This window comes from Danio rerio, chromosome 1 (assembly GCF_049306965.1).
Source record: "Danio rerio strain Tuebingen ecotype United States chromosome 1, GRCz12tu, whole genome shotgun sequence".
Classification (NCBI taxonomy): domain Eukaryota; kingdom Metazoa; phylum Chordata; class Actinopteri; order Cypriniformes; family Danionidae; genus Danio; species Danio rerio.
Genome location: NC_133176.1, coordinates 34,318,652 through 34,390,740, shown reverse-complemented (window position 1 = coordinate 34,390,740; position 72,089 = coordinate 34,318,652). Strand labels below are relative to the sequence as shown.

The following is a 72,089-nucleotide window of genomic DNA, read 5'->3' as shown; positions in this document are numbered from 1 at the left end:
CAACTTGTTCAACTTCTTTTATATATAATATATAACTTGACATTAACTTTTTTCTCACACCCCACTGGTCATTTTTACGAGACAAAATTTTGTTGTTGAAAACTGTAAATTTGACTTTTGCATGCAAAAAGTACTTGAGTAGGAGACATTTTACTCGATTTGGGTCATTAAAATAACTCTGACTACCAATATAATGATATAGGTAGCCTATATCTGCTGTAGTAACTTAAAACCTACAGTAGTTTGACAAAAAAAAAAGAAAAAAAGACCAAAACAATACCCATTCTTGTCTTAAGGAAATTTTTATTGAGCAATTAAAAAGAAAAAAAAACAATAAGTTCATGACATGTTAAATATATAGTACATTCTGCTGGTTTTAAACATACATACGTAATAATAAATACAGTCATGTAACAACCATAACATTACCATTATGTCTTAGGACATCTTTGATTAACTTTTTACTACCTTCCCCAAATGTTGACTAATGAAGGTACATTTTTAACAACTATTTACTTGTTAGGCTACTTTATTGTCAAACCACGTTGCGTACAAATGCATTCAACAGACCTGTATGACAGTGTATTGCTGTACATGACAAATAAAAACACGAGACAGGTGTTTAGAAAGAGAAGTTTATTTTGAACTTACCTTGGTCAATTTCTAAGGGCAGCCCCGAGAGAACTGACAACACCGAGCGAGAACCGCCGTGCTTTATAGGAATGCATATGCAAATGTTTACATGGCGACGTCACTGCTGGGAGTCTCGTTGTCATGGTGAGCGCTGAGGAGAGCACGCCTCCCATTGGACCAAACAGGCTCGGGAATCTCCGTCACGGCGTGACGGCGAGTTGCGGACAAAAACATATTAAATATACTCAATATATATATTTTTACATTTTTTTGGTGCCGTGTGTTATTCTGGGATGCAGTAGAATAGGGAGACAGATGATTATAATTAAAGACCAATGACTCTGACAAACTCCTAGTGGTGGTAAGCTTCTTATTATCCAAGATCGCCATCTAGCGATCACATAACCTAATAGCATGTTACTTGCTACTCCACTACATCATGTCCGTAGCCGGGGTGGGGGCATGCCTAGCCCTAACCTAAACGTAAACCCAATTAGTACCTTACTAATTATTAACAAACAGCTAGTTAGTTTATTATGCTAGTAGTGTTAGTTTAATTGTTTGTTAATACTGTGAATTGTGACCTAAACTGAAAAAGTGTTGCCAAAAGGTCCAGCATTTGTCCTTTTAATTATTTTATGTAATTGAATATTATATATTTAACAAATAATGAATATAATATATTTATATTCAATATATATTCCTGTCACGTCTGTGTTTTTGAGGCTGTTTGCTCACTTCTTTCGTTTTTTTTTTTTTTTTTTGTTCTGATCAGATATCCATCCGATCGCTCAAACCACTTCAGAAGGTCATCTGGGATGCGTTCCAGATGAAACTGGACAGGTCTAATCATAACCTGAAATGAGCTTAAGTGAGAATTGGTGTCTGTACTGCAGTTCGTTGGCCTATGCTAAAGCACGTAGTTCAATAGGCCTAGATGTAGACTTAATGAGCAGTCAGTCTTGTTGAGGCTAGCCTACTCCTAATTGAGTGGAGGAACTATGACGTCAATTTGTATGCAAAAACCCGGAAGCGAGTTAGAATTTTAGCAGTTCCGGTTCCTTCGTCCCAAAGTCAATGGGTTTTCTCGATGGGGTTTCAGTAAAATCGCTTAAAAAAGGTTCGTGGCAAACACAAACTCAAAATACTTTCACGTTTTGTTCTACCACATAAAACACATCACTTACAGCACACTCTTGAATTTTTTAATGGGTTATGCTTCTTTAAAAAGACGCTTGCTATCAAGTTGCTAAATGGGACTACAGGCGGCGTCGGAGACATTACACGTCATCGAGCTGATCTGGTCTGGAGCGCAGCTCGCTCGTGTTGGGCATTTGGATTAGTCTGTTATTTAGGTGTTTTCATGAATAGTATTATATAGTTTGTAGTATTATTCTATTTGGGAATTCAGATTGTGTGCAGATAATTCCTTCACTTGTAAAGGCTGACGAGACAGATTCATTTGCTAATCATTTATGCTAATTAAACAATATTATGAAGATAACGTTACTGCCTACTAGTGCAGCCGGTCTCTCTCCTGCTCTCAGTAATGCAAACGTATGAATAAACGTGTAGAACTACATGCATGTAGGTCAGTAAATGGTGAGTGCATTTTCATTTTTAGGGTGAACTATCTCTTTAGGGACTCAATACTTTGGTTGCCAAATCCAATAAAACAAGGTCTAATGGACCTTGTGCCATGCTAAGCAAGCGTCTCTCTCTTTATAGACGTCCGACCGTTTAAGCACTCTTTGGTTGTCAAAAATAAAAAGACACAAATAAATTGTAGTGATGAGACCCTCTATTTAGGATATAAATTTGCCATACATATAATATTTTTAGGTGACGCAGTAGGTAGTGCCGTTGCCTCACAGCAGGAAGGTCACTGGTTCGAGCCTCAGCTGGGTCAGCTACCGTTTCTGTGTGGAGTTTGCATGTTCTCCCTGCATTCGCGTGGGTTTTCCTCCGGGTGCTCCGGTTTCCCCCACAAGTCCAAAGACATGCGGTACAGGTGAATTGGGTGGGCTAAGTTTTCCGTAGTGTATGAGTGTGACTGAGTGTGTGTGTGTGTGTGGATGTTTCCCAGAGATGGGTTGCGGCCGGAAGGTCATCCGTTGCGTAAAAATTGTGCTGGATAAGTTGGCAGGTTAATTCCACGGTGGCGTGTAATAATAAAGGGACCAAGCCGAAAAGAAAATGAAGGAATAATATTTTTCAGATGCTTGAACTGTTATTGTCACCCTGAATGACCTTTTAGGGGATGTTTGGTGTCTTTTATTTAATTAGTTGTTTTGATGAGTGAAAACCTCCCCTTCAGTGTGTCTTTATGCCATTAACTATGTACTTTTTCAAAGGTCAAAAAGGTACTTTCAAGAACAACATTGGCTTATTTTTTTGAGCCCCTCCAAATCATGCTAACAAAAAATGCTGAAAATACCACAATAGGTTCTACTTTACTACTGACCATATTTAAATGCCACAGTTTGACTTCTGACAGATCGGAGCTTTAGTGTGACATCAGTTAAAGCTGCACTAGGTGATCTGCCAAAATGCTAACTGGTTAGCATAATATTTCAAATACAATCCCTCCCCTGCTGTCCAAAGCCACGCCTCCTGAAATCACCAACGCGCGCATTAAAGATGACGGACCCACTAGATCATGTCGCTCGCCAGTTAGAAAACTTGATAGTACTTTAAAAATACCACAATTCTGAACGAAAACATGCATTATATCTAGCACGTTTTCAGTTAGCAAGCAAAACTTGTCATGATGTGCAATATTTCATGCATGCAAGGATCGCATGCAAATAAAGAGCCATCGGCCCTTAATTTTTGTCATAGAATTGTGTATTAGATTAGATTGTACGTTAGATCAACAGCACAGACTGAACTTATAGCACCAGGTTAAACTTTATGACCCCTTTATGGTAATCAAATTGAAAATGAACACAGGCCACAACTGACCATTGAGGATGATCTCCAAAATTAAACCAATGGACTTGTCCTGAACACATGCTGTCCACCAGTCTCCTTGAGGTTAGGTTATTAGTATTAAATTAAAGAAATGAATAAATGATTATACAAACTATATAGCCCATGACTGTTAAAACTGTTGCACTTTTTGTGTTGGCAATATGCTCATGTTTATATAGGCCTATTGTTATGTGTGCAACATTTGTATATTTATAGCCACCTCTGAGAAATGTCGGGGTCACAATGGTTTTAAGAAAAGACTTAAAAAGTCATACATTTGAAATAGTGACTGACACCTGCAGAAACCATGGTTGTGATGTTCCATTCCCATATAGACATGGTTACATCAAAACGAGTATTAAATATTAAGCCAAAAATATAAAACCGAATTACGTATACGCTACTATTTTTATAAAGTGATATGTGCAAATAAAAATACACACTTTTGTCTTTGCAGACTTTTCATCTTTGCATTAACTTGTGTTGTATTACAGTTTTTTTTTCAGTCGCTTTGGTAAACTTCTCAGATTTGAAATTTGCTAAGCAGTAAGTGCATTTCTCAAAACAGCACATACAAATAACCAAACAGCATGGATTACATGCAAAGGCCAGTCTCTTGCTTAAAGTCCTTGGTTCATCTCTCAATGAACATGTCAGTGCCGTCAGAATGACAAGTCCTTGTGTCATTGTGTACGGATAAGACAGTCAAATTACTTACTCATGTTGTCAATGTAACAGCGTACTCTGGATGGACGTCCTCATGTAAGCTACGGCTAATTTATTTCATTTTTTTGCGGCTTGTACTGTGATTCGTTGCCAGATCATGTCATTGTGATACAGAAAGGAAAAGACAGCACTTCATAGGACAAAGAAAACAAAAAACAAACCCAAAACAAAAGTAGAAATGTGAACATAGGACAATCTCCTTTCAGATACACCTCACCTTCATTGGACAAAGTCCAGATTGACCTGGGAGCAATTTACCAATTACAGATTTAGAAAAAAACGTCTAATGGAAATGTACAGAAAAATGCATTATGACTAAATATTAAGACAACTTGTTCAACTTCTTTTATATATAATATATAACTTGACATTAACTTTTTTCTCACACCCCACTGGTCATTTTTACGAGACAAAATTTTGTTGTTGAAAACTGTAAATTTGACTTTTGCATGCAAAAAGTACTTGAGTAGGAGACATTTTACTCGATTTGGGTCATTAAAATAACTCTGACTACCAATATAATGATATAGGTAGCCTATATCTGCTGTAGTAACTTAAAACCTACAGTAGTTTGACAAAAAAGAAAAAAAAAAAGACCAAAAACAATACCCATTCTTGTCTTAAGGAAATTTTTATTGAGCAATTAAAAAAAAAAAAAAAACAATAAATTCATGACATGTTAAATATATAGTACATTCTGCTGGTTTTAAACATACATACGTAATAATAAATACAGTCATGTAACAACCATAACATTACCATTATGTCTTAGGACATCTTTGATTAACTTTTTACTACCTTCCCCAAATGTTGACTAATGAAGGTACATTTTTAACAACTATTTACTTGTTAGGCTACTTTATTGTCAAACCACGTTGCGTACAAATGCATTCAACAAACCTGTATGACAGTGTATTGCTGTACATGACAAATAAAAACACGAGACAGGTGTTTAGAAAGAGAAGTTTATTTTGAACTTACCTTGGTCAATTTCTAAGGGCAGCCCCGAGAGAACTGACAACACCGAGCGAGAACCGCCGTGCTTTATAGGAATGCATATGCACATGTTTACATGGCGACGTCACTGCTGGGAGTCTCGTTGTCATGGTGAGCGCTGAGGAGAGCACGCCTCCCATTGGACCAAACAGGCTCGGGAATCTCCGTCACGGCGTGACGGCGAGTTGCGGACAAAAACATATTAAATATACTCAATATATATATTTTTACATTTTTTTGGTGCCGTGTGTTATTCTGGGATGCAGTAGAATAGGGAGACAGATGATTATAATTAAAGACCAATGACTCTGACAAACTCCTAGTGGTGGTAAGCTTCTTATTATCCAAGATCGCCATCTAGCGATCACATAACCTAATAGCATGTTACTTGCTACTCCACTACATCATGCCCGTAGCCGGGGTGGGGGCATGCCTAGCCCTAACCTAAACGTAAACCCAATTAGTACCTTACTAATTATTAACAAACAGCTAGTTAGTTTACTATGCTAGTAGTGTTAGTTTAATTGTTTGTTAATACTGTGAATTGTGACCTAAACTGAAAAAGTGTTGCCAAAAGGTCCAGCATTTGTCCTTTTAATTATTTTATGTAATTGAATATTATATATTTAACAAATAATGAATATAATATATTTATATTCAATATATATTCCTGTCACGTCTGTGTTTTTGAGGCTGTTTGCTCACTTCATTCGTTTTTTTTTTTTTTTGTTCTGATCAGATATCCATCCGATCGCTCAAACCACTTCAGAAGGTCATCTGGGATGCGTTCCAGATGAAACTGGACAGGTCTAATCATAACCTGAAATGAGCTTAAGTGAGAATTGGTGTCTGTACTGCAGTTCGTTGGCCTATGCTAAAGCACGTAGTTCAATAGGCCTAGATGTAGACTAAATGAGCAGTCAGTCTTTTTGAGGCTAGCCTACTCCTAATTGAGTGGAGGAACTATGACGTCAATTTGTATGCAAAAACCCGGAAGCGAGTTAGAATTTTAGCAGTTCCGGTTCCTTCGTCCCAAAGTCAATGGGTTTTCTCGATGGGGTTTCAGTAAAATCGCTTAAAAAAGGTTCGTGGCAAACACAAACTCAAAATACTTTCACGTTTTGTTCTACCACATAAAACACATCACTTACAGCACACTCTTGAATTTTTTAATGGGTTATGCTTCTTTAAAAAGACGCTTGCTATCAAGTTGCTAAATGGGACTACAGGCGGCGTCGGAGACATTACACGTCATCGAGCTGATCTGGTCTGGAGCGCAGCTCGCTCGTGTTGGGCATTTGGATTAGTCTGTTATTTAGGTGTTTTCATGAATAGTATTATATAGTTTGTAGTATTATTCTATTTGGGAATTCAGATTGTGTGTAGATAATTCCTTCACTTGTAAAGGCTGACGAGACAGATTCATTTGCTAATCATTTATGCTAATTAAACAATATTATGAAGATAACGTTACTGCCTACTAGTGCAGCCGGTCTCTCTCCTGCTCTCAGTAATGCAAACGTATGAATAAACGTGTAGAACTACATGCATGTAGGTCAGTAAATGGTGAGTGCATTTTCATTTTTAGGGTGAACTATCTCTTTAGGGACTCAATACTTTGGTTGCCAAATCCAATAAAACAAGGTCTAATGGACCTTGTGCCATGCTAAGCAAGCGTCTCTCTCTTTATAGACGTCCGACCGTTTAAGCACTCTTTGGTTGTCAAAAATAAAAAGACACAAATAAATTGTAGTGATGAGACCCTCTATTTAGGATATAAATTTGCCATACATATAATATTTTTAGGTGACGCAGTAGGTAGTGCCGTTGCCTCACAGCAGGAAGGTCACTGGTTCGAGCCTCAGCTGGGTCAGCTACCGTTTCTGTGTGGAGTTTGCATGTTCTCCCTGCATTCGCGTGGGTTTTCCTCCGGGTGCTCCGGTTTCCCCCACAAGTCCAAAGACATGCGGTACAGGTGAATTGGGTGGGCTAAGTTTTCCGTAGTGTATGAGTGTGACTGAGTGTGTGTGTGTGTGTGGATGTTTCCCAGAGATGGGTTGCGGCCGGAAGGTCATCCGTTGCGTAAAAATTGTGCTGGATAAGTTGGCAGGTTAATTCCACGGTGGCGTGTAATAATAAAGGGACCAAGCCGAAAAGAAAATGAAGGAATAATATTTTTCAGATGCTTGAACTGTTATTGTCACCCTGAATGAGCTTTTAGGGGATGTTTGGTGTCTTTTATTTAATTAGTTGTTTTGATGAGTGAAAACCTCCCCTTCAGTGTGTCTTTATGCCATTAACTATGTACTTTTTCAAAGGTCAAAAAGGTACTTTCAAGAACAACATTGGCTTATTTTTTTGAGCCCCTCCAAATCATGCTAACAAAAAATGCTGAAAATACCACAATAGGTTCTACTTTACTACTGACCATATTTAAATGCCACAGTTTGACTTCTGACAGATCGGAGCTTTAGTGTGACATCAGTTAAAGCTGCACTAGGTGATCTGCCAAAATGCTAACTGGTTAGCATAATATTTCAAATACAATCCCTCCCCTGCTGTCCAAAGCCACGCCTCCTGAAATCACCAACGCGCGCATTAAAGATGACGGACCCACTAGATCATGTCGCTCGCCAGTTAGAAAACTTGATAGTACTTTAAAAATACCACAATTCTGAACGAAAACATGCATTATATCTAGCACGTTTTCAGTTAGCAAGCAAAACTTGTCATGATGTGCAATATTTCATGCATGCAAGGATCGCATGCAAATAAAGAGCCATCGGCCCTTAATTTTTGTCATAGAATTGTGTATTAGATTAGATTGTACGTTAGATCAACAGCACAGACTGAACTTATAGCACCAGGTTAAACTTTCTGACCCCTTTATGGTAATCAAATTGAAAATGAACACAGGCCACAACTGACCATTGAGGATGATCTCCAAAATTAAACCAATGGACTTGTCCTGAACACATGCTGTCCACCAGTCTCCTTGAGGTTAGGTTATTAATATTAAATTAAAGAAATGAATAAATGATTATACAAACTATATAGCCCATGACTGTTAAAACTGTTGCACTTTTTGTGTTGGCAATATGCTCATGTTTATATAGGCCTATTGTTATGTGTGCAACATTTGTATATTTATAGCCACCTCTGAGAAATGTCGGGGTCACAATGGTTTTAAGCAAAGACTTAAAAAGTCATACATTTGAAATAGTGACTGACACCTGCAGAAACCATGGTTGTGATGTTCCATTCCCATATAGACATGGTTACATCAAAACGAGTATTAAATATTAAGCCAAAAATATAAAACCGAATTACGTATACGCTACTATTTTTATAAAGTGATATGTGCAAATAAAAATACACACTTTTGTCTTTGCAGACTTTTCATCTTTGCATTAACTTGTGTTGTATTACAGTTTTTTTTCAGTCGCTTTGGTAAACTTCTCAGATTTGAAATTTGCTAAGCAGTAAGTGCATTTCTCAAAACAGCACATACAAATAACCAAACAGCATGGATTACATGCAAAGGCCAGTCTCTTGCTTAAAGTCCTTGGTTCATCTCTCAATGAACATGTCAGTGCCGTCAGAATGACAAGTCCTTGTGTCATTGTGTACGGATAAGACAGTCAAATTACTTACTCATGTTGTCAATGTAACAGCGTACTCTGGATGGACGTCCTCATGTAAGCTACGGCTAATTTATTTCATTTTTTTGCGGCTTGTACTGTGATTCGTTGCCAGATCATGTCATTGTGATACAGAAAGGAAAAGACAGCACTTCATAGGACAAAGAAAACAAAAAACAAACCCAAAACAAAAGTAGAAATGTGAACATAGGACAATCTCCTTTCAGATACACCTCACCTTCATTGGACAAAGTCCAGATTGACCTGGGAGCAATTTACCAATTACAGATTTAGAAAAAAACGTCTAATGGAAATGTACAGAAAAATGCATTATGACTAAATATTAAGACAACTTGTTCAACTTCTTTTATATATAATATATAACTTGACATTAACTTTTTTCTCACACCCCACTGGTCATTTTTACGAGACAAAATTTTGTTGTTGAAAACTGTAAATTTGACTTTTGCATGCAAAAAGTACTTGAGTAGGAGACATTTTACTCGATTTGGGTCATTAAAATAACTCTGACTACCAATATAATGATATAGGTAGCCTATATCTGTTGTAGTAACTTAAAACCTACAGTAGTTTGACAAAAAAGAAAAAAAAAAGACCAAAAACAATACCCATTCTTGTCTTAAGGAAATTTTTATTGAGCAATTTAAAAAGAAAAAAAAAAACAATAAGTTCATGACATGTTAAATATATAGTTCATTCTGCTGGTTTTAAACATACATACGTAATAATAAATACAGTCATGTAACAACCATAACATTACCATTATGTCTTAGGACATCTTTGATTAACTTTTTACTACCTTCCCCAAATGTTGACTAATGAAGGTACATTTTTAACAACTATTTACTTGTTAGGCTACTTTATTGTCAAACCACGTTGCGTACAAATGCATTCAACAGACCTGTATGACAGTGTATTGCTGTACATGACAAATAAAAACACGAGACAGGTGTTTAGAAAGAGAAGTTTATTTTGAACTTACCTTGGTCAATTTCTAAGGGCAGCCCCGAGAGAACTGACAACACCGAGCGAGAACCGCCGTGCTTTATAGGAATGCATATGCAAATGTTTACATGGCGACGTCACTGCTGGGAGTCTCGTTGTCATGGTGAGCGCTGAGGAGAGCACGCCTCCCATTGGACCAAACAGGCTCGGGAATCTCCGTCACGGCGTGACGGCGAGTTGCGGACAAAAACATATTAAATATACTCAATATATATATTTTTACATTTTTTTTGGTGCCGTGTGTTATTCTGGGATGCAGTAGAATAGGGAGACAGATGATTATAATTAAAGACCAATGACTCTGACAAACTCCTAGTGGTGGTAAGCTTCTTATTATCCAAGATCGCCATCTAGCGATCACATAACCTAATAGCATGTTACTTGCTACTCCACTACATCATGCCCGTAGCCGGGGTGGGGGCATGCCTAGCCCTAACCTAAACCTAAACCCAATTAGTACCTTACTAATTATTAACAAACAGCTAGTTAGTTTACTATGCTAGTAGTGTTAGTTTAATTGTTTGTTAATACTGTGAATTGTGACCTAAACTGAAAAAGTGTTGCCAAAAGGTCCAGCATTTGTCCTTTTAATTATTTTATGTAATTGAATATTATATATTTAACAAATAATGAATATAATGTATTTATATTCAATATATATTCCTGTCACGTCTGTGTTTTTGAGGCTGTTTGCTCACTTCATTCGTTTTTTTTTTTTTTTTTTGTTCTGATCAGATATCCATCCGATCGCTCAAACCACTTCAGAAGGTCATCTGGGATGCGTTCCAGATGAAACTGGACAGGTCTAATCATAACCTGAAATGAGCTTAAGTGAGAATTGGTGTCTGTAATGCAGTTCGTTGGCCTATGCTAAAGCACGTAGTTCAATAGGCCTAGATGTAGACTAAATGAGCAGTCAGTCTTGTTGAGGCTAGCCTACTCCTAATTGAGTGGAGGAACTATGACGTCAATTTGTATGCAAAAACCCGGAAGCGAGTTAGAATTTTAGCAGTTCCGGTTCCTTCGTCCCAAAGTCAATGGGTTTTCTCGATGGGGTTTCAGTAAAATCGCTTAAATAAGGTTCGTGGCAAACACAAACTCAAAATACTTTCACGTTTTGTTCTACCACTTAAAACACATCACTTACAGCACACTCTTGAATTTTTTAATGGGTTATGCTTCTTTAAAAAGACGCTTGCTATCAAGTTGCTAAATGGGACTACAGGCGGCGTCGGAGACATTACACGTCATCGAGCTGATCTGGTCTGGAGCGCAGCTCGCTCGTGTTGGGCATTTGGATTAGTCTGTTATTTAGGTGTTTTCATGAATAGTATTATATAGTTTGTAGTATTATTCTATTTGGGAATTCAGATTGTGTGCAGATAATTCCTTCACTTGTAAAGGCTGACGAGACAGATTCATTTGCTAATCATTTATGCTAGTTAAACAATATTATGAAGATAACGTTACTGCCTACTAGTGCAGCCGGTCTCTCTCCTGCTCTCAGTAATGCAAACGTATGAATAAACGTGTAGAACTACATGCATGTAGGTCAGTAAATGGTGAGTGCATTTTCATTTTTAGGGTGAACTATCTCTTTAGGGACTCAATACTTTGGTTGCCAAATCCAATAAAACAAGGTCTAATGGACCTTGTGCCATGCTAAGCAAGCGTCTCTCTCTTTATAGACGTCCGACCGTTTAAGCACTCTTTGGTTGTCAAAAATAAAAAGACACAAATAAATTGTAGTGATGAGACCCTCTATTTAGGATATAAATTTGCCATACATATAATATTTTTAGGTGACGCAGTAGGTAGTGCCGTTGCCTCACAGCAGGAAGGTCACTGGTTCGAGCCTCAGCTGGGTCAGCTACCGTTTCTGTGTGGAGTTTGCATGTTCTCCCTGCATTCGCGTGGGTTTTCCTCCGGGTGCTCCGGTTTCCCCCACAAGTCCAAAGACATGCGGTACAGGTGAATTGGGTGGGCTAAGTTTTCCGTAGTGTATGAGTGTGACTGAGTGTGTGTGTGTGTGTGGATGTTTCCCAGAGATGGGTTGCGGCCGGAAGGTCATCCGTTGCGTAAAAATTGTGCTGGATAAGTTGGCAGGTTAATTCCACGGTGGCGTGTAATAATAAAGGGACCAAGCCGAAAAGAAAATGAAGGAATAATATTTTTCAGATGCTTGAACTGTTATTGTCACCCTGAATGAGCTTTTAGGGGATGTTTGGTGTCTTTTATTTAATTAGTTGTTTTGATGAGTGAAAACCTCCCCTTCAGTGTGTCTTTATGCCATTAACTATGTACTTTTTCAAAGGTCAAAAAGGTACTTTCAAGAACAACATTGGCTTATTTTTTTGAGCCCCTCCAAATCATGCTAACAAAAAATGCTGAAAATACCACAATAGGTTCTACTTTACTACTGACCATATTTAAATGCCACAGTTTGACTTCTGACAGATCGGAGCTTTAGTGTGACATCAGTTAAAGCTGCACTAGGTGATCTGCCAAAATGCTAACTGGTTAGCATAATATTTCAAATACAATCCCTCCCCTGCTGTCCAAAGCCACGCCTCCTGAAATCACCAACGCGCGCATTAAAGATGACGGACCCACTAGATCATGTCGCTCGCCAGTTAGAAAACTTGATAGTACTTTAAAAATACCACAATTCTGAACGAAAACATGCATTATATCTAGCACGTTTTCAGTTAGCAAGCAAAACTTGTCATGATGTGCAATATTTCATGCATGCAAGGATCGCATGCAAATAAAGAGCCATCGGCCCTTAATTTTTGTCATAGAATTGTGTATTAGATTAGATTGTACGTTAGATCAACAGCACAGACTGAACTTATAGCACCAGGTTAAACTTTCTGACCCCTTTATGGTAATCAAATTGAAAATGAACACAGGCCACAACTGACCATTGAGGATGATCTCCAAAATTAAACCAATGGACTTGTCCTGAACACATGCTGTCCACCAGTCTCCTTGAGGTTAGGTTATTAATATTAAATTAAAGAAATGAATAAATGATTATACAAACTATATAGCCCATGACTGTTAAAACTGTTGCACTTTTTGTGTTGGCAATATGCTCATGTTTATATAGGCCTATTGTTATGTGTGCAACATTTGTATATTTATAGCCACCTCTGAGAAATGTCGGGGTCACAATGGTTTTAAGCAAAGACTTAAAAAGTCATACATTTGAAATAGTGACTGACACCTGCAGAAACCATGGTTGTGATGTTCCATTCCCATATAGACATGGTTACATCAAAACGAGTATTAAATATTAAGCCAAAAATATAAAACCGAATTACGTATACGCTACTATTTTTATAAAGTGATATGTGCAAATAAAAATACACACTTTTGTCTTTGCAGACTTTTCATCTTTGCATTAACTTGTGTTGTATTACAGTTTTTTTTCAGTCGCTTTGGTAAACTTCTCAGATTTGAAATTTGCTAAGCAGTAAGTGCATTTCTCAAAACAGCACATACAAATAACCAAACAGCATGGATTACATGCAAAGGCCAGTCTCTTGCTTAAAGTCCTTGGTTCATCTCTCAATGAACATGTCAGTGCCGTCAGAATGACAAGTCCTTGTGTCATTGTGTACGGATAAGACAGTCAAATTACTTACTCATGTTGTCAATGTAACAGCGTACTCTGGATGGACGTCCTCATGTAAGCTACGGCTAATTTATTTCATTTTTTTGCGGCTTGTACTGTGATTCGTTGCCAGATCATGTCATTGTGATACAGAAAGGAAAAGACAGCACTTCATAGGACAAAGAAAACAAAAAACAAACCCAAAACAAAAGTAGAAATGTGAACATAGGACAATCTCCTTTCAGATACACCTCACCTTCATTGGACAAAGTCCAGATTGACCTGGGAGCAATTTACCAATTACAGATTTAGAAAAAAACGTCTAATGGAAATCTACAGAAAAATGCATTATGACTAAATATTAAGACAACTTGTTCAACTTCTTTTATATATAATATATAACTTGACATTAACTTTTTTCTCACACCCCACTGGTCATTTTTACGAGACAAAATTTTGTTGTTGAAAACTGTAAATTTGACTTTTGCATGCAAAAAGTACTTGAGTAGGAGACATTTTACTCGATTTGGGTCATTAAAATAACTCTGACTACCAATATAATGATATAGGTAGCCTATATCTGCTGTAGTAACTTAAAACCTACAGTAGTTTGACAAAAAAGAAAAAAAAGACCAAAAACAATACCCATTCTTGTCTTAAGGAAATTTTTATTGAGCAATTTAAAAAGAAAAAAAAAAAACAATGAGTTTATGACATGTTAAATATATAGTACATTCTGCTGGTTTTAAACATACATACGTAATAATAAATACAGTCATGTAACAACCATAACATTACCATTATGTTTTAGGACATCTTTGATTAACTTTTTACTACCTTCCCCAAATGTTGACTAATGAAGGTACATTTTTAACAACTATTTACTTGTTAGGCTACTTTATTGTCAAACCACGTTGCGTACAAATGCATTCAACAGACCTGTATGACAGTGTATTGCTGTACATGACAAATAAAAACACGAGACAGGTGTTTAGAAAGAGAAGTTTATTTTGAACTTACCTTGGTCAATTTCTAAGGGCAGCCCCGAGAGAACTGACAACACCGAGCGAGAACCGCCGTGCTTTATAGGAATGCATATGCAAATGTTTACATGGCGACGTCACTGCTGGGAGTCTCGTTGTCATGGTGAGCGCTGAGGAGAGCACGCCTCCCATTGGACCAAACAGGCTCGGGAATCTCCGTCACGGCGTGACGGCGAGTTGCGGACAAAAACATATTAAATATACTCAATATATATATTTTTACATTTTTTTGGTGCCGTGTGTTATTCTGGGATGCAGTAGAATAGGGAGACAGATGATTATAATTAAAGACCAATGACTCTGACAAACTCCTAGTGGTGGTAAGCTTCTTATTATCCAAGATCGCCATCTAGCGATCACATAACCTAATAGCATGTTACTTGCTACTCCACTACATCATGCCCGTAGCCGGGGTGGGGGCATGCCTAGCCCTAACCTAAACGTAAACCCAATTAGTACCTTACTAATTATTAACAAACAGCTAGTTAGTTTACTATGCTAGTAGTGTTAGTTTAATTGTTTGTTAATACTGTGAATTGTGACCTAAACTGAAAAAGTGTTGCCAAAAGGTCCAGCATTTGTCCTTTTAATTATTATATGTAATTGAATATTATATATTTAACAAATAATGAATATAATATATTTATATTCAATATATATTCCTGTCACGTCTGTGTTTTTGAGGCTGTTTGCTCACTTCATTCGTTTTTTTTTTTTTTTTTTTTTTTTTTTTTCTGATCAGATATCCATCCGATCGCTCAAACCACTTCAGAAGGTCATCTGGGATGCGTTCCAGATGAAACTGGACAGGTCTAATCATAACCTGAAATGAGCTTAAGTGAGAATTGGTGTCTGTACTGCAGTTCGTTGGCCTATGCTAAAGCACGTAGTTCAATAGGCCTAGATGTAGACTAAATGAGCAGTCAGTCTTGTTGAGGCTAGCCTACTCCTAATTGAGTGGAGGAACTATGATGTCAATTTGTATGCAAAAACCCGGAAGCGAGTTAGAATTTTAGCAGTTCCGGTTCCTTCTTCCCAAAGTCAATGGGTTTTCTCGATGGGGTTTCAGTAAAATCGCTTAAATAAGGTTCATGGCAAACACAAACTCAAAATACTTTCACGTTTTGTTCTACCACATAAAACACATCACTTACAGCACACTCTTGAATTTTTTAATGGGTTATGCTTCTTTAAAAAGACGCTTGCTATCAAGTTGCTAAATGGGACTACAGGCGGCGTCGGAGACATTACACGTCATCGAGCTGATCTGGTCTGGAGCGCAGCTCGCTCGTGTTGGGCATTTGGATTAGTCTGTTATTTAGGTGTTTTCATGAATAGTATTATATAGTTTGTAGTATTATTCTATTTGGGAATTCAGATTGTGTGCAGATAATTCCTTCACTTGTAAAGGCTGACGAGACAGATTCATTTGCTAATCATTTATGCTAATTAAACAATATTATGAAGATAACGTTACTGCCTACTAGTGCAGCCGGTCTCTCTCCTGCTCTCAGTAATGCAAACGTATGAATAAACGTGTAGAACTACATGCATGTAGGTCAGTAAATGGTGAGTGCATTTTCATTTTTAGGGTGAACTATCTCTTTAGGGACTCAATACTTTGGTTGCCAAATCCAATAAAACAAGGTCTAATGGACCTTGTGCCATGCTAAGCAAGCGTCTCTCTCTTTACAGACGTCCGACCGTTTAAGCACTCTTTGGTTGTCAAAAATAAAAAGACACAAATAAATTGTAGTGATGAGACCCTCTATTTAGGATATAACTTTGCCATACATATAATATTTTTAGGTGACGCAGTAGGTAGTGCCGTTGCCTCACAGCAGGAAGGTCACTGGTTCGAGCCTCAGCTGGGTCAGCTACCGTTTCTGTGTGGAGTTTGCATGTTCTCCCTGCATTCGCGTGGGTTTTCCTCCGGGTGCTCCGGTTTCCCCCACAAGTCCAAAGACATGCGGTACAGGTGAATTGGGTGGGCTAAGTTTTCCGTAGTGTATGAGTGTGACTGAGTGTGTGTGTGTGTGTGGATGTTTCCCAGAGATGGGTTGCGGCCGGAAGGTCATCCGTTGCGTAAAAATTGTGCTGGATAAATTGGCAGGTTAATTCCACGGTGGCGTGTAATAATAAAGGGACCAAGCCGAAAAGAAAATGAAGGAATAATATTTTTCAGATGCTTGAACTGTTATTGTCACCCTGAATGACCTTTTAGGGGATGTTTGGTGTCTTTTATTTAATTAGTTGTTTTGATGAGTGAAAACCTCCCCTTCAGTGTGTCTTTATGCCATTAACTATGTACTTTTTCAAAGGTCAAAAAGGTACTTTCAAGAACAACATTGGCTTATTTTTTTGAGCCCCTCCAAATCATGCTAACAAAAAATGCTGAAAATACCACAATAGGTTCTACTTTACTACTGACCATATTTAAATGCCACAGTTTGACTTCTGACAGATCGGAGCTTTAGTGTGACATCAGTTAAAGCTGCACTAGGTGATCTGCCAAAATGCTAACTGGTTAGCATAATATTTCAAATACAATCCCTCCCCTGCTGTCCAAAGCCACGCCTCCTGAAATCACCAACGCGCGCATTAAAGATGACGGACCCACTAGATCATGTCGCTCGCCAGTTAGAAAACTTGATAGTACTTTAAAAATACCACAATTCTGAACGAAAACATGCATTATATCTAGCACGTTTTCAGTTAGCAAGCAAAACTTGTCATGATGTGCAATATTTCATGCATGCAAGGATCGCATGCAAATAAAGAGCCATCGGCCCTTAATTTTTGTCATAGAATTGTGTATTAGATTAGATTGTACGTTAGATCAACAGCACAGACTGAACTTATAGCACCAGGTTAAACTTTATGACCCCTTTATGGTAATCAAATTGAAAATGAACACAGGCCACAACTGACCATTGAGGATGATCTCCAAAATTAAACCAATGGACTTGTCCTGAACACATGCTGTCCACCAGTCTCCTTGAGGTTAGGTTATTAATATTAAATTAAAGAAATGAATAAATGATTATACAAACTATATAGCCCATGACTGTTAAAACTGTTGCACTTTTTGTGTTGGCAATATGCTCATGTTTATATAGGCCTATTGTTATGTGTGCAACGTTTGTATATTTATAGCCACCTCTGAGAAATGTCGGGGTCACAATGGTTTTAAGCAAAGACTTAAAAAGTCATACATTTGAAATAGTGACTGACACCTGCAGAAACCATGGTTGTGATGTTCCTTTCCCATATAGACATGGTTACATCAAAACGAGTATTAAATATTAAGCCAAAAATATAAAACCGAATTATGTATACGCTACTATTTTTATAAAGTGATATGTGCAAATAAAAATACACACTTTTGTCTTTGCAGACTTTTCATCTTTGCATTAACTTGTGTTGTATTACAGTTTTTTTTTCAGTCGCTTTGGTAAACTTCTCAGATTTGAAATTTGCTAAGCAGTAAGTGCTTTTCTCAAAACAGCACATACAAATAACCAAACAGCATGGATTACATGCAAAGGCCAGTCTCTTGCTTAAAGTCCTTGGTTCATCTCTCAATGAACATGTCAGTGCCGTCAGAATGACAAGTCCTTGTGTCATTGTGTACGGATAAGACAGTCAAATTACTTACTCATGTTGTCAATGTAACAGCGTACTCTGGATGGACGTCCTCATGTAAGCTACGGCTAATTTATTTCATTTTTTTGCGGCTTGTACTGTGATTCGTTGCCAGATCATGTCATTGTGATACAGAAAGGAAAAGACAGCACTTCATAGGACAAAGAAAACAAAAAACAAACCCAAAACAAAAGTAGAAATGTGAACAAAGGTCAATCTCCTTTCAGATACACCTCACCTTCATTAGACAAAGTCCAGATTGACCTGGGAGCAATTTACCAATTACAGATTTAGAAAAAAAACGTCTAATGGAAATGTACAGAAAAATGCATTATGACTAAATATTAAGACAACTTGTTCAACTTCTTTTATATATAATATATAACTTGACATTAACTTTTTTCTCACACCCCACTGGTCATTTTTACGAGACAAAATTTTGTTGTTCAAAACTGTAAATTTGACTTTTGCATGCAAAAAGTACTTGAGTAGGAGACATTTTACTCGATTTGGGTCATTAAAATAACTCTGACTACCAATATAATGATATAGGTAGCCTATATCTGCTGTAGTAACTTAAAACCTACAGTAGTTTGACAAAAAAAAGAAAAAAAGACCAAAACAATATCCATTCTTGTCTTAAGGAAATTTTTATTGAGCAATTTTTTGAAGAACAGTAAGTTCATGACATGTTAAATATATAGTATATTCTGCTGGTTTTAAACATACATACGTAATAATAAATACAGTCATGTAACATCCATAACATTACCATTATGTCTTAGGACATCTTTGATTAACTTTTTACTACCTTCCCCAAATGTTGACTAATGAAGGTACATTTTTAACAACTATTTACTTGTTAGGCTACTTTATTGTCAAACCACGTTGCGTACAAATGCATTCAACAGACCTGTATGAGAGTGTATTGCTGTACATGACAAATAAAAACACGAGACAGGTGTTTAGAAAGAGAAGTTTATTTTGAACTTACCTTGGTCAATTTCTAAGCGCAGCCCCGAGAGAACTGACAACACCGAGCGAGAACCGCCGTGCTTTATAGGAATGCATATGCAAATGTTTACATGGCGACGTCACTGCTGGGAGTCTCGTTGTCATGGTGAGCGCTGAGGAGAGCACGCCTCCCATTGGACCAAACAGGCTCGGGAATCTCCGTCACGGCGTGACGGCGAGTTGCGGACAAAAACATATTAAATATACTGAATATATATTTTAACATTTTTTTTGGTGCCGTGTGTTATTCTGGGATGCAGTAGAATAGGGAGACAGATGATTATAATTAAAGACCAATGACTCTGACAAACTCCTAGTGGTGGTAAGCTTCTTATCATCCAAGATCACCATCTAGCGGTCACATAACCTAATAGCATGTTACTTGCTACTCCACTACATCATGCCCGTAGCCGGGGTGGGGGCATGCCTAGCCCTAAAAAAAACCTTCTTAGAAAAGTAATAACATGAAAAATGACAGAAACTTATTTATTTATTCATTCATTCATTCATTCATTTTCTTTTCGGCTTAGTCCCTTTATTAATCCCTATAGTCACCACAGCGGAAACTGCCACCTTATCCAGCACATGTTTAACACAGCGGATGCCCTTCCAGCTGCAACCCATCTCTGGGAAACATCTATACAACACTCATACACTACGAAAAATTTAGCCTACCTAATTCACCTACATGTCTTTGACTTTGAACTTACGGGAAACCGGAGCACCCGGCCGGAGGAACGCGGGGAAACTCCACACAGAAACGCCAACTGAATCACTGAAGCTCGAATTCTTGCTGTGAGGCGACAGCACCAGCCACCACGTTATTTAACCTATTTGTTTGTTTGTTTGAACGTATTGTTATTTAAATGAGCCAAGAAAAAAATTAGCCTACTATTAGCCTATATATTTTTTCTGCTTTGTTTAATTTTGTTATTGTGATTTTATCAGATCATATGAACAGTATCTACAAAAAAATCCCATTTCGTCATGTTTTTTTAACAGCATGCGATCATTACATTTTGATAAATTAAAACTGTGAATTCGATCATCCAAATCGCTTCAACATTGAATGTTACATAGGCTACTGCAATTTTTACTTTGTGCATGTCCTTCAAAAACATGTCCTTGTGCATTCTAATTAAACATTGTATGTATGTAGGCCTACCTATATTTATTTGATCTGTTTGTTGTTGTGCATCTGTTAGGCTATTCAGTGACAAATGGTCAAGGCCACTGCACACCACAATTATTTCTCCATAATCTCAATGCTACATAGTTGAGAGGCAGTTTTAACATGAAGTGACACAACATCTGACGCACAGATGCCACTGAGTGTAGTGACACTTCCGGTGCACGTACGGTTTTCACTGTCATGTGTCACTCGGTACTAGTGGCATGCGTAGTGAGCTGTGTCACTCAGTGTCGCGCTGCATGTGACTTCAGTGATATCGACACTAGGCGAAGCTTAATGACACAACATGCGCAAAACCATATTTAATCATTACGTCACTTTTTACATGATTTATTGCGTCGCAAGTTAGTTTATATGCTGGACTACCATTATGTTTTAATAAGGCATTTATTTGACGTATTCGTAGCTATACTTCCGGTATTTATTGCTACTATGCGTAATATTTAGTCATTTGACAGTAAGCTACATATCAGTGGATATCAAATATATTGTGACATGCTGATTTGTTGTGCTGTATATTATTGCATCATGTCTGTTTCTTTGCTGGCTACATGGACTTCTCTATGTTTGTTAATTTATTAATTTATTTTATTATTTAAATTATTTATTTTTATTTTAAGGTATTTTAAATAATATGCTTTATAAAGTTAGAATAAAATGCATGTTGTTAATCCATAACATATATGCGGATAATAGGTGTCATTTGCCTAAATATTTTTAATTATTAATGTAAAATTAAACTTATCATATTGCTTATAACGTGCTTATACTGACACCTATTGGCACATCTCAAAATATCACTGACATGACTCTCTTTTTTATTTTTTTTATGCTGGTTCAACAAGAACCAGCACAGTTTCTTATACAATACAATACAATCACCTTACATTTCTTAACAAGAATGAAATAAGTGAGAAAAAAAAGTAAAGGAGAAGCAAACAAACAAAAACAAACAAAACAAAAAAAAAGAGAGGAGAGTGTACATAATTATCAAATTATACTAAAAAAAATGATATGTTGGCTTTAAATAACTGTTTTATGTATACATTTTTTATGTTTTTATGTATACTTTTTATGTAAAAAAGAATATTTATTTGAGTGAATTATGTAAGTTAGTTACGTAAAGGTAATGCAATGTTGTTTAGTTCAACCAACACAACATTAATAATTTTGCTTTACTTTATTTACACTGTTAAAAGATTCGTTAAATTTACAGAAAAATACCGGCAGTGGTTGCCAGGAATTTTGTGTAAAAATACGAAAGTTTTATAGGTCTGTTTAAATTTACAGAAAATAACTGTATTTCATCAACTGATACAATGCCCAGTTCACAAAAAACCTATAGCTCACAAAAATATAAAGTCATTCAATGCAGTGTGTTCATATATGTACACTTAGCAAACATATTTTCACTTCATTAGTAACTACACAGTTACTTTTAAACAAAATAAGATACAACACAACATTAGCTATCCTTCATATTGGACTTGAACACAGATGCTATTGTCCTCCACAATGGTGCACTCAAAAAAATTATATGTTGGCTCTAACTTTTTTATGTCAACAGGTTCCACGTAACCGAGTTAAGCTTAAAGAAAGAATATTTATTTAAGTGAACTTAAGTTTGTTACATAAATGAAAAGTTGTTTTGTTCAATCAACACAACATTTAGAATTTAGCTTTAATTTATTTACTGTTAAAAAAATCTGTTAAATTTACGGAAAAATGCCGGCATCTGTTGCCAGTAATCTACTGTACAAATAGGCTACATCAAATACATTCCACAGTCTGTATTTTTCATCAAACACTTAACCCCTTAAATCCCAGAGCAAACTCCTCACTAGTGTCCTCACTACAGAGGGTTGAACACTCAGGCAGTGATGTGATGAAGTTAATCAGATAATTAAGAGTCTAATTAAGGATGAATTGATGAACAACTGTTAACAAGCAGAATCACTGAAGGAAAGAAAAACACAAATTACAGCCAAAAGATGAAATCAACTGAAATTAAAATTCTAAATAAAATAATAATTAAAATAATTACACAATAAAAATGAAGATCTCAGCAGAGATCATTAAACAACTTCACTAACATCAGGAGTTTCACTCATTACTGAGCTCTGACTTTATTTCTGTCATGTGGACAAAAGCTCTTCATGACATTTCTGTTGTTCTTTTGAAGTCACCATGATGTAGGTCAGCATCTGCTTTAGTTGGGCTCTTCAGCTGCTTATTCAACAGTTTATTTTGGGTAGCTATAACTGATTATGTCCTTCGCATATCTGCATAGCATGAGAAACCAAAATCTATATAAGAATCAGTCTGAAAAGATTAGTTAGGGTATTGAAACCTCCCTCATCTGCTTCTGTGTTTGTTGAATAATTTGTTAGCTCGATGTAAGAAATGAGCAATGTGGGTAAATGAAACCTGGCGCTTCAGCTCTACATGCAGGTACGGGTAACTGCAGTCTGGAGCAATGGGCGTGGCACTAGGTGGGGGCGTGGCAAAAGGTATTTCATTGGTCAAAGGTTTTATTCCCGGTTAAATGCTTTGGCTAATCAGCAATCACCAAACGCGACGGTAAGACGTGTTGCTGACAGCTGTAAACAGACGTAAATTAGGATAGTTTTGTTTTTCGGTTAAAACTGTGGTAATTTGTTTAGGTGTCTGTTTTGTGCCAATATTTTGAGACCTCTACACAGGATAGACACTCATTTGCAAAGTTCATCACAAAGTATTATTTATTTTGCAGTATGCATTTTATTTTGGGTCATTTGTGATGCCGTGAACAGTGATCCCACATAGAAATCTGACACGTCAATTGTGTACGTGCAAATTAGGATACATATAAAATAAAAATAATAAATAATAAAATAAATAAATAAATAAAAATAATTATATATATATGTGTGTGTGTGTAAATACATACATATTTAATTTTATATTTACAATATGTATACATGCATGCATACATTATACACTTGATCTTTTTTTTCCTTCAGCCATAGATCCAAGAGGTCTTGTATGTTAATTTATTTTATTTTTATAGTTTATTTTTTTTACTTATTTTCTTTACTTTTTTACATTCATAATTTTTATCATTTAGGGTGAAGCAGTGGCGCGAGAAGGTTGCTGGGTCGCTGGTTCAAGCTTTGGCTCAGTTGGCGTTTCTGTGTGGAGTTTGCATGTTCTCGCTGCGTTCGCGTGGGTTTCCTCCGGGTGCTCCAGTTTACCCCACAGTCCAAACACATGCGGTACAGGTGAATTGTGTAGACTAAAGTGTCCATAGTGTATGAGTGTGTGTGTGAATGTGTGTGTGGATGTTTCCCAGAGATGAGTTGCAGCTGGAAAGACATCCGCTGCATAAAAACTTGCTGGATAAGTTGGCGGTTCATTCCGTTGTGGCGACCCCGGATTAATAAAGGGACTAAGCCAACAAGAAAATGAATAAATGAATTTTCATCATTTATTATTGTGTGTGTTTGTGTGTGTGTGTCTGTGTGTGTGTGTGTGTGTGTGTGTGTGTGCGTGCGTTTTGTCTTTAATTCAGCTACCATCAGAACTGTTTAGAAAGGTTCTTTTAGATGTTTATGATGAAGAAGATGGAGCCTTCCTCACACTATTATCTGGTCAAATATAGAGTGGAGTTTAAGCTCTCCTGATGTGAATCCTGTGGTTGGCTCTACATAAACACCATTGGATACTGTGGCGATGGGAGGAAAAGGAATGTAAAGAGTAATCTATTCAAAAAAGAGTTTGACGTCTTTTGCTGTGAGCAAATGAAAAACGTAAAAATGGCCGTTTTCTTCATTTTCCTTTTTTGGTTTGAAAACGGATATGGATTGGACGGAAGTTACCCTGATTCGGAAGATACCCTGATTGCTTTGGTCACTAAATGTAACTGCAACTATAGAATCACCTATATAGTTCATGGAGAGCAACATGTTTTTCTGGAGTTTTCTTACATATCTTGGCAAACATCACTTATTTTCACTTAATCAGTTAGTTTGCTTCGATTAAAATGACAGAGAACATTTAAAAAGATAAATACATTATTTTTAAAATGCTATAAATTTATTACCTTTAAAATAATTGTTATCATTCATTCATTCATCGTCTGCCGCTTTTCCGGGGGGAAGCAGTCTTAGGAGAGAACCCCAGACTTCCCTATCCCCAGACATAGTGCCTCTAGCATGTCCTGGGTCTTCCCTGAGGCCGCCTCCTGGTGGGACATGCCTGGAACACAGCATCCAGCATCAAACAGCATCCAGAAGACATCAGAAACAGATGCCCGAGCCACCTCAGCTGACTTCTCTCGGTGGAGGAGCAGCGACTCTACTCCGAGCTCCTCCTGGGTGTCAGAGCTCCTCACCCTATCCATAAGAGTGCGTCCTGCCACCCTTCGAAGGAAACTCATTTCGGCCGCTTGTATGCGAGATCTTGTCCTTACGGTCATGATCCAAAGCTCATGACCATAGGTGAGAGTAGGAACGTAGATTGACTGGTAAATCGAGAGCTTTGCCTTTCGGCTCAGCTCCATCTTTACCACAACAGATGTAGTGGTTTTTGGTTTTTCTCTTAATGAATCAAACTCAGTCTGGAGGTTATGAATATCAGAAGAGTATACTTTATTGTCGACAACAAAGGAGAATTTTCAGGAGACCCCCAGTAGCATCTCTGTCTGAAAAATTATGTCTCACTGATGTTCTGGCCTGCTTATATACTTCTTTTGCAACTATTTTTCCCTTTGATCTACATATGTCACACAAATTCCACCTAGGTTAACCCCTGACCTCAATTTCCACCTAGGTTAACCCCTGACCCCAATTTTCACCTAGGTTAACCCCTGACCCCAAATTCCACCTAGGTTAACCATAAAGCTTATCCATTTCTTGTAAAACCTTAATTCTTCTAATAGTATGTATGTCTACAAGCAGATTATACAAATACAATTTGAATATATAGATTAACTTCACACTTTAAAGAGTATAAAATTCACTTCACAGACCGGTACATCGACCGCATTACTGCTGCCGCTGCACCAATCCGCCTGTCAATCTCACGTTCCATCTTTCCCTCACTCGTGAACAAAACCCCGAGATACTTAAACTCCTCCGACTGGGGTAAGGACTTTCCTCCAACCTGGAGATGCCAAACCACCTTTTTCCGGTGGAGCACCATGGCCTCGGACTTGGAGGATAATAGAGATGAAATCCTGTGTTCCCCAAACCGGACCCCCTCCAGCCCAAGCCTGCGCCTTGAAATTCTGTCCATAAAAATTATGAATAGAATTGGTGACAAAGTGCAGCCCTGCCAGAGTCCGACATGCACTGGAAACAAATGTGACTTATTGCCGGCAATGCGAACCAGACTCCTAATCTATTCATACAGGGACGAGACGGCCCTCAACAGATCGCCTCTGACCCCATACTCCCCGAGCACCCTCCACAGAATGCCGCGAGGGACACGATTTAATGCCTTCTCCAAATCCACAAAACACATGTGGACTGGTTGAGCATACTCCCATGAACCCTCGAGCACCCTGGTGATGGTATAGACCTGGTCCAGTGTACCATGGCCCGGACGCAAAACGCATTGTTCCTCCTGGATCCTAGGTTCAACCATTGGCCGGATCCTCCTCTCCTCCTACCCTGGCATAGACTTTCCCCGGGAGGCTGAGGAGTGTGATCCCCCTATAGTTGGAGCACACCCTCCGGTCTCCCTTCTTAAAAATGGGAACCACTTCCCCAGTTGCCGAGTCTAAAGGTACTGTCCCCAACCTCCATGCGATGTTGTAAAAACGTGTCAGCCACGACAGCCTCACAACATCCAGAGACCTAAGATACACAGGGTGAATCTCATCCACCCGAGCTGCTTTGCCACTCCTCCCCGAACCGCCACCTTATCGTGGTGGAGGGGTTTGAGTGCCTGAGTGATCCTAAGAGCTATGTTGTCAGGGGCTAATGCCCCTGGTAGGGTCTTCCAAGGCAAACAGGTCTTAGGTGACAGGTCAGACTAAGTGTGGTTCAAAAACCCCTTATGTGTTCTATAACATCAAGAACTGTGACGTCGCCCGGTATGGCGCAGCCAGGGCCCCACCCTGGAGCCAGGCCTGGGGTTGGGGCTCGTATGCGAGCGCCTGGTGGCCGGATTTTTTCCCATGGAACCCGGCCGGGCCTAGCCCGAAGGAGCAACGTGGGACCATTCTCCCGCAGGCCCACCACCTGCAGGGGGAGCCGTAAGGGGCCGGTGCATTGTAGAACGGGTGGTGGTCGAAGGTTAGGACCACAACAACCGGATCGTCGGGCACAGAAACTGGCTCTTGGGACATGGAATTGTTATCATTATATATATATACATTTTTTTTTTTTTTTGTTGGCCCACCCGAAATGTCACATGGCCAACCCTAGAGTTCCAAGTTGGAGCCGGGCCTGATTTTTAAGGGTTTTTAAGGAAGGGTGAGGGGTGGGGGAGCTTGACTGTTTTATGCTCAATCTAACATGAATATGAATGTACGAATGGTGTGGGACCCAGCAATTTACAGTGTATATCTATTATCTATTTATTTAGGTTATAACCTAAATAGATTTATTACAGTACATCCTATATCAGTTGGGCACAGATATGCATTATAAATAACAATAAAATTCTTAAGCATTAAATAAAGAACAATATCTTAAAGACATTGCTATTACACAGAAACAAATGTATTGAATACAAGCAGTTTTAATAAACTTTCTGTTTGAGCTCTCCTTAACAGCAAGTCAAATTCCTTTAAAAAAGCTGATTGCCGAATTATTGTTATGTTTAATCATTTGACTGTGGCTAGTAGACTAAATCTTTACTGTAATTAAATATTTTCAGGTTACTAGAGCTAAAATGTCGTCAAAGATGTCGAAATTTTCGTGAATCGTAGGAATTTTCCGCCATCTAGTGTTGAATAGAGTGAACATATCAGCTAACGTAAAATGACAGAAGATTAACATGCTCTAACTGCTTACAGCCTCCCAATAATTTACAGCATTTTCAAACACATTGTAAGCCATTTTATCGGCGCATGTGTGAGTTCAGCCAAATATTATAGAATACACTTAAAGTGACTTTGGTTCTTCGTTGTAAGTAAGACTAGGAACCTTTATGTCGCTGAATCACCCCGGAACAATATAGAGGCGGCGCGCGGCTGCACACGCGGGTTCACTGTGTGCTGTGTTTTGGTGGAACAGCTCTTCAAAACCGCTTGACCATTAGCTTGACCATGTTGAAGTCCAAAACATTTGTAAAAAAGACCCGTTCTGGCGGAGTGTTGAAAATCGTACGGGAACATTATCTCCGAGATGACATCTGGTGTGGAAGTGAAGTTTGTAAGGAGTGCAAAGATGAAGCTCCGGTGCTGCAAGAAGAAACTTGTATAGAAAGCAACCTCTGCCCATATCCTCACTATGTAATCCCAGACACCAATGTGGTTTTACATCAGGTACATTCTGGTTTTTTGTTTTGTTTTGTTGTTTTATATGTGTAATTCACTTGTCTGTAGTTGAACCCCAACATTGTCTTCAGAATATCTGAAAAAGATATTGAATTAACGCTAGTCCGTTAACGTTAGACTTTTTGTGTTGTCGGTGTATGACAAATTATCATGAGGAACCTTATGAAGCGGGGTTAAAAAAATCTGTAACGTTAGTTGGCTTAAGGGCTTTAACGTGTACTTAAAAAAATATGACTGTTTTTTTGTTATTTGTATTATGTTTTGTTGTTTATATAGGTTAATTAATTACGTTTTATTTATTTAACTTTAGTTATTAAAATAGGTCACTGCTTTAGTCAAAATTAAAACTGCAAAGTTTTAAATGCTGCATCAAATCATTTCCATAAAACAACAGGGTTGTTTTTTTACAGGGGGAATTAACTTAACAGTTGTTCTTTGGCAAAATATATTTTATTCAGATTTGATCTTGTTTTAGTTAAATTAAGCATTTAATTCATTCAGAGAAATGTTGCATTAAGCAAAAACATTACACAAATTTGTGCCTTACCACAGCTATTAAAAAAATGGTTTGTCATAACAGGTTTTTTAACGTTTTCAAACAGTAAGTGAAATAGATTTTTCTTCTCCTGAGCAGTAGTTTTTTTTTTTTTTATGTATTTTTGTCTCTTCCAAAAAAGTATATGATATATTATAAAATATGTGTCATGGTGGCTCAGTGGTTAGCACTGTCAGCTCACAGTAAGAAGGTTGCTGGTTCAAGTTCAAGCTGGGACAATTGGCATTTCTGTGTGGAGATTGCATGTTCTCGCTGTATTTGTGTGGGTTTTCTCCAGGTGCTCCAGTTTGCCCCACAGTCCAAAGACATGCTCTATAGGTGAATTAAATCAACTATATCGGCCATAGTGTGGGTGTTTCCCAGTGTTGGGTTGCGGCTGGAGGGGCATTTGCTTTGTAAAACATGTGCTGGAATAGTTGGCGGTTAATTCTGCTTTGGTGACCTCTGACATTAAGACAGGGCCAAAGGAAATGGAATGAACAAATAGAATAAATATATATGATACCATATAATTTCTTTGTAATAATCCATGTTAAGTTAACAGCTACTTTGATAGTACAGTACTTTATATACATAAAACAAAAATATAATTTGCGTAGTTGAATTTAGGAAAAAAACTGCAATTTTATATTTAATAACTGTCCCTAAAACCAAGGTTTTACTTTAAGTTTATATATTTTTTATTAATATGGTTAAAATGATCAAATATTATGTTATTATTGGTTCTGGTTTAAATAAATATGTTAAATTTTTACTTAAATTATCAATTTAAATGACAATGGACAAACTGTTTCATATTTTGAAATTATTATTTTCTCAAAAGTAGTTTGAAACATTAAGGTATGCACTTAATCTTGGAATACATTTATTATGGTTACTACATTTTTTTTGATGTAGACACCAAAATTCTCATATTTGATTAAAGTGTTTCTGAAATGTATTGCGATTGTGATGCATTTGTAGGCCAGTGAATCTGCATAAAATATAATAAACATATTGCAAAAATAAAGATACAACATAGTTTTCTGGAGAGTCTGCAAGTATTTGGAGCACTGAAATTAAAAGATCAAGTGTAAAATAACACTAAAACCTTTCATCAAAGTTGGCCTAAAACTATTCAACAACATCCATTCTTGTCTCAGGAAAGTTTGAAAAAAACATTTGTTATCCACTTCAAATGTTGACTTCTATGGTCTTCTTTATAGAAATAATTAAATGCAATTATTTTTTGTCAAAGCTATTTATTTGATTATTTCTAGTGCCCATATGGTTTAAATTTGCTTAAAGTCTTACATAGTCATTTGCAGGTCTAAAAAATAAATAAATAAAAAAACACAGTTTTCTGGTTCCAGAACAATGACTGTAAAAAATATGGACAACGCGACAGCCCCTTTTCCCATTGAACGCCTTGAGGGCAAAACGCCTGCTTGACGGGCACAAACTGTCGCAAAAGACTGCTGAAATTGGAGCCTTGACATGCGCAGAAGGACTGTCTGATGGAGCCAGAGGAGGAGCCGCGAAAATGAGCGGAGTCCAGCTTCCAACCAAACGCTTTATGTAAAATCAACCACGCCCCCCGAACTTCTCAGCATGCGTTTGCTGTCATATCAACACAAATGAATTTAATAACGTTAACAAATATGAGTGTTTTATATATTCAATCGCGCCAGCTCCAGGCCGCAGCACATAACATACTCGTGGCGTCGCGGGCTGATTCCGGCTCGCATGCGGCAGCGCCGGCTCGCTCGGCCGCCACATCTGGCTCGATTGACTCGGGCTGGAATCGGGCAGTGAGTCCAGGCATACGGAGTAGGTCCAGCAGAGGTAGTCAGTCTGAGCTCTGAGGGGTAAGTCTCCGGCAGGCGAGAATCTAGCCGGAACTAGCCCGAGTGTATTTTGCTATCTGGGTGGTTAGGCGTGTATCAGCAAACTAATAAAGCCCGAAAAAAGCCCTGAACTTAGCGAATAAACAGTGTTCCACCAGGATCATGTATGTCAGAAACTATAGTTTACTGCTGAACTCATTTTGTCATGGTAAAATAACACAGAAATCGAATAATAACACTTCAGTCTCCTGCCGAAGCTCAGACGCGCTGCTTTGAGAAACTGTCAATCACAGCTGTCAATCACGATGACACGCCCAGCATTAAATTACTGCTAAAAACAAACTGTTTACAAAAATGAAGATCTGCACCTATTTCAGCACAACAACCAGTGCCTTAATCGACCAGAACCATCTTTCGGGACATTTTTATTTTATTTTATTGTGTAATTAATTTTTTTATTTAGGCTCAAGTCTCCTTCATTAACACGGAGGAGGCGGGCTTTATGACTTGTACTGCAGCCAGCCCCCAGGGGGCGATCTAACGGCCGAGACCTTCACTCAAACGCAGGCTTGCGGCACACTTGTTCCAGAATCCCAACTTAACATTGCAGATTCTGCGATGCAACTATTGCAGATTAGCACATTATAATATTGATATATTGTGCAGCTCTAGTGTAGTGTAAAGAATAATAATTTGGAAAAAAAGTTATGTGATATAATTAAAATCTACAAATGCAAATAAAAAGTGAATAATACAATAGTTTTGGATGTTTTCCCTCTGTTAGCCTGAATGCTGGCAGAGTCTTGCTTTAAATGACACATAACTGATTTGGAGTTTAATTCCGACAGATCGACATCCTTGAGGACCCTCTGATCAGGAACGTCATTATTCTTCAGACCGTTTTACAAGAGGTCAGACACAGGAGTGCACCAGTTTACAAAAGAATCAAGGATGCTATTCACGAAAAGGAAAAGCACTTTTACACCTTTACAAATGAGCACCACAGGTAACTCATTTTTCCAGACTGTATTTATTTTTAACCAAGTAACTTCACAACATGCTTTTTATTTGGCTTGAGTACATTGTCAGCACCATTGCTTAATGTTAGGACCCTTTATAGTATAATCTTATCTTTATTTTTGTTTAAAGGGAGACATTTATTGAGCGAGAGCAAGGTGAAAGTGCTAATGATCGCAATGATCGAGCCATCCGTGTCGCTGCTAAATGGTACACTGATCACCTTGCTAAGGCAACTGATGGCGGGACACTGAAAGTGGTTCTGTTGACCAATGACCGGGCCAATAAAGAAAAGGCAGAGCAGTTTGGTCTTACTGTGTACAGATGTAAGAGACATTGTTTTTGTGTTCCTCTAAGGTTTTGTGCCTATAGTTCAACATTCATTTGACTCCATTTACTCTAATGATTTTTGTGGAAAGATTATGACGTTTTTTTTTGAGATTTAAATAAATTTAAGGGTTAGTTGTACCAAAAACACACTTACTGTTTACTCGCTCTCAAATGAGTTTCTTTCTTTCGTTGAGCCCAAAAACAGAAGATTTTGAAGAATATTGGTAACCTATTACTATTCTGTATGACTTCAATTGATCAATCAATTAATAAATACTGTGGAAGTCAGTGTACTTCATAGAATCTGTTTGCGCATAATGGAAGAAATAAACTCAGATTTGGAATAAGTTTAGAGAATAATTTAAGTCAAAAGTAAAATAAATGATGACATGATTTCAAATTTTGAATTAAATACTAAAATTTGGCAAATATGGTTCAAACAATAGTGATGTTTTATAATGTTACAAAATGTTTCAAATAATACTTTTTTTCCTTAATTTATCATAAAAACGGTTATGGTTTCCAGAAAAAAACATTAGGCAGCACAACCATTTTCAACATAAATATTTCTTATGCATCAAATAAACTTGTTTATAATGATTTCTGAAGGATCATTTAACACTCATAACTAGAGGAATGGCAACACACGGGATTACATTTCATTTAAAAAAATCTATAAATATATATATATATATATATATATATATATATATATATATATATATATATATATATATATATATATATAAACAGTTGTATCAAATTCTGATCATATTTCACAAGCTATTGCTGTATTTTAATTTAATGCAAAATTGATGCTTATAATTGATGAGCATAAGGAGACATAGCTTTCAAAAATGATAGTCATGCCTTTAACTTTCTAACAGGAAAGTCAGCACAATAATAATTTTTAATTACTTTAAAAAATAATTTTAAACATCCTTAAAAGGATAGTTCATTCAAACATGAAAATATTTTTTTCATTTACTCACCCTTGGCTTGTTCCAAACCAGTTAACATTTTTTGGTTCTGCTAAACACACAACAAAGATATATTGAAGGATGTTTGATAGAATTGACTTTTATAGTAGGAAAAAAACATACTATGCAAGTCAGTGGTAACAGGTTTCCAGCTTTCTTAAAAAAAAAATCTAATATAATTGCTTTGAAACGAGTCAAGCTTGAGTAAATGATGTATACATTTTTATTATGAGGTGAACTATCCCTTTAATCTTTAATCATATAGTAATAACTGAAATTGCATGTTATAATATGAATACTGGTTTCATTTGTATAATTTGTTTCTTTTGTAGGTGAAGAGTATATCAAGAGTTTGGTTGGCAACCCTGAGCTTGTGGACAGGCTTGCAATGACATCTGATGATCAAGTGCGTACAATGTGTTGACTGAAGAACAAGGTTTTTTTTCTGTAGAATATAGTTGTTTTAATTACATAATAACTTCTCTTTTATTATCTATAGAATGAAATCACTGGCAGTAAGTTACTCTTTCCAGAGCACCTGCCCTTATCCAGGATTCAGACTGGCATCAAGAATGGAGTATTCATTCAGGGTACATTTCATGCCAACCGTGATAACTATCTGGAAGGGACAGTCTTTGTAAATAGAGAGGGGGAGGATATCAATGAGGTAATTAAACTGAATGATAAACGATCAGCCATTAATTGTTTATCTGATAAAATAAATATGATTTCAGCAGAAAATAGTCTAACATTGGATGTTTTGGTAGATTCTACTTCAAGGCCTTCAGAATTTAAACCGGGCTGTGAATCAAGATGTAGTGGCTGTTGAACTCTTTCCAAAAGACCGCTGGGTTGCTCCATCATCTGTCGTCCTTCAGGATGATAATTTAAATGATGAAGATACTGAAGAAGATGAGAATGACAGTAAAGTAGGTTAAGTCCAATATAAAGATCAATGGTTCTACCATTGATACAAGAACAAACATTTGTTAAAACAATAACAATAGTTACCCTGCTGCTGGATCAGAAAGGTTTTGTTTCAGAAGCAGTAAATTATTTTTTTTTATTGAGCAATAATAATAATAATAATAACAATAATAATAATGTACGCTGTGTTTGTATAAATGTTGTTACCAATGCAATGCTTTTGTAATGTGTGTACTCTTTTGTGTTGTAGTTGAAGAGTGTAGCATCAGAGTCTAGTGTCCTAAAACCCACAGGAAGAGTGGTGGGCATCATAAAGAGGAACTGGAGGCCTTTCTGTGGGATGCTTGCACAGTCACAGATCAAAGAGGTAGCAGTGCACCTCCTTTGCTTATATTATTTGTATTGTTGGCATGTCTGCCCTAGACATGATTTAGATTTTGTGTTCACATGCCTTCTCATTCATTTCAGTTCAGTTTTTTGTTGTGTATAAGCTTGTTTAGTGCCATGAGCAAATGGCTTATGGTTTCATAATGTCGTACTACAATTACTTTTTATTTCACATGTCTTTTCAGGGGTCAACAGTAAGGATTTACCAAATTTATCAACAAAAATAAATAAATAAATAATTATTTCTTAGCCACAAATTTAAATATTGGGTTAATAAAAGCTAAATATAGCTGTATACATTAACTTCTTATTCCACTAAACTTTTCTTTAAAAAAATTTTTATTTAAAAAAGAATTATTGCCATGTATCTGTCCTGGCTAAAGGTCTCTTTAATCACCAGTTAACTACACATAAATGGTGAGTTAATCTCCTATTAAAGCAATGTTATTGTAGTAAATGATAATTAAACCATATTCATTCAGTTTCTTTTCGCTTAGTCCCTTTAATCATCAGGGGTTGCCACAGCAGAATGAGCCGCCAACTTATCCAGCATATGTTGTACTCGGTGGATAACCTTCCAGCTACAACCCAACACTGGGAAATACCCATATACTCTTGTTGTTACACACATACACTACGGTCAATTTAGCTTACCTAATTCACCCAAAGACAAGGAGAACATGCAAATTCCACACAGAAATGACAACTGACCCAGCAACCTTTCTGCCTTGAGGCAATCGTGCTACCCACTGCACCACTGTGACGCCCTTAAACCATATTAACAAAAATAACTAAGCAAAAGACAGCAGGTGAAAAACAAACCGTGTGTGATGATGAAAGGATGATGTGCACGGTTAATGTAAGGCCTACTAATAATCTGTTCAAAGAATGGTTAAAGTGAATGTGGCAACTGCTGCTGCTGCTTGCAAAAATATATATTTTTTTAAAAACATCTGGAACTTTTAAAAGCAGCAGGACTGTGGGTGCACAAGCATCACTTTTGTCCAGTCTATTTCAAAGACAACCGATCGCAGCAGTTGCGTTTCCAGGCATGTTTGCCTCACGCCAGGAACCGAGATCGCATTTGCTTGTCGCACACATCACATTACCTGTCTAACCTGCCACAGCTGATATCTATTCACATTTAGAGGGTTGGCAGGTGTTAATATCAAGCCCTCGGCACAATGCTGGGCCAAGGCAAAGCTGGAATTATCAGACCACATGATGGTGGTCTGATAATGCCTGATTTTCACCTTTAGAGAATCAGGGATGAAATCTCGTCCAGGATCTTGATCGGTTACGATTCTCATTGCAGATTAACTGGTGAAGTGAGCCATTTAAAGATATAATCTGGCGTCTCACAATCTTTGCATCTCACAATCTTGTTGAAGAAAAATTGCAGCCCCTTCGATCTTATAAAAACATGTTTGGAGTAAGGTGATAATTTTTTTTGGATGGACATTGTATACAGTTGTCAACATTTGAAGTGAATGTTAACCTTTGAATAAAGTTCTCCTAAAACAATTAAACAACATCAAAATTGTCATAAGACAAGAATGGATTGACTTTTTTGATCCACTTCAAATTTTGACCCTGTGTATTTTCTAAAATAAGATGAAAGCATGCAAACATAATTCAGTTGTAGCTAAAATAATGTCTAGATTTTGTAGCTTGGCACAATCTTAAAAGGCAAAATGACCAAAAATGTATAAAATATTATATTCCTTTCTGGTGCATTTACTTTATTTTTTGTATTATTTTGAATTTAAACACCAGGCAACAAGACACCTTTTCACTCCAGCAGACCGGAGAATCCCACGAATCCGCATTGAAACCAGACAAGCTGCCACACTGATTGGACAGAGGATTATGGTTGCTATAGATGGATGGCCTAAAAACTCAAGATACCCAAACGTAAGTGTTGATTATTTTTGACATCCTTTTTTTTGCAATATTTTAAAGGGCACATAGTTTACCCCTTTTTTATGATTTAATATTAATATTATAGTTATTCTGAGTGTGCCAGTTTAGCATCAGTTTAAAAACACAGTTCAGAATTTTTTATTATCATGTGTTTAAAAGTGTCATGCGTGTGGACAGCTCCCTGTTTTAGAGGCGTGTTGCTTCACATAAAAATTAATTTAAAATTCCCGGCCAATGTAACAAGGGGGCAAAGCTAATAGCTCCCCCGCTCTGTGTTTGGCAACAAACAGGCAGACAGAGAGAAGCAGCATGACAGGATCAGCATTCAGCCGTACATGTATGCCTCGGACACGGACCAAGCAGAGAGTGCACAATCATTTGTGTCTTTGTATAGTTTTACAGCCAACTGTGTGCTAGTTTAAAGTTCCGAGCTTGTACACCGAGCCTAATAACTACACACACTGAATTAACTTTGACTGAGGCACCGGATGACCCACTTAGAGCCGCGAAATGGCACACCAGACATGGACATTCGCACATTCATGTGGTGAATGCTGATCTTGTGTAGAGCCCAATGAGCCTTGCATCTAAAAATAGAGCAAGGGTGTTCCTTTAGTGACATCGTTTTGACACACACACGCTGACAATGGCGGACGTGAAACGACAAACTGATGATTAGGTGACGCGTCCCTGTCAATCAATATTGTTGGGCGGGGGGACCGCACTCTAAAAAATCTAAAAACTGCTCCAATTGGTCCAACGTTTTTATGTTGTTAACTTGGAAAAAAAGGACTGGCTGTGTTTATATCATTCCAATATGACGATCTATACTATACTTACACAGTTGTCTGTCCAAACAGCTTAAAAAGTATTTTTTTCACCATAGGTGCCCTTTAATGCAAACTAATGTAGCTATGAAATGTAATAATCATTTAAACAAAACTGCAATCTGGAAACGTGGATAACATTCCACTCACTAATCATTTCCTAAATCACTTCTCGATGTCTCTCAGGGTCACTTTGTGAAAAACCTTGGCACTGCTGGAGATAAAGAGACAGAGACCGAGGTGCTTCTTCTAGAGCATGATGTTCCTCACCAACCCTTCTCTCAGGCTGTTCTCAGTTTCCTTCCCAAGATGCCCTGGGGTATTACAGAGGAGGTATTCTAAAAGGATTAATTGTATGTAAATGTTTCATAATAACTGATGAAATGCACAAGGCTTGATGTTTATCTGTAATCCCTCAGGACCTGAAGGTCAGGGCAGATCTCAGACATCTCTGTGTGTGCAGTGTGGATCCTCCTGGATGTACAGATATTGATGATGCTCTTCACTGCCGGGAACTGGAGAATGGAAATTTGGAGGTATAGCAGTTTGTGTAAAGTATCAAATGAGGTAAATAATAATGTGGTAGTGCAGTTCTTTTGAGTTTTTGCATTAAATGCTGTAATTTTGTTATAGGTTGGTGTTCACATAGCAGATGTCAGCCATTTTATTCGGCCAGGGAATGCACTAGACCAAGAGGCTGCAAACAGAGGCACCACAGTTTACCTTTGTGGAAAGGTATTTATTTGTGAAAAAAAGCAATGCTTATAAGGATTTAAGGAATGCCAATGTGTTCACATGCACTTAAATAGAAAAAAGTAAAGAAAAACAGAAATTTGCCTAATTCTGTATTTGCCAAGTTCTTTTTTGAATTAGCCTTTTGTTGGGAAAAACTAATTCTAATAAATATTCAGTTGAAGACAACGTTGTTTGACTTGTTAAATTACCTGCTGTGAAACAACTAGTTTTTCACCTGCTGTGAAAAAAAGAGTTTTTTTTTCCAATTTAATAGTTTAATTATTTAATAGTTAATTACGAAGTGAAGATTTTAACACTTTTTTTAAACAATGTTTATTGTTTTATAACTAATTTCTAATAATTTATTTTGTCTTTGCAATGATGACAGTTTATAATATCTAACCAGTTAATGTATTTTGCAATATGCTTGTGTTCAGTACGGTATGGTTCGTTTTCACTGTCAAAGTGTACCTAAAGGCGAACTGTACCATACCACTTTTTGGTTCCTCTTTGCGAAGGGTACCTAGGAGGAAAAACCATACCAAAAGGTGGAGCAAGCTGCGCAGCTGAACGCTATTAGTTTACAGAGATGCATCACTTGAAGAAGTAGAAGAATGAAAAAAAGGAACAGTATAATAATATATACATATAATAACAAGCCATGGTCGACCCGAGCTCAAACAAACCTTGTCGTCGTCTTGATGAACAGCAAGATAACAAGAGGTTACATGTGCTGCTGAAGATTAAAGACAGATATGAGAGGTTTGCACTGATTGTGGGCTATATTTCGTTTTGTTCGTGAACCCAAATAAGGACTAAATATTTGCTGTGTGTAGTTTTTCTGTAATTGGTAACGTATCATAGATTGTAAGGGTCTGTATGTGTTTATATATGTTGCATTTATTTATTTATTTCACACAATTGCAGATGTTACTGTAGGCTATTTCACATTATCATTGATCAGCAGTTATAATCTAATTCTGTTATAGAAAGGTTTGTAATGAACATTTATACACAAGTATTTATGTGTATAAAGCATCTGTTTTGTGAGAAGTGATTCTCATATGATATATGAATGACCCGTACAGCGTTATTGCGACATTTCCTCTAATTAAAATGACATTGTCTGAAACCAAAAAGGACCAAAAGGATAACTTCCTTACTCTGTTAAAAAACACTTGGAAAATATTTGAAAAAGAGTACCTTTGCTTAATTTTTTGCTATATTTGTGAATAATTATTGTTGGATTTAATTTTAAAATTTAATCAGAAACCAGATAACTGAGAAAATTGCTTTACATTGTGCATGCTTCAATTATTATAAATAAATGTTATTCCTTTAACAGATTTATTTATGTAAAATAAATATAAAATCATTCCACAAAAATGTGTTGAGTTATTTAACAGATTTGAGTTTGATAATTATAAGAAAGTTTTACACTGCCTTTATTCAGTACATTATAATAATTTCTGAATTTCCATTGTCGTTTCTTTTGAAAGAGAATAGACATGGTTCCTGAACTTCTGAGTTCCAACTTGTGCTCACTGCGGTCCAACGTTGAGAGGTGTGTTTTCTGTGAACCTTTTATTACATGAGTGATTACCTTTTGCACTCACTCTGATTTTTTATTCTATAATTTCAAATCAATTGTATAGTGAAAACATTCACTTTCTAATGAGCAATTGCTCTCTTAGGTTGGCATTCTCTTGTATTTGGGAGATGAATCATAAGGCTGAAATCATCAAAACTCACTTTACAAAGAGTGTCATTAACTCAAAGGTTTGCTGCATTTAATTTTCAAAAATAATTGTAAACTAAAGTCGGTCCAGTGTAAAGAATTTAATTTTTTATGTTATTAGTTTTTTTTTGTTTTTGCATTAGGCCTCACTTACATATGCAGAAGCTCAGATGAGGATTGATGACACCACCATAAATGACGACATCACAAAGAGCCTTCGGGGCCTTAACAAATTGGCTAAGATCTTAAAGGCCCAGAGAATTGACAAAGGGTATCTCTATTTAACTAGATCTGTCTTTTTTAAACATGGTTATGATTTTTTAAAAACTGTTACATAGCTTATCTTACTGTTGTTGTTGTTATTTCAGAGCGCTGACACTCTCATCTCCTGAAGTACGCTTCCACATTGACAGCGAAACGCATGACCCTATAGATCTGCAGACCAAAGAACTAATGTGAGCTTTTGAAATGTGAATTATGTTATTTATTTTTATATTCTGAACTCCAGAATAGCATGTATTGGCTGAACAAATAAGATCAATAAGGTCTAAAGATACAGACAGCAACATCTGGTTTGATTGCGCTGTACACGTAATGTTAATATCATTACAACTAAAAGTTTTGTTTGTTAGAAATGCATATTTGGCTGTAACTAGAGTTGATGGTCACATAACGTTAGTTCATATCCACATCATGATTAACACAAATGATATTTTATATACATTACATTTGTTATGAAAAAAAATTATTTATTACCTAAATAGAGTAATTTCACATCGGTTAACATTGGGATGTACAAAGATGGGAAAAAATATCAAGATGGACATGTTTACATATATTATTATGTTTATTTGTCTGTTTAAACACACCTAAATCCCAAAGTGTTCAATTTTGCTTCTTTGCAAATCGCATCTACAGAAGCTGTTTGGAGAACAGTGTCTTCTCATTATGGAGCGCGTCTGACAGTCACGCAATGCTCTGTGAATTGACTGAATTACAGGTTGTATAGGAAAGACAATGACGCATGACTTTAGAGAGGAAAGGAATGTGGCTGTTTTTATATTAATTTCAACATGTTTCATGCCAAAACAAAAAGAAAGCAGAATTCTCTTAAACAGCTTTTGGAGTTATATATCATTTAAGAGCAGTTGTGTTCAAAGAAAGATTAAAAATGTGGAAAAATACTTAAAAGGGATGATAGTGAGATAGAATTATAAAATAAGGGAGAAATCTGAGGAAAAGGGGGAGGTCAACAGCACTTCTCTATATGCAATAGGCTGAAGTCTGATAAAGTTAAATAGTTGAATTGTACCATTTTTGAATCCATTCATATTGTGTAGGTCAATAATGTCATTTGTGCAAATGTGTAAGTTATTTTTTTGGGTGAGCCATACCTGTTACGTCCAACTGGTTATAGCATAAATGTGGCATTAATACAAGGATAAGATCAAGTATTTAAATTGAAAAAAAAGTTTCTGAGAAAATTTTTGAGAACTGAGAAACGATTTAAACTGAATTCAATAAGGGTAATCCGAACCGGATTCTCTAAAATTATTGCTGCATCCTCCAAATGGTGCATTTGATGCCAAAGGCTTTCTCAATTTGGATCCTCAGTCAAATGTCTACCAAGTAATGAAGGATACTATCGGTAGTTCTTTCACAGCCTTAAACATCCCAAGATTTATTGTGCACTGTTTTTAAAGAAATTGCAAAATCAAAAGCACTATGACATTTCTTACCAAGATGTAATTTTATAGACGTTTACATTTTTATGTGCACATATGTTTACTTTGGCCCATGCATTTAAACAGTTTTGGAACCTTGTTTGCCTTCAGATCATTTTAAGTTTTTTATTTAAGACTCAATTGTCTCATTTCAGAACTTACAGTTGAGTGCGTGTAGATGTTGAAGGACTCACATTTGAAGTTTACAGTCTCTGAATTGTGACACAACTATTGTTTCACCTGTTTTCAGGATCAGTGTTGTGGAGAATGATAGCACTGCCTCATTTAGCTTTAAACTAGTTTAATCTGTCATTTGTTAACACCTCCTGGTTGGTCTTCCATCTGTTCATTGGTCTTATGAATGATTAGTCCAACAATATGTTTTTGTTCTAGCTTATACTTAGCTTATAATATAGCTTATATTATATATTCTTCTAAACTGTGCTGATAAATGGTCCATGTAGTGTGTCATTTAAATTTTTTTTTTTTTTTTTGTAAAATATTACCATTTGGTCTCAGTCTGGAGCCTTTCTGTTATTTATGTAAAAAAAAAAATTATTCAATTACTTGTTTTATGTTATGTTATTTTCCCCAGGGAGACTAACTCTATGGTAGAGGAGTTCATGTTGTTGGCGAATATCTCAGTAGCTCAGAAGATCTATGATGAGTTCTCAGAATGTGCTCTGCTGAGGAAACATCCTGCACCGCCACCGTCAAACTACGACATCCTCATCAAGGCTGCAAAGTCCAGGGTGGGCATAAATCCTTTCATTTCTAATTTTATTTTAATAAAACTGTAATTTAAATGCACAACATGTTTATCACATTTATAAATGCTGTGATCTAACTGAACAGAAGGCAAGTCTGTTTTGTTTTATGGTGTTAAATTAAGCAGGTTATAGAAGGAGAGTTTTAGCTATGGATCATCATACAATTAATGTACCAAACACGCAGATGGTAAAAATAAATTAAACCAATGTTAGACTTTTTTGCTTTATTTAGTTTGGGGCAGTATTTTCCCCACTAGAATTAATATTTAAAGGTCCCGTTATGAGACTCTGATAAACATCAAGCAAAACTGAAGAGTGAATGCATGCAATTTAATTTTGAAATGATCCTATCAAGATTAAGGTGTTTTGAAGGTTTTTTTTTCATTAGAAATGTTTCTGACTACCAAACACTAATGATTACACCTTTTACTATCACTTCAGTGATATATTGCTTCACCGCCCTGCTGAAAAAAAACAGCTTAAACCAGCCTAGGCTGATTGGTTGGTTTTAGCTAGTTGACCAGCCTGGTTTTAGAAGGTTTTTGGCCATTTCCAGGCTGGTTTCAAGCCATTTTCAGCCTAGTCCTAGCTGGTCAGGCTGGGAGATGACCAGGTAAAACCAGCTTGACCAGGCTAGCCAGGTTGGGAGCCCAACCCAAACCAGCTATGTCCAGCCTACACCAGCTGGTTAAGCTGGTTTTAGCTGGATTTATCTGGTCATTTTTCCAACCTGACCAGCTAAGACCAGGCTAGAAATGACTGGAAACCAGCTTGGAAATGGCAAAAACCCTCTAAAACCAGACTGGTCAACCAGCTAAAACCAGCCAACCAGCCTAAGGTGGTTTAAGCTGTTTTTTTAGCAGATGCTATTAGGGATGCTCAGAATAACCGATTAACCATTACCCATGCTTATGCGCCAGGCGTGCCTCACGTTTTGCCGTTGCGCGCTGTGCGCTCAAGCGGGAAAAGCATGTTACCTCAGTCACGTCTTTTTCATTCTTCAATCAAATAAAAGTAGAGTAGGGGTTTCCTCTGAGGTGATAGCAGTGTTTGTGTTGTCAAGACGACTACGGCCAACTTTTAATGATGAAGGAGAGACTATTGGTCGCTGTTCCAGAGCTGTATGACTTTACAAATCTTGAATATAATGCTATTCAAGATTTTTGAAGTCATATAGCTCTGGATGACTTGAAACAGCGACCACTAGTCTCTCCTCCATCATTAAAAGTTCACCGTAGTCATAGTGACAACATAAAAGGCAGTGAGGTGCACCTTGCGTTTTAGGTTTCAGGGTTGACAGTGCATGTCAAAGAACAAACCAAGCATGAAGACAAATGAATTGTCTGTAGACCTCCAAGACAGGATTGTCTCAAGGCACAAGGCTGGGGAACATTACAGAAAAATTTCTGCTGCTCTGAAAATTCCAATGGGCACAGTGGCCTTCATCATCCGTTAGTGAAAGATGTTTGGAACCACAAGGACTCTTCATAGAGCTGGCTGGCCATCTAAGCTGAGTGATCGGGGGAGAAGGGCCTTAGTCAGGGAGGTGATCAATAACTTGATGGTCCCTCTGTCTGAGCTCCAGCATTCTTTTGTGTAGAAAGGAGAACCTTACAGAAGGACAACCATCTGTGCAGCAATCCACCAATCAGCCTGTATAGTCGCCTGTATATCGCCTGTATAGTAGAGTGGCCAGACGGAAGCCACTCCACTCACTCTTTGAAGTGTATGCCAGGCATTACGTTTAGAGAGAACCAAGCACCTCTCTTCCCTAGGCTAATACCATCCATACAGTGAAGCATGGTGGTGGCAGCAGTATCATGCTGTGGGGATGTTTTTCAACAGTACGAACTGGAAGACTAGTCAGGATAGAGGAAAAGGTGTATGCAGCAATGTACAGAGACATCCTGAATGAAAACCTGCTTCAGAGTCCTCTTGACCTCTGACTGGGTCGACAGTTCATCTTCCAGCAGGGCAATGACCCAAAGCACACCGCCAAAATATCAATGTAGTGGCTTCCCAACAACTCGGTGAATGTCCTTGAGTGGCCCAGTCAGAGCCCAGATCTAAATCCTATTAAACATCTCTTGAGAGATCTGAAAATAGCTGTACACCATCGCTTCCCGTCCAATCTGATAGAACTTGAGAGGTACTGCAAAGAGGAATGGGCATAAAACCCCAAAGACAGGTGTGTCAAGCTTGTGGAATCATATTCAAAAAGGCTTGAGGCTGTAATTGCAGCCAAAGGTGCATCACGTGCACATGTGATTTTTTTATTTTTTTTTAAATTCATTTTTTATTTTGAATAAATTTGCAACAATTTCAAAAAATCTTTTTTCACATTGTCATTATGGGATATTGTGTGTAAAATTTTAAGGAAATAAAGGAATTGAATCCATTTTGGAATAAGGCTGTAAAAATTTTTTGAAAAAGTGAAGCGCTATGAATACTTTTTGGATGCACTGTATGTATTGTTTGTCAGTTTCATTGACATTTCTCTCCTGTTGTTCTTGTCATTCAGGATCTGGAGATCCACACAGATTCCGCCAAAGCTCTGGCCGATTCCCTAAACAATGCAACGATTGAGAACTTTGCATATTTCAACACTCTTCTGAGAATTCTGGCCACCCGCTGCATGATGCAGGCTGTGTATTTCTGCTCGGGCATGGACAGTGATTTCCACCACTATGGCCTGGCATCACCTATTTACACACACTTCACCTCACCCATCAGAAGGTGAGGTGCACTCAAAAACTGCTATGTATTCAATTGAAAGGGTTTAGTAAGTTCAAAAAAAGATAAATCTCATAATTTACTTCCACTCCCCAGGATCTAAAATAAGCACACAAAAAATATTATTACTAATAGTTCTATTTATCAAACTAGAGTGGACACAACAGTGAACAGTGTTGCAAAGGGTCATGGTTTTGTCCTGTTTTCAATCCAAATATCTGAAAAACATTTTAAATCAAGAAACATACTAGACACATGAAATAGCATAAATTATGTCTTGTTTTCTGAAATAACAAAATAAGTAAAAGTTTACTTAAAACAAGCTAAATTATTTGTCAATGGGGTAAGAAAAATAATCTTAATGAGATATAATCTCAAACAGAAGTTTTAAGCATCACTTCATTTTTTCATGCAATTTTTTTTTGTTTAGTAATCTTGATTTAAGATTTTTTTGATATTTGGACTGGAAACGACACGAAATGACTAAGTAAGAAAAGCTTTTTTGCTGTGCAGCTATACATGACAACAGATGAAAAAATAAATGATCCAAATAAGGCAAGAAAATAAAAACATGTCTTTAGTCTTGCAATGCAGGGCAAAGTAACTGTACCACAACAGCTTCATTCTGTTATTAACATTTTCACTGCTCAGTTTAAAAGATTCTATCTAGCCTTGGATTGAGTTTTGTTAGGCGATCATTATTTTAGAACGCTCTCCCTTAATGTTTCTGTGTCGTCGCGTCATTTTTGTCACGTGACACACCGCAGCCACAATAGCGCTGTATGACAGATGTATTCCTTTTATTATAGTTTTCCCGATCAATACAAAATATTCACACGCTTGCTCATCATCTCATCAACTACCTGATATTCCAATTCACAATATCATCTGAGTGTTTTTGTTGTTTAAAAGACGTATAAATAATCTTGATCGTGATCTATAACATGAGATGGGCATTGCCATGTTTACTTGAGTCCGGTTGTATGCCTCATACATAAAAGCAGGATTCAGCACGTAAATTCATCAGTTACTCCCAAAATGCTTGCAAGCAAGTGGCTGGCCATCTGGGAGAATAATAGTTTAAACTTTGTTGTTACTCTCACTACGTGTATCTGATATGAATAATACACATCAGCAAATTATATTTGAATAGATTGTTAGACTTTCATAGACTTTCTTGTGTGTTTTAAAAACTCTAAATGTATTGTTTTACTAGTACTTGTGTGTATTTACATGCCTAAAACAAAATAAGCTTTGTGTGGTTAGAAACTTTGCATAATTGTGATAATATGACACGTCTTTCTCTGGCTCCAAAGCTCAATTCGAATTTTTCACGTCATGCTTGTCAAGCTGGATAACAAGTAAACACCAGCACCATGGACATTACGTTTCTCACTTCAAAACGGAACAAAAGTAGGATTTTGTAGTGATTTGGGATTTGTTGCTCCCTTCCTCGCCATGTATCTTTCCTCTAACGTTACCTCAGCTTGTTTATTTTTCTCTGTCCTGTCTGTGAGGCGCCGAACTCTGCTGGCATCAGTGCGCAAGAGAGGCAGACTGCCTTCACTCTGCTCCTCGCTCAACTAAAGTTTTTTTCAATAATAAAACATCTCCGCTTTGCAACATGACAAATCGATTATGAAATTCATTGCCAATGCTTTTAGTAATCAATTTTAATCGATTTATTGTTGCAGCCCTATTTTAGCTTTCTTCTAACTATCTTATTTTGTGCCTAACAAAAGTATAATTACAGAATGCTTACATTTATGCCAAGCGTAAACTAACTCTGCAATCAAAACATGACATTTGGCCGAAATGATTTCACAGATGATTCATCCACTGGGATCGTATAAAATACCATGATGATGACAGTAATTCTTCACAGGCCAAGTTCTCTTGATTGAACATTTATACTTGTGCTGTTGTATTTTGTAGATACGCTGATATCATCGTTCACCGTCTGTTAGCAGTGGCTATTAATGCAGACAGCACATACCCTGATTTGATGGACAAGCATAAGCAGTCGGCCTTATGCAACAACATCAACTACAGACATAAAATGGCCCAATACGCACAGAGAGCCTCAGTGGCCTTCCACACTCAGGTTAGTACAAACACTTAACATCTATACTAAAAATCCCTAGATTGACCCTTTGTCTTGCAAATAACCATATGTGGAAACAACCATATGTATATACACTTGTAATAACCCCCCAGTAGTACTCTAGGGTTTTTCCAATAAGTATTTCCATGACTAAATGGTTAAATGCTTTGTTTTTATTTTAACATGATATCTGTCATTTTGACCCTTTAGCTGTTTTTCAAGAATAAGGGAATCATAAATGAAGAAGGCTTTATTCTGTTTGTGAGAAAAAATGCCATCATCATCCTCATCCCTAAATTTGGTTTGGAGGGGACCGTGTTCTTTGAGAACAAGGACAAACCCAGTCCTCGTCTCAGCTTTGACACGGAGGTTTGTTTAACGCTTGACATCTGTTTGTGTAACCTGTAAGCAGGCAACATTAGCATGATCTTAGCTGGTATTCACCAGGTGCTTGTTTTTTTTTTTTTCTCAGGGTCCTACGCTTAAAGTGGAAGAACACACTTTCCGCATCTTTGATCGAGTCAAAGTCACAATTAGTCTTGATGCTTCCAACTTGCAGCACCAAAGGATCAGAATGGCGCTCACTGAGCCTGTGGTATGTTTTTATTTATTTTTCATTGCAAAAACATTTTTTCATGGCTCCAAGAAATACAGGAGTTTTGAGCTAGTGCTGCAACTAATAACTAGAGCAGGGGTTCCTAAACTTTTGAGCTTGTGACCCCCCAAAAAAACTATTCCATTGACTTGCAACCCCCACTATTCTCAGAGGTGGTTAAAAACATACAAACGTTGCAAACATTGGTGCACACATACCAATAGGCCAATATAAAAACAAGAATATTAATAATTTTTTGTCATTTAATAACTATGTTTAGTTTAATACAGTGCTCAGCATAATGAAGTACACCCAATTGAATATGAAAATGAATATTTTCACACATTTTGAAAATTAATATTTGTATCCATTTCTCAGTAAATATAGGCAATGTATTTTGGTGCATTTATACATAACAGATTTATTAAACAGATATATTTATTAAAATATTATATTTTACTCTCCAAACTTATTTAGAAATTGAAAGATACAATTAACTTTAAGGGAAAAAAAAAAAAAATATATATATATATATATATATATATATATATATATATATATATATATATATATATATATATATATATATATATATATATATATATATATAAAGAAAAAAGTTACAACCTACATAAATTTTTCCATTTTTCTCTTGATTTTTTTCTCTCTCTCTTTTTTTTTTTTAAATTGTGTTTAATATTATTCTTTTACATATAAATTTGGCTGTGCTATTTTTTGGACCATTAACGTAAGCTATTTTGTTAGATAAGCTAAAGATTTGGCTTCAGTACTGACTAATCTAATGTATTTGCACAAATGTAATATTGTATAGCTTCCCAATAAATATGAATTTAAAGGATCGATTTGTGAGGGGTGTACTTAAATATGCTGAGCACTGTATTAATCTTATCTAATGAGACTGGTGGGCACAATGTTTACTGCACAAGTCTATTCTTGGTTTAATTTTGAAGACCACTTGGAGATCATTGTCTATGTTTAGTTATGAATGTTCTTTTTTTTCTAAAAAACTATTATTTTGAATTTACGCGAGTGCCATAAAGGTGTCAAAGATAACAATGGTGCTGTAAAATCAATCTGCTGCAACTAATGTAATTAATATTAAATAATACAATTAATATTAACATAACATAAACACCCCAGGGGATGCAATCCAAAGAAAAAAAATCTAAAGGCTTATGGCTTTTTATTTGAATGAGCGTCAAATCCAGATTTCACCATTTCCAGATGAGAAAAGCTCCTGGATAAAAAATGTTGCTTACGACATGTATTTCTGTCAAGCGTCGCGTGAGCTGTAATCCACACGTGAGTCCAGCTGTGCTCTCATAGCGTGAAAATGAAAACAAAACCTTAGATGCAGTAAATTATAAAAGCAACACTTGACGAGCCATATCTCCTAACAATTCTTCTTCTCCCACTTGTTTTGGCAATACAACGTGGTGTCTCTGCCATCTGAACACTGTACAGGTAAAACAGGTACAGGTCTTGGAAGCTATCATGCATATTATTAAAGTTGCACCGCATACACAACAGAGTATCCTGATTTGAACCAAGTCTTTCTCATGAATGAATGCAGCACACTCAGAGACGTCCCGAAGTACTCCAAGGTACAAACGTCCAGTATACACGCTGTAATACACACAAGTATCTAATCGGCATGACGTAGCTTCAAAAATTTGTTTTAAACCGGAAGAAGGTATTTGCTCGGAATAACACAAAAACAACCAATTTTCACTTTTTGTGAAATATATGTGTTCTAATAGTGTTTTTAGCAGTGTGGGACACATATATGACTGTCAACAGCTGTAAAAAAATGTGTTTTGGTGTTTCGTGACTCAACTATTTATTTGATTTAAGTGGATAACTATTAAAATAAAAATAGTATTACTATCTTATTTTAATTTAACAACGTAAAGGAAAACTTTGTCATTTTTGTCGATGGAGAGTGGGAAAATATCTTTTCTTTTCAAATGCATGTTAAACCAAGTGAAACTAAAAGCTGATTTCAACAGGTTGCATATTAAACACATCGACACGATTCTATTGGAACTTGATGGAATTAAGATTGAATTGAATTTTAAGGGCATTGTCTTTTCAATTAACCTTCAACAATAATGCAACATCGATTAAAACATTAAACAACAATTCCTTTACACACATCTTGAGCTTAAATGACTAAATACGAGTTACAGAAGCTAAGAATTTGTCAAGAAGATGAAGAAAGTTTTTCAAAATTGTCCTAAAACAAGTATGTTTGTTCAATAGTTGGAAGGTGAAAGGGTTTGATCCACTTCAATTGTTGACTATTATATTTTGATAATAAATAATTAATGTTAACTATTTCTTTGATTTAAGAGGATAACTATTACAGGTAGTATTATTACTTTATAATTTTAATTAAAAAATGTAAGGTAAACATTTTACATGTCTTAAACCGTGTACAGCACATGAATCCTTCAAGCTACATTAAAGGGATAATTCACACAGAAATTAGAATTCTGTCATTCTTTAGTTTTTCCAACTCTGTTTGACTTTTTTTTTGAGCACAAAGATATTTTGAAGAAAGCTGGTAACCTGTAACCTTTTTACTACTATGAAAGTCTATGGTTACAGGTATTGAACTTTTTTTCAAAATATTTTCTTATGTGTTCCACAGAAAAAAGTTCATTTTCCATTCAGAGTGAACTATCCCTTTAAACTATGTACAAAGCCTGTCAAATCCCTTGACTCACTGACTACAAAGTTGAAAAAATGTCCATGATCAAAAATAACAGAAGAACTAACAGCTTATGCGTTCAGCACTAAGCAGAAAAAAAAATTGCAAACTTATTTTTGTTCTAAAATGCCTTTGACCAAAGTAGTTAAAGCAGCAAAACAAGTGTCTTGGCTAGAACAAGTAATCAATAACAATGAAAATGCATCTTTTATCACGTGTCTTGGTTGTTGTACAGGGTTCACACACATTTTCACAACTACAATTCCAACATGACTTATAAGTTATTTAATATACTAGACCAATATAGTTACCAAAATGTAATTTCTGCTGATGGAAAGTAGAAGTAAAACTAAACGCTGATTTCAACAGGTTTCATATTAAACACATCGACACGATTCTACTGGAAATAGATGGAATTAAGATTAAATTAAATTTCAAGGGCATTTTCTTTTCAATAAACCTTCAACAATAATGAAACTGATTAAAACATTGAACAATAATTCATTCATTTTCTTTTTGGCTTAGTCACTGTATTTATCAGGGCACACCAAAGCGGAATGAACCACCAACTTATCCAGCATATGTTTTACACAGCAGATGCCCTTCCAGCTCCAACCCATCACTGGGAAACATCTATACACACACTCATACACAACGGACAATTTAGCTTACCCAAGTCACCCGGAGGAAACCCACGCGAACACGGGTTGTCAATGCAAACTCCACACAGAATCGCAAACTGACTGAGCCAAGACTCGAACCAGCGACCTACTTGCTGTGAGGCGAACGTGCTACCCACTGCACCACCATGCAGCCCAACAACAATAATTCATTGAACAATAATTCATTTACACAAATATATCCCTAGTAGCCCTATCATGCACCCTGCGCAGTAAGGCGCAAGACGTGTTTGGAGCAATTTGTTGCTATTTTCAGACCAGCGCAACTCAAATACTAAAAGGGAGGTCTGCTAAGGCACATTGTTGGCGCGGTTGCTGTTTTGAGGAACTGAAATAGACTGCACCATTGACCACCTAAAACATTTACACACTGGTTAAGACCTTAAAGTTCAGCGCAGAGCACGTTAGTTACTAGTATTAGCATAATTTTTTTTTATTATTATTTTGCATTATTTAATAAATGCATATTTATATCTGTTTGAATAAAAACAAGTTTAGATTTGGTCCGTTTAATTGTTTTCTCGCTTGTGAAGCATTCCGTATTTCCACTTACAAAGTCCGCTTTGTAAATAGCCAATGCGCAATAGCCGGAAGCAACTTAAAGGGAATAGGAGATTCTGATTGTTTTATTGCATGTTATGCTCAAAACACACCCATAACTCATTGAGAGTATAAGCACAACCCTGTTAGATCATGCGCCAGGGTGCAGACCGTATTTTTCCATCCTTAAAATAGCAAAAGTGGATTCTGACATGCCCTTAATGCTTTTGCACCATGCGCTTCAGACTTATCGGTTGTTCAAATAGAGCTTATTGAGTTTAAATGACTAAATAAGAGTTAAAGAAGCAAATAATTTATTAAGAAGAAATTTTATTAAGAATTTATTAAGAAAGTCTTGTCGACTTTATTCATGGTAAATTATTATTACATTTTGATTATATGGGAAAAAATTTGAAGTTTGACAGACAAAAATACATGATATTCCATTATTTAAAAAAAATAAAAATCCTTACTCTAAAGGTGTAGATTAGACGTTTCAAAATTCCATGCTATTACAGAAATCCCATGAACCCTATATGTTAAGAATATTGTATTAAGCAAGCTCGTGTATAGAATTATCCTTGGTTATATACTTTTTTTTCTTCTTTTACCAGCTCACTCTGCATAGACAAAAAGCATATAGTGCAGTACACAAGCCTTAAGCTCAACCACTCTCGAAAGTTATGTTTCAGTCCACCTCTGCACATCCGCTATTATTATCGAAAAAAATGATGAAAAATGTAGGATATATTTTTATTTGATAAAAACAAAATGCACAAACCATGATGGGAACACTGATATATATTAAGAGATTTAAGAACTTTTTACAGCCTTGCGACTTTAATCAAACTTCTAATGTGTGTTTTCTTTTTTTCTCAGATCCCTGGTGTCAGTGTACCCATCCCTGAATCAGAACCAGAGGCCAAAAAACCCAAGCTTGACCGTTGATATACGAGCATTTAAAGCTATCATACTACTTTATATAAATGCTAACTTTTGCTTTCAGCTCATCTACAAGGTAGTTTCATGAAGACCTTGAGTTAACACCTAAAGCAGTAAAATGGACACAAATGGGTTTTTAATAGTTTTTTTTATAATTATTGAATGCATCCTGTACTGTTTTTGCTCTTGATTCTCTTCTCTTTTTTTACTAATACACAATTTTTATCTGTTAGAAACGATCAATAGCACTGTATCAACAGTGAGGAGTCTTTCTGTTGGTTTCATTGTCATTGAAAACAGAACATCAATATTAAACAAACTTTTGAAGAAATTCCTTTATTTCTGTTACTGTTTTGTGTAGTAAATAGAAGATGAAGTGGGTTGTTATAGAGAACAGCATGATATTCAGGATTCTCACTTTCATTTATCACTTCTCCATTGCCTAAATACTTAAAAAGTGAAATTAACACTGAATTATATTCTTTTCAAAGTCCTTTTTAAAATATGTCAGATAAGGTTAGCATTTTACTACATTTGTACATCAGGAAATAAGTAAAATATGTATCTTATTTACTGTTTGCATTTTATTCATTTTCTTTTCAGATTCGTTGCTTTATTTTTCAAGGGTCGCCAAAGTAGAATTAACAGCCAACTATTCCAGCATGTTTTACACGCATACACTCTCGCATTCGCACTGATCCACTATGGCCAGTTTAGCTTATTCAATTCACCTATACCACATGTCTTTGGAATGTGGGGGAAACTGGAGCACCCGGAGGAAACCCACGCCAACACAGGGAGAACATGCAAACTCCACAAGCGCTAAACGTTCCAACCAGGACTCGAACCAGCGACCTTAGTGTAAGGCAACAGTGCTAACCACTGAGCCACCTGTTTGCATCCTATTATTTTACATGTGAAACCCTTGCATAATGTAAATTGCAGCATTTCATGATGTTCATAAGGCATAGAACTTTATTAGGTAACTTGTCCAACTGCTCGTTAACGCAAATTTCTAATTAGCCATCACACGACAGCAACTCGGTGCATTAAGGCATGTAAACATGGTCAAGATGATCTGCTGCTGTTCAAACAGCATTAGAATGAGGAAGAAGGGTGACTTTGAACGTGACATGGTTGTTGGTGCTGGATGGGCTGGTCTAAGTATTTGAGAAACTGGGGCTACAATTAGCACAGGCTCATCAAAATTAAACAATAGAAGATTGGAAAAACTTTGCCTGGTCTGATGGGTCTCGATTTCTGCTGTGACATTCGAATAGTAGCGTCAGAATTTGGCATCAACAACATGATAGCATGGATCCATCCTGCCTTGTATCAATGGTTCAGGTTGGTGGTGATGGTGGTGTTTTCTTAGCACACTTTGGGCCCATTTGTCTGATGGCTACTTCCAGCAGGATAATGTGCTATGTCCTAAAACTCAAATCATCTCACTGTTTTTTTTTTTTTAATATGACAAGGAGTTCACTGTACTCAAATGGCCTCCACAGTCACCAGATCACAATAAAATAAAGCACCTTTGGCACGTGGTGGAACGGGAGATTTGCATCATGGATGTGCAGCTGACAAATCTGCAGCAACTGCGTGATACTATCATGTCAATAAGGACCAGAGGAATATTTCCAATGTCTTTTTGAATCTATGCGACGAAGGATTAAGGGAGTTCTGAGGGCAAAAGGGGTCAAACACGGTACTATTAAAATGTACCCAATAAAGTGGCCAGTGAGTGTACATAGTGTAATAGGAATTAATCTAAATCAAAGAGTATCTAGTATTTTAGCTTAGATCATCAGTGCACAAAACCATGGTATAATGGCACAAGCTACATTGATGGATATGAGATTTTTCTTCATGTCTTTTAGACGTGTTAAATATTTTACATTCTGGTCAGAGAAACTGAAAATATACACTGGTTCTTGTTTTTATCAAGACATTTTATTAAAATAATGTAGATACATGCTGTCATCATATACATGTATACATCTGTGGTATCTCCTTGCGTTTGTTAGTGATTGATTAATGCATAAATAATTAGAAAGATTTTTTTTTAAAAACAGCAAAAGGAATTGGTTACAAAACTGCCATCCCTCTTTTACAAATAACTCGTAATTACAAGCTGCACTTATATTTCACAATCAATAAAACCATACAAATTCAAGTTTTTACAGACCCAAAGATTTTTGGAGCAAGAATAAATATAAAAAACTTAAAAGGACAGTTCACTCAAAAAATGAAAAGTTTTCTAGGTCTCTAATGGTTATAAACCTTTCTTCTTGTACACAAAGATATTTTGAAAACAAAAAGCTGAAACCCTGTAACCATTGACTTGCGAAGTAGGAAAAACAAATACCACAGAAGTCAATGGTAACAGGTTTTTAGCTTCAAAATATCTGATTACAACAGAAGAAAATTCAAATAGGTTTGGAACAAGTGGAGGATGAGCAAATGATCATTTTCAGTTTTGGGTGAACTGACCCTTTAAGAAAGGCTCAGACAGTAATGCTAAAACACAATAATCAGCATTCTCTAGAATAGATGTCTAGAGTATCATTCATCTTGAGGTGTAAACATGAGGGTTAAGACTGCATAAAGTGCCCAGATTGTTCCTCGAGCTCAGTGTGGCGGGACGAACAACTGTAAACAAAACAATTCTTGCTTTAAAAGACTTTTGTGCACGTTTAATTTATACAAACAATCATCAAGTGTGTTTTGAATGTGAAAAACTAAAGCGTAAAGTGAAAAACAAAACTTAAAAAGTGAGTGTAAGATTACCTTTGGTTTAGTGTGTCTAGTGAAAGGTCCGCTCTCCTCAGAGGTGTGCGTGTCCAGCATTTCCTTACTCTGGCTGTCCGAACTGAGCGTGTCCATTAGGCTGGTAGTGCACACCGAGTGAGTGTTATAACCGCTGTCCACCTGCACAGACAACATGAAGCGAGAGGTTAAGCTTAAAAAATGATTCCTGAAGACTGCAGTTCGCACTGTCATAAAAGCTTTTACAACTACTATTGCATTTACATATCTTTTCAGAATAAATGTTATTTTAAAACATCATCATTTAAGCATAATAAATCTCCAATTGACTATTAAAAGGTTTTTAAAGGGTTAGTTCACTCAAATTCTGTTACTAATTACTAGGGTTGGTTGATGTTGACCAATTTGGCATTGTTTGATCTCTAACATTGTTATGTGAAACTTTGTGATAGACGATGGAATCATCATTGTAGACAGCAGTGAATTATTTATTTAATTCTTAACAAATTAATTATTTGTAGCCTACCGTTTAAACTACCTGACCCGCATGGTCTTTGTTTTACACATAACCAAATCATAAATAATGTGCATTTTCCACAGTACAGTGTGGACAGAGGGCTGTTCAGAAATGCTGCATGAAACAACCGTGTGGACGTGTATTGTTTTCATTCTAAAACGCCATTTTAAAACTAAGAAATATGAGTGTAAACAGGGCTGTGCGTATTTTTCGCGAGCGGGTTGCTGCTGCAACGGGGGCGGAGCGGAGGATCACGATGCCAGCTCAGCATCATGATGTCTAACGGCCATCAGCGATGGACAATGACATTGTCTATTGATCCAACCTTACTAATTACTTCCCCTTGTGTGGTTCCAATCCCCTTAGTTGATCTTCAGAACACAATTTAACATATTTTAGATGAAATCCATAAGCTCTCTTATCTTCCATAAGCATCATTGGTTACAAGACTTTCATTGCTCCAGAAGAAACCAAATAAAATTGTTAAAGTTCCACATGACTTCAGCAGATTAACTGTAATCATATGAAGCTCCAAGAACACTTTTGTGCAACATATAGACATGAAAATATGACTTTGTTTGCCAATGTTTTCCATGTCAAGACATGGTGCACGTTTACTTTGGGCAGTATGACGTATTTTCATTAGAGTCTACAGTGCAACATGCAAGCATATAAAATGTACATTGTACACCCTAATCCAATGCTAGAAGACATTTTGTATTTACAGGTTTTTTCTTCACCCAAGTGTTTTTTGAGCTTTGTGCTATTACAGTTGAAGTCACTTGGAATGTTTGGTCCTATTCTATCCTATGAACGTCTTGAGACTGTTGACTTCTATGAAGGATAAGAGAGAGCTCTCAGATTTCATCTAAAACATCTTTTTGCCCTTGCATGCCATGCGCTCGCAGTTGAAAAAAAAAACTCTGAGCAGAAAAGGTGCGTTAAGTCACTCGCGTTGATTCCCCAATCAAATGAAAGCAGATATGGGGTTTCCATTGAGGTGACAGCAACATCGCCAAAAACATCATAAGAGGTGCCTCTCACTGCATAAAGCGCGTTCGGTGTAATCGGCCCCTAAGTCAACCTTTACTTTTTCCAAAACTGAGTTTCTTTCTTCTGTTGAAATGGTCCATGGTATTTTTTTGTTCCTACTATGGATCTCAATGCCTCTTTTTCCCCGAACATCCTTCCAAATATCTTGTTTTATTTAACAGAAGAAATGTATTGATAAAAGTTCTGAACCAGTGTGTAAATTTTCATTTTTGAGTGAGCGATCCCTTTAAAGGGAAAAATAAAAAATCCAAAAATGAAAACTTATTTCAATATGAAAATCATTTGACTCATCATTGTTTTAAAAAATTGAGTTTCTTCTGTTAAACACAAAAAATGTTAAACATACTAAAAACCTGTAACCACTGACTTCTATAGTATGAAACATAAATACTACGCAATATGTCAATAGTTATGTTTCCATCCAAAAATGTGAATAAACTTGATGCGCAAAACTGGACTGCATAAAAGCCGTGTGAATAAAGCAGCGTTTCCATACAACGAGTCAAAGTGAACAAAATCAGCAATTCCTGATTAACTGGTGCCAAATATCAACAGTAACATTTTAAATTGAACAGTAGGAAAAGCTGCATAAATCTTTTCTTCATTTAATAAATGACTTTAATAAACACAAATTTCTATTTAAAAAAAAATTAGAATGAGTAAAACAACATTTCAGATGTTTTCAATGTGCTCAGCCTTATGGTTTATCCATACACACATTTTTATCATCACATGATCTTTTATAACAGTCACATGACTTTTTAATGCGCAGACTGGAATTTGTTCAGTAAATGTGTTTCCATCGTAGATTATGGGCATCTTTTCTTATTGAATAAAAAGTGTATCCTACTAAGTTACGCACATAGATTTTGAAAAAGCATATTAAAAAAACGATGTGCATCTTGGCGTATCCTTCAATCGTATCCAAAATGCGCATAAAAATAGGTGGATGGAAACGTAGCTAGTAATTACAGGTTTTCATCTCTCTTTAAAATATCTTCTTTTGTGTTGAACAGAATAAAGCACTTGGGGGTGAGGAAATAAGAAGTGATTTTTCATTTTGGGTGAACTACCCATTTAAGTTTAATCTTAATTATATAAATTCACACTTTGAACATAAGAAATCTTTCATTGAAGAAGTTTTCTTTTTTGGTGTAGAAATCTAACCTAAAAGTTAAATTTTGTATTGACTGGTATGATTTAATCTGTGTATACAATTTTTAATTCATAGTATATTTATATAACGCCATATAAAATTAAAGAAAAAGTTACTAAAATCGTTTTATAAAATAAATGAAATTTACATATTTTAATTGCAAAAAACTTAAGTATTATTTTTTGGTTTAGCTGCTACCTGCTGGTTAACCAAAAGTTTGTCATCTACACCTGCTGTTTAAATGGTGTGGTAGCTGGAATTCTGTTCATCTGACAGCGTGCACACTAACCTGCATGCTAGTGTCATACGGCGTGATGCTGCCTTCCGCTAGCAGGGATAAAAACATGTGTGTACTTTCAGCATTAGGCACACTTCCTGTTCCAGTGCTGGATAGTCGAACCGGTGATGCAGTGTCCTCTTCAGGAACCCAAGCACACGATTCCTCCTCTCTGAGTTCATTCTCCCCTTCATCCTCATTGTCACTTTCACATTCCTTTTCATTAGTCTCAACATTTTCTCCTGTGTCTTTCACAAACAGCTCATCTTGTTCCATTTGTTCAGAAACGGCCACAGAAGCTTCTGATTCACTGCTCTCAGCATGGAGACTATCTTGCTGGGCATGAGGGGCTGTTGAGGTGGCATCTAGGTCCATGGTGGGTAAATGTTGCGTTATGTGGATGTTTTCTTTGTCATGAAGGACTGGGTGGAGGATTGGGGAAATGTGAGCAGGAGAAGCCCACATACAGGCTCTGTTTCGGGGCCGGGACTGAAAGGGGGAGCAGCTTCTGATAGGAGAACAGCCCTCCACCAATGGGCTTTCACCACTGCGGTTCACGTTCATGTCTGAGCTGCCCTTGGGTACGCAGTTGGGAGATAAAAATGATAGTCTTTTCCTCTCACCTGTGAAGATAACATTTTGTCAATTAATGTACACTTATCTAACTAATGAATGGAAATCCTTATCCAGGATGCAAGTCATTTTTGTGATTTCAAATATGCTGTGACTTGAAAATTATTAGCCCCTTTAAGCAAATTTTTTTATAGTTTACAGAACAAACCATCATTATACATTAACTTGCCTAATTACCTAACCTGCCTAGTTAACCTAATTAATCTAGTTAAGCCTTTAAGTGTCACTTTCAGCTGTATAGAATTGTCTTAAAAAATATCGATCAAAGTATTGTTTACTGTCATCATGGCAAAGATAAAATAAATCCGTTATTAGAGAGGAGTTTTTAAAATTATTATTTTTAGAAATGTGTTGAAAAAATATTCTCTCCGTTAAACGGAAATTGGAAAAAAACAAACAAGGGGGCTAATAATTCAGGGGGTTAAATAATTCAACTTTACAACCCAAAGTGACTTGCATCAAGTAAGGAAAATAAACAAAAAGTTTCGACACCAGGGCCCGGTTTTTCTAAAGGAATCCAGTGGGATTTCGCATAATGGATTGGATCAAATGTTTGAAATGGGTTTTTCAAAAGTAACAAAGGAATTTTGAAGATCAGACCATGTAATCCAATCTTACATTTGGTTTGGATCAAACCTGCCCTTTGGGTTATTCAATAATTTGAACTCAGATTGGGATCTATTTGATAAAAAAAGGATTATCCTGATCCCATCAGAAGGGTGGATTCAGTTTTGATTATTTGTGTAAAAATATCACGATTTCAGCTACTGCTCTAAAATATATATATTTTAAATGTCTAGATAAAAATAAAACTTTTTCCCGTTTGAACTTTACATTTTATTCTGATAAATATTTTACATATTTTGGAACAGTAAACATGTCAGGGTTAAATAATGCAAATCAATCATTGACTTCTGCTGTCTTCATTAGTTTCAAAAACACATTTTTTTTTTACCATTTAAAATGGCATCTTTGGTATCTTGGTATCTTTTCTGCTGGAGATACTGTTGTCCTAAAAAAAACTATTAAAAAAATAAATAAATCTTGCATATACCATAAGAACCGTAAAGCAGAAAATGTTGACGGTTTTAAAACCTTGACTTTTCTAAACTGCGGTATACTTTGAAAACTGTTATAATCCCATGCCTACTGTAATTAGAACAAACTAAAAAAAATATAAAATGTTTGTTGATTGCAGTGTTCCTGTTTCTTACTATTAAAACAAACAAGGGCTGTTTGTGGCCACTGGTATTTTGCCTACCTGTTGTTCTTTGCTAAACCAGTCGGCTACATTGTTGTTTCAGTTTAAGGCTCTGATAAAAAGGATTTGGTAATTCTGAAATTTGGTAATTGGATCACAATGATCCAATCAAATGTTCCTTTAAAACAGGGGTACTCAGTCCCGTTTCTAGAGATCTACCTTCCTAAAGAGTTCAGCTCCAACAATGATCAAACACACATAAACCAATTATTTAGGACCTGAACAGCACTTGATAATTACAGAGAGGTGTTTTTATACGGGTTGCAACTGAAATCTGCAGGAAGGTAGATCACTAGGAACATGGTTGAGCACGCCTGCTTTAAAAAAAACATAAGTAAGATATACCAGTTAATCCTGGACAGCAAAACATGGGATTTAAAAATGTGGACCAATTAGATCCAATTATGTTTTGGTAAAGTGGCCCTAGGTATAATTGTTGAGAATTCATTTTTTTTTTTTACTAGTGAGTACAGGACACTAAAGGTCATGCATGTAGTGAAGATGGCAAAATAAATTAATCTGTGACATACTATACCCCAAAGTATTTGATACAGTGGACAAGAAAAACATTGCGATATTGATGCTGAAACGATATATTGTGCAGCCCTAGTAGGGACAGATAAAGTTTATTTTTCATAACTTAAATTCTTAAATTACTAAAATAACAGAGAAAATATGTTTCATGCAAGTGATTATTCATTATTCAAGTAAAGTGGCTAAAAAATAGCTAAATGTATGATAGAGCACACAGAGACAGTCAAAAACAAGTGTAGTGGGAGATAACATAAGTATGAGTTTCCAAACAAAATGTCCCTAAACACTCATACAAACTTTAATTTTTAGACATAACTTGATACAAATTGTAACGATTAATTTTTTTTATTCATTGTTAATGTTTTTTTTTTTAATATAGGTTTAGCTACGTGATTAAAAATGCACCCGCAATTCTATAATAATCACTCATAAGCTTTGGCACCATCTGAGGATTTCTTACCTGATTCGGGTGTCACAGATTGCTGTAATCTGATAGGTGACAAAATAGGAGATTTGAAAGCTGGCGATGATCTCTCTGAAAACATAGGACTTGTGACACTGCCCAAACTGTACGCTCGACACTGGCCTTGGATGGGACTTGAAGAAAACTGTCCCTGGATATAAAATGTGTAACAGTAAATGAATAATTTAATAAAAAACATCTCAGGGACCCTTAATGCAGATATTTTGGGGTCTACAAAAGTGTACTTTCAGCCTAGGAATCTATAATGCATTACGTACAGACATGGGGGTCCCAGTTGGAATGCCACACTGAAGTGGAGAGACGATAGCAGAAGACATCAACTCTCGACTGCTGGGATGTACGCTAGGAGAATTTCTGTCTGGGCTGGAAGGGGTAGAAGACTCAGAGCCGCTGTCGTGACCATCAAGAAACAGCTTCCGCCGCAGTGAAGAGGAACTCAGGCTCTCCTGAACCTGCTCTGTTAACTCTTCAGTCTTATAGTAATCACCTGGTGAATACAGAAAGGTTCTCCAGTTAAACAGTGGGCATTGGAAGCAGGCAAAATCTTTCTAGAATTTGTGATAATTAAATCCACTTTTAAGATATGAGGGTCCAAAATTTGTTATGTCAGGTATGAATATATGACCTAACAATCTCTTCATTCATAGGTCATAAAATAAAAAAGATAAATGCAAAAGGTTCAAGGTTTTTAGGTTTTAAAAACAAGTCACTCGTACTTTATATTTGACCAAAATCACAGAAAAAAACAATACTGAAACGCTATTGACACAAAATTCCCTATCTTAATATAGTAAATTTGATGTTTGTAGAGCTTTACTTTGTTTTGTAAGCTCAAAAGAACAGAATTGATTTGAGTGTCTATTTTTGTATCAACATAGCTTACTTAAAACTACAATTTTTACAGCAATGTATTCATGTTTACGGCTTTGTGCATACATATCTGCTGTATTTAATAAGTTTTTTAATTTGTAGATTTTTAATTAAGTAAAGCCTAACCAGGGAGGAGGGCTGCAAATTAGCTTTATGCTATAAGCCCTTTGAATGCAGCATCGTTTGTCTTTGCATTACAATGTCAAGGGTATTTTACCTAAATAAACCAACAAACAAACAAACAATTACTTTTCATCCTATAGACTCCTCTATCTTCAGAAGAGTAGTGTCCTATAAATGACAAATTATACATTTAAACACACCTAAAATACTCATATTTCATGTATTCTCTAAATCATAGCCCTCAAACTCAATTCCAGGAGGACTGCAGCTCTGCACAGTTGTGCTCCAACCCTAATCAAACACAGTTGATCCAACTAATCAAGGTGTTCAAGACTGCTAGAGACTATTAGATCAGTTGTGTTTGATTAGGTTGGAGTAAAACTGCAGAGCTGCGGTCCTCCAGGAATTGAGTTTGAGACCTATGTTCTAAATTATTGATGACAAAAACTAAAACACTGTGTAAAATGGTTTGAGAGAATATAGCAGATGACATGGTAAAATATGTGTGCGTATCTCTTCATTTGATGTAGTAAAGTGCTATATAAAACATAAAAAAAAAAAAATAAATTACCCAGAACTTTCTCAAGATTGAAGTCCACAGGTAGAGACAGGACTGTCTGACAGATGGCTAGAACACAAACAACAAAGACCAATTATTCTGAATCTACATGCATACATTTCTAAACTTGACCATTTATTATTGAATTTTCCTAAAAGCTCTGAACAAACCATTTATTTTCTTTGGTGGCTGAATTTCCTCTGTTACCAGTGGGGACAAGGGACCTAAAATTAGACAGATCAAAATATAGATTTTAACTCCCCTATGATTGTACAAAACACAATTCCATTCATCTTTATTCCTATAGTGCTTTTACAATGTAGGTTGTGTCAAAGCAACTTAACATAAAAGTTCTAGTGACTTGAAACTGTGTCAGTAGAGATTTAAGAGTTGAAGTTCAGTTCAGTGTTTTTTGTTTTTTTTTTTCACTGCTGAAAGTCCAAACACTAAAAGAGCAAATTCATCGATATGCAGCTTCACAAGTCCCAAAAACTAAACCAGGATGAAAACAAAACCTCATGACTTACTTTTATGATGCGGCAGTTTCATTGATTGTTTTGATGTTAGTGGTCCCCATGGAGAGGGAACAATTGCACCTTTAGTGAAAAACTGTAAAAAAAAAAAATGTTAAAGCTTCCTCTTCTTTGTTTAAAAGAAAATATTTTTTGTGTTCAGGATTTGCTACATTTAGCAGTAAAACAGTTTTACCTGTTCAATAGCATGTTGGCGTTTTTCCTCAATCTCAGAATCCGCCCTTAATGCATTACAACCCATTTAAGTTAGACATCTAACCAAATCTTTACAAACAAATTAACATTATTGTAAACACAGGAATACATACCTGGCTTGGCTAAAAAACACAGCCTGGCGGTGAATGTCCTCTGGGTCTATTTCCACAGGAAGCAAATTTGCCATTTCATCAATAGACCATTTGAACTTAGCTGGTGTCTACAATAGGAAGTAAAAACAGAAATGACACTTGAGCAATTCCATGCTAATGTCAACCTTGCCATAAAAAATATAAAGTTTTAAACAAAATAGCAAAACCCTTTCCAAGTTTTTTGTGTAGGCTTGTATTTTACAGTACTGTAAAAATACACAAAAATGTCTCAATCAATGTTTTTAAACAATTATATTTAAGTCACATGAGTGACAGTTTAACATGTAACATCCATAATGGAGAGATGCCACATCCATAAAGAAGCTTTTTCCACATAAATACAAAAATGTCAAAAAAAATACAATCAATAATTTTAGTTCTACAGTGAGCCAACTCTTATCATTTTGATTAGCATTGTTTATTTTAGGTTGTGCAGTTTAATTCACAGTATTTCTACAAAGTATGTTATATACTGCAAACTCACAGACTTTTTTGGTCACATTCATAAAAAAGCATGTCTATTTTCCTCATTTAAAATATAACAAATGCTTACAGATTGATATTTTGTCAGATCCCATAACTCTGTGGTTAGTTGTTTTGGAAAATTTAATCAGATGTTTCCATATACAGTTGAAGTCAGAATTATTAGCCCACCTGTTTATTTTTTCCCCAATTTTTGTTTAACAGAGAGATTTTCTCAGCACAGTTCTAATCATAAGAGTATTAATAACTCATCTCTAATAACTGATTTATTTATTCTTTGCCATGATGACAGTAAATAATATTTGAAAGACAGTTTTATACAGCTTAAATTGACATTTAAAGGCTTAACTAGGTTAATTAGGTTAACTAGGCGGATTAGGATAATTAGGCAAGTTACTGTGTATTGATAATTTGTTCTGTAGACAGTGTAAAAAATATATAGCTTACAAAGGCGAATAATTTTGTCCTTAAAATGTTTTTTTTTTTCAATTAAAAACTGCTTTTATTATAGCCAAAATAAAACAAATAAGACTTTCTTCAGAAGAAAAGTATTATCAGACATACTGTGAAAATTTCCTTGCTCCATTAATCATCCTTTGGGAGATACTTAAAAAAAGAAAATTCAAAGGGGGGCTAATAATTCTGACTTTAACTGTACATTCTATGTGTATGCTTTAAGTTTTTACTGCAAATGTCACATCCGTAATGCTGGAATTGCTCTCATCATTTACTCAACCTTAACCTGTTTGAGTGATTTTCCCCTGTTGAACTCAAAGAGAAATTTACAAAAGAACGTTCAGAAATAAACAGCCATTGACTGATTTTTTTTTTCCTTCAAACTTTAACAACTGACCAAAGTGTTCCTCACAACTGGCTTGCTAGGTTTGGGACTTGGGAAGCTGCACATCAATGGACTTGCTCTTCTGTATTTGTACTTTTAGCAGTGAATTTTAAATCACAGTAAACTGAACTACACTAAACTGAACTTCAACTCTGGATTGACACAGTTTCCATCTACTAGAAGCAGCTTTGAAACATTCTACATTGTAAAAATAGAAAAAAACATGAATTGAACTTCCATCATGTTTTTAGTGTCTACTATGAATATCAATCACTGTTTTCGTCCCCCAACATTCTTCAGAATATCTTGTTTTGTATTCAACAGAAGAGAGTATTTAATAATGGTTGAGAACCACTTAAGAGTAAATAATAGTGATGAAATTGACATTTTGGGAGGGTGAGCTATCCCTTTAGTTCTTTCCTCATATGTAGTAGAGTCAGTTAATTACTCACCGCTGACGAGCTCTTACAGCTTTTAAAGACAGACGGACTGGGCACCACAGACTCATGCAGACGGTGATAGTCGTTTGGGCTCTCAAACGGGTTCAGGATAGTAGGTCTAGCAGGAGTCTCGGGAGTTATATGAATCTTTGCGATGTCTCCCATCTTTAAAAAGACATCCAGCTGAGCACGCTGAATGTGTGAGAGTAAAACACGGAAAAGAGGAGATTATTTAAAGTATCAACAAATCAGAGCGATGAACATCATGTTTGCTTAGTTATATATCTTGTTATACATACACAAAAGATCAATGATACAATGTTCTACCTTTGGTAATCAGCAGTCTTAACGTTATAAAAGAAGGGGAAAACGTTAACCATGTGTTAGTTAATTAAATACTTACATCGTAACGAAACTCAAACAAACGTAACTGTGATATATGAATTGCTCCAACGTCTGATTTAATTTTTGATCAAGCGGTGCAAGCCAATCACAATCGAGCAAAACTTGCAAAACAGCCAATCAGGTGAGAAGAACGACACCCTTTCAGTGTCTACGTAACTTCCTTTCGAACGTGTGCAACTTTATTGACAGGATTACCATAACATCAAGCGGGAGGTGTAAATATAACGGCTGACAGTTAGTTCATGCTTGTTGTTGAATGCGTTTTATATTTTTCACCCTTGTTGTAAGTTCGCGAATGGTGAGAGAACGCCAGCAACTAACGTTTACAGAGATAGACGCATCAGTGTCGTCTGAATGAAAGATAGTGCGCTGTTAAGTAATCATATAGCTTTAGCAACGATAGCATCATGGCTAGTCCTGCAAGCGCAAACATGAACGCTGTCCGCGAGACCATGGATGGTAAGATTAAATGCATCAGTAGAATGATGAAATGCTGTCATTATAATGCATGCCCGTAGACAGCCTGGTGAAAGGGGTGGTTCTTTATTTTCTCATATGGTGGACCTTGTTGCAGTTATTCACTTCAAAAAAATGCTTTTTTAAAGTAACGTTACTTTATGAAATGTTGCCATATGGCATCGACGTCCAACAGTGGACATAACTTAGAAAATTTAAATGTAGAACTTTCCTTCTAATGAATAATTTTGTTCTTTGAAATGATTTAACTGGTGTTGCAGTATTATAAGCTTTAACACAGAACTTATAAATGACACCTTATGCATACTTTTCAACAACTGATATTCCAACAGCTTTTATTTATTCCATTCTTTTTTGCTGAATATTATTAAAACATAATATTGTTTTATAATGTATACAACACGGTAAAGGTAAATATTTTCTAAACATTTAAGTAAATATTATAATAAATATACCAGTACAATCTATCTAGATGTATCAATGTAGTTACTAGCTAACATTGTTTATATATTATATACTATATACTATACTACGCCTGTTTTAAATGCCTCCGAGCAAACTTACCTGAACTGTCTCCATCACTGTTCTTATCAAATGTCCAACCTGCATCATTCTCACGGTCACTAAAACCCATCTCAACATCACTTTCATCTGCAGGAAGAGCCAGATCTGTCCATTTCTTCTTCCACTTACCATAGAACATGGTGGTCCTCATTAATACACTGTTCCCTGTATTTATTTCTAATCAAACGTATTGCCATTAAAATGTGATTTTATCCATTTAATTTCTATTAATATATGACCAATTAACATTATATTACTAGCATTCATGTTGTTATTGTTACAACTTAAAAGATCACAGCTGACCTTGCTAGCTAGCTAACCCATTGCAATACTGCACATTCCACTATTGCACAGAGCAACACATACATTTGATCGAATTACAAAAAACTAACAAATATCAACTTGAATATAAGTTGGTTTTCTTTACCTCTTTTTCTGTCCATTTCTGCCAAAAACATGCTCTTACATAGGGCTGCACAATATTGGAAAAATCTTACATTGTGATATTTCACTTTACTGCGATTAGAAATAGACTGGTATTAGATTCTGATGGTACTGTATGATAACCTTGTATATAAATATGACTGTATTGTGATTACTAAAATATATATTCTTTTTAAATGTCTAAGTAAAAAACAAAAACTTTTTCCCCTTTAAACAACTTTTTTTTATTTAGAGAAATATTTAAAGTATTTTGAAACAGTAAACATGTCAGGCTAAATAATTAAAATGAATTATTGCATTCTGACTTCATTAGTTTCAAAAACACTGAACAGCTCTACTTGGAAAGAAAGATTTCATTCATATAGATCAGCTGGGATAATTAAATCTTTTTCAATGCAGTGCATCAGCATAAAATATAATAAATTACAAGCATATTCAAACAAGACAGAGCAAAAATAAACAGTGCTTTATGGTTTTCTAAGGAGTGTAAAAGTAATCAAATACAATAAAACGTAAAATAACATCACTGTATAAATAACCTAAAAAATAATAACTTTTTAATCTTTGATAAACAGTCTAATTTTGTGATATGGCTATTGTGGATACACATAATGCAATATAGATGCTCAAACTATATATTGTTTAGCCCTACTTTCACATTATTTGTGCTGTGTAAGCATTACATAAATACATTTTACATAGATATAAAAATAGATTTAAACTAAATAGATTGTTGACTGTTTTACAATATGCAGTGCAAACATTAGGTCATGAAAATTTACTTAAAAGTCCTGGAGAAGGCATGGAATTTTAGTAGTAAAAATGTGTATGAACCCTGTATATTAAAAGATAAATAAATAAAGCTTGATGATTTTTATAGCCTCCCATGTAAAAAAAAAAGTACATTTGAAAATTCATGGATCACAAGAATAGCCTAGGTATTAACTTTAGTATAACTAAAGCTTTGCTGCTTAAGGTCCAAGATTTAGAATCAAAGTTTTTTGTAAAATGTTTTCTCTATTTAACAACAGTGCAGTTGGTCAGTAGTGAAAAATGATTTCACTTACAGTTGTGTCAGATTCTGCTTTGTCCTAAAGCTATTTATGGGATGTGTTTGCAATTTTTGATGGCTTAGCAGATAAAATTGGACTATTGAGCTCATGTGTGTGGCAAATTCTGGAACTTTGTCGGTGTGGGTGGGTATTTCGAACCACTCGAACCCCTCTTAGCTTTGGGTCTGTAATTTGTTATTTTATTACATGGCGATACAGATCCTCACAAACTAAACATAAGTAACGTAAGAAACATAAGTGTGAATAAAAATGTTAATAATGTAAATTAATAATAATATCTCTATTGGTAATTTCTTTGTTGCATTTTATTGGTGGCATTCTAGTTGATTATGTCTCAAAACGTACTAAAACCAATTCAAATATGTTGTCATAAGAGGTTAAATTAAATTGAAGGTAAAATGAAGTCCTTTAGAACTTCTGTAATGTTTCTGTTTTGTTTTTTTGTTTTCAGAAGGGGGAAATAACTACACTTACTGCGTTAACCAAATTATTTCATAATACATTTATTTATACATTTACATACAAGGTTGTTTGACATGATTTGTTTCATTCTTTCACTCTCAGTTCTCCTGGAGATATCAAGGCTGCTGAATACAGGATTGGACATGGAGTCTTTGTCAATATGTGTCCGTCTCTGTGAGCAGGGGATCAATCCCGAAGCCCTGTCATCAGTTATCAAAGAACTCAGAAGAGCCTCAGACTCACTAAAGGTAGGTTTTTTGATGGCAGTCCATCATTTTTCTGCTTCTTTTTCCACACTCTCTCTTTTAATGGTTTTGAAGATGCTAAATAGCATATGGTCATATACTTATAAATTGTAGTTAAAAATGTTTAGTGCAAGGGTTTGGTTTACCCTGAAAGACCCAAACGTAGAAAAATACACTTTTAGATGTTATTGGAGGCCTCTAATGTAATGAAATAAATTAGTTTTTACATTTAAAAAAAATGTATCAGGAAAATATAATATTGCAATGCTGGGCCTCTGGAGTAGCAGAAAGTTGCAGCAAAAGCTATGAAGATCCAATGTTTTTTTACAGGGTGTACTGCCTATGCAGGCCCATAACAGTGGCCTGTATATCTACACGCAACACAAATCAAAACACAATTAGAATAATTGCCGTGTATAATCTATATTTACAAAATTTGATGAAGTAAATGACAACTTTGACATGTGCATGTCTGTATCTGCAGAGTATATAGAATAATAAAAAATGTCTTTCCTGGCTGGTGTTTTAAATTAAAAAACAAATGCTATTCAATTTGCGAGCTAAATAATATTTAAGAAAATCAGCCCTAATCATACTCAAATATTTTAAAGTAACTATTTACACGTTGCACAATTCCAACACCATTCAGCTCATAGCTCTCTACTTATATGCTAATGGCACTGATAGCGTCACTTTCCTTACAATTATCACCTATTCTCCATGCAGCAAGCAGATATTTGGCCATACAAAAGAACACAGGACCAGTTCTGTTGACTTGATAAATATTCAATAACTTTAAAATTAAACAAGTAAATATTTACTATTTTATAATTATTATGTTTGGTAAAACTCAACATTTGAATAAAAATCTGTTTTCAAAAACTGATACTGGTCATTTTATACTGTGGTCTTTTTTACCACATAGATGAGGTGAGAGGTTAAAATCCTCCATGTAATGTTGGTGATGGACCGGAAAATCTTGCCACCCCTGAGACACTGTTGTAAAATTGACATGACAACAACACTGACATAAGTTAAATAAAATATAACAGGATCAAAGCACTTTGTTCTTTATCACCTGCATAATCTAGAAATATAGTACTAATCGCATAAAAAAAGAGACAAGTTTTTAAGTGCTGTAAGTTTAAGTACACTTTAACAAACCTATATACAAAGTCTTGCATCCAATGGCATGACAAGACTGAATATTTGCATCTGTTAGATGCATAAATGTGGTATTTAAAAGAAGGAAAATAATGTTTATGTGTAGATAAAGCTGAGGTTGGTCATTTCAATATTGCACATACAACCCAATTAGGGAATATTGTAATTGTTGATTTAATGTTTGTGGTAACATTGTTAACATTAATCAATAATTAATTAATTTTCTTTTCGGCTCAGTCCCTTTATTAGTCTTGGGCTGCCACAGCAGAATGAACTGCCAACTTATCCAGCTATGTTTTACACAGCAGATGCCCTTACAGCTGCAATCCATCATCACTAGGAAACACTTGGACAGAAATCTAGAATCCACAAAATGTACCATAAAATGTGTCATTGGAATTAATTGTGTAATTTATTTATTTATTTATTGTTATTGTTTCTCATCTTTTAGGCTTCTGAAAACAGCACTAGTCAAGGATGACCAGTCAAACATGGGTGCCTGACAGAGTGGACTTGAAGAAAGAAAATTGTATATAAATATATACATATAATTAATGTATGAAAACAGTTGAATTTTGCCTTGTATTTGAAGTTTTGCCTACATTAATGTGCCTCACTATGTACAATTGGACTCTTTAAGCATGTTTTTGTTTGTTTGTATGTCCATTCAATGTCGTTTATACTTATAACAAAAAATTATGTCAATTCTAAAAGACAAAAAAAAATCTGTCCTCTGGAAACCTTGTTGATTTTGCTCCAGATTAAGTCAGTAAAGTTGTTTTTATCTTTACATGGTGTTTGTGTAATTTCTTTTTAGGTTATTTCCTAACAAGCATTTATCTGGATCTCCCATAGACTGTAAAAAAAAAACCTCCATGTGCATGCGAGTCGTTTCAACCACACGGTGGCGCCAGTGTTGCATTTATAGTTCCCATATGCTTTGTTTATTAATATAGCATCTTTTAAGATTACTTTTTTCCTTTCAACATTTACAGAAAACATCATATCCACTCTTTCTCTTCAGAACAGCAATTTCTTTGATCATAGATTGATTATTCATACATTTGTTTATTTTCTACACAGATCTGACATCAGTCTCTGAGTATGTTTAAGGTCATGTTTGGTAAAAGAGCTGTGGATCTTAGATCAGCGTACCTGGGGTGAGCTTCATTAACACCCAGCCGTGCTGAGAGGGAGCAGTGTCTGTGTCCTTGATTCCTGTTTCACTCCTGCAGGGTGAAGTCATTTATGTGTCTGTAATCACCTCCACCTTATGTCTGCTTTTATTGCTAAATATTTACTCTTGAGCACAGAAGTGTTTCAAGATGATCTTGGGAAATTGTGCTCTATTTTAGTGTGATTTGCGTTCCAATTTTAGACATGCGTTTGGTTGAATGGTTTTAAGTTCAACCATTCTCTGATTGAAATCGGTACAGTATGTCAATACCATGTTGTCATGGAACCAATATGTAGGCTGGTACCAATATCTACTTTCTTAGCTGTTTCTTGAACACTGTGGTTACAGGTGTCCAGCTTTAAAAAGTCCTAAATGTCTTAAATCTCACAATCTAAATTTTAGGCCTTACAAATTATTTTTTTACTAAAACTTACTGAAATCTTGTGTTGTAGGTCTTAAATCTTTTCTTAACAGGTTAATGTTTCTTTGTTCATGTATTGCTACTTAATCGATCCAAATCCCATACAATCACAGCAATCCATCTAAATAAAACTTTTTATTAAAAAAGGTTTCTTTTATCTCTATTTTTCATAATGGTCTAATTATTTTTCTTGTAGTAATAATTGTTTAAAAATGCTCCATGTATTTACTGCTGAGGACCCTGACCTAGACAGATTTTTGTGCATAGATTTAATTTATCATAGTTTTTAAAACATTTGTTTTTTATTTTATTTATTTTAAAGATGGTTTGTTATTTGATAATTATTACTGTATTAAATGTATTAAATTGTGCTAAATATTTTTGATAGGGCGAATAAAAATCTATTCCATCTGAGCCATTTGAAAAAATTCCTTAGCATTTAGCTCTTTATGAGTCTAAATTTTCATTCATAATTGTCTACAAAATGCTTTAAAAAGTCTTAAATTTAACTTGTTGAAACCTGCAGAAACCCTGAAGTAAAGAGTAAAGCATGCCCGTGTTTTCAATTGTGAGTGAATCTCTAATTTTTAATAATTATTCAATTAAAACATGAATATTCAACCAGTTCATAGCAATAATAAAATACAACAGTAATTTATAGTAGAGCTATGTTTTTTTAAAAATGCTAATCAATACACAAAAACATGGTTACTCC

General features: G+C 35.9%; 3 protein-coding genes across 5 annotated transcripts; 2 read left to right on the top strand and 1 right to left on the bottom strand.

The window, feature by feature from the left end:
• The first annotated feature begins 27,698 nt into the window (after window positions 1–27,698).
• dis3 (DIS3 exosome endoribonuclease and 3'-5' exoribonuclease) lies at window positions 27,699–52,393 on the top strand. Its single transcript, XM_021471210.3, has 21 exons — window positions 27,699–27,982; window positions 31,225–31,382; window positions 31,526–31,719; window positions 33,036–33,109; window positions 33,203–33,370; window positions 33,471–33,632; window positions 33,881–33,997; window positions 35,794–35,931; window positions 36,954–37,100; window positions 37,187–37,303; window positions 37,401–37,502; window positions 39,002–39,066; window positions 39,197–39,281; window positions 39,384–39,511; window positions 39,609–39,695; window positions 41,560–41,716; window positions 44,256–44,470; window positions 46,403–46,571; window positions 46,782–46,940; window positions 47,044–47,166; window positions 52,000–52,393. The coding sequence occupies exons 1-21, from the start codon at window positions 27,764–27,766 to the stop codon at window positions 52,066–52,068; spliced, it is 2,853 nt and encodes a 950-aa protein (XP_021326885.2). The 5' UTR covers window positions 27,699–27,763; the 3' UTR covers window positions 52,069–52,393.
• A 1,606-nt stretch (window positions 52,394–53,999) lies between these two features.
• On the bottom strand, window positions 54,000–65,379 carry bora (bora aurora kinase A activator). Of its 3 annotated transcripts, none has more exons than XM_073944708.1 (12): window positions 65,242–65,379; window positions 64,955–65,134; window positions 63,140–63,246; window positions 63,007–63,052; window positions 62,826–62,907; window positions 62,469–62,522; window positions 62,311–62,367; window positions 61,004–61,233; window positions 60,723–60,876; window positions 57,847–58,457; window positions 54,853–54,993; window positions 54,000–54,714 (listed from the first exon to the last, which is right to left on the bottom strand). In XM_073944708.1, the coding sequence occupies exons 2-12, from the start codon at window positions 65,105–65,107 to the stop codon at window positions 54,694–54,696; spliced, it is 1,656 nt and encodes a 551-aa protein (XP_073800809.1). In that variant the 5' UTR covers window positions 65,108–65,134; window positions 65,242–65,379; the 3' UTR covers window positions 54,000–54,693.
• A 140-nt stretch (window positions 65,380–65,519) lies between these two features.
• Window positions 65,520–70,566, top strand: mzt1 (mitotic spindle organizing protein 1). Its single transcript, NM_001302806.1, has 3 exons — window positions 65,520–65,806; window positions 68,470–68,615; window positions 70,228–70,566. The coding sequence occupies exons 1-3, from the start codon at window positions 65,755–65,757 to the stop codon at window positions 70,255–70,257; spliced, it is 228 nt and encodes a 75-aa protein (NP_001289735.1). The 5' UTR covers window positions 65,520–65,754; the 3' UTR covers window positions 70,258–70,566.
• The last annotated feature ends 1,523 nt before the right edge of the window (window positions 70,567–72,089 follow it).

Excerpts from the sequence above, each read along its gene's own strand:
- dis3 (XM_021471210.3), top strand. The coding sequence starts at position 27,764 with ATGTTGAAGTCCAAAACATTTGTAAAAAAGACCCGTTCTGGCGGAGTG. Across the intron at positions 31,383-31,525 it reads TTTACAAATGAGCACCACAG|GGAGACATTTATTGAGCGAG; the intron begins GTAACTCATTTT and ends TTTTGTTTAAAG. Across the intron at positions 39,512-39,608 it reads GCCCAGAGAATTGACAAAGG|AGCGCTGACACTCTCATCTC; the intron begins GTATCTCTATTT and ends TTGTTATTTCAG.
- bora (XM_073944708.1), bottom strand. The coding sequence starts at position 65,107 with ATGGGAGACATCGCAAAGATTCATATAACTCCCGAGACTCCTGCTAGA. Across the intron at positions 62,523-62,825 it reads GAAACTGCCGCATCATAAAA|GTCCCTTGTCCCCACTGGTA; the intron begins GTAAGTCATGAG and ends GTCTAATTTTAG. Across the intron at positions 58,458-60,722 it reads ATCTGTGACACCCGAATCAG|GTGAGAGGAAAAGACTATCA; the intron begins GTAAGAAATCCT and ends TTATCTTCACAG.
- mzt1 (NM_001302806.1), top strand. The coding sequence starts at position 65,755 with ATGGCTAGTCCTGCAAGCGCAAACATGAACGCTGTCCGCGAGACCATG. Across the intron at positions 65,807-68,469 it reads TGTCCGCGAGACCATGGATG|TTCTCCTGGAGATATCAAGG; the intron begins GTAAGATTAAAT and ends TTTCACTCTCAG. Across the intron at positions 68,616-70,227 it reads GAGCCTCAGACTCACTAAAG|GCTTCTGAAAACAGCACTAG; the intron begins GTAGGTTTTTTG and ends CTCATCTTTTAG.